The 72,089-nt window shown below is 36.0% G+C and overlaps 2 protein-coding genes and 1 long non-coding RNA gene across 3 annotated transcripts; 2 read left to right on the top strand and 1 right to left on the bottom strand.

The window, feature by feature from the left end:
* Positions 1–18,838: 18,838 nt before the first annotated feature.
* Positions 18,839–61,758, top strand: LOC141404317 (uncharacterized). The gene is made up of 8 exons (XM_073987836.1): positions 18,839–19,264; positions 32,286–32,442; positions 32,517–32,679; positions 60,388–60,521; positions 60,580–61,049; positions 61,115–61,232; positions 61,300–61,478; positions 61,544–61,758. Exons 1-8 carry the CDS (start codon positions 19,080–19,082, stop codon positions 61,719–61,721), a joined length of 1,584 nt encoding a protein of 527 aa, XP_073843937.1. The 5' UTR covers positions 18,839–19,079; the 3' UTR covers positions 61,722–61,758.
* Positions 47,329–48,102, top strand: SmE (Small ribonucleoprotein particle protein SmE). Its single transcript, XM_073987837.1, has one exon. It carries the CDS (start codon positions 47,448–47,450, stop codon positions 47,730–47,732), a length of 285 nt encoding a protein of 94 aa, XP_073843938.1. The 5' UTR covers positions 47,329–47,447; the 3' UTR covers positions 47,733–48,102.
* Positions 58,800–60,314, bottom strand: LOC141404319 (uncharacterized). Its single transcript, XR_012412987.1, has 2 exons — positions 59,621–60,314; positions 58,800–59,554 (listed from the first exon to the last, which is right to left on the bottom strand). It is a non-coding gene; the product is annotated as an uncharacterized lncRNA (long non-coding RNA).
* Positions 61,759–72,089: the final 10,331 nt, after the last annotated feature.

The following is a 72,089-nucleotide window of genomic DNA, read 5'->3' as shown; positions in this document are numbered from 1 at the left end:
TAGCATATTTCCTATGGAAATCTCTATTCAGCCAGGCTGAATAGCATATTTCCTATGGAAATCTCTATTCAGCCAGGCTGAATAGCATATTTCCTATGGAAATCTCTATTCAGCCAGGCTGAATAGCATATTTCCTATGGAAATCTCTATTCAGCCAGGCTGAATAGCATATTTCCTATGGAAATCTCTATTCAGCCAGGCTGAATAGCATATTTCCTATGGAAATCTCTATTCAGCCAGGCTGAATAGCATATTTCCTATGGAAATCTCTATTCAGCCAGGCTGAATAGCATATTTCCTATGGAAATCTCTATTCAGCCAGGCTGAATAGCATATTTCCTATGGAAATCTCTATTCAGCCAGGCTGAATAGCATATTTCCTATGGAAATCTCTATTCAGCCAGGCTGAATAGCATATTTCCTATGGAAATCTCTATTCAGCCAGGCTGAATAGCATATTTCCTATGGAAATCTCTATTCAGCCAGGCTGAATAGCATATTTCCTATGGAAATCTCTATTCAGCCAGGCTGAATAGCATATTTCCTATGGAAATCTCTATTCAGCCAGGCTGAATAGCATATTTCCTATGGAAATCTCTATTCAGCCAGGCTGAATAGCATATTTCCTATGGAAATCTCTATTCAGCCAGGCTGAATAGCATATTTCCTATGGAAATCTCTATTCAGCCAGGCTGAATAGCATATTTCCTATGGAAATCTCTATTCAGCCAGGCTGAATAGCATATTTCCTATGGAAATCTCTATTCAGCCAGGCTGAATAGCATATTTCCTATGGAAATCTCTATTCAGCCAGGCTGAATAGCATATTTCCTAGGGAAATCTCTATTCAGCCAGGCTGAATAGCATATTTCCTAGGGAAATCTCTATTCAGCCAGGCTGAATAGCATATTTCCTAGGGAAATCTCTATTCAGCCAGGCTGAATAGCATATTTCCTAGGGAAATCTCTATTCAGCCAGGCTGAATAGCATATTTCCTATGGAAATCTCTATTCAGCCAGGCTGAATAGCATATTTCCTATGGAAATCTCTATTCAGCCAGGCTGAATAGCATATTTCCTATGGAAATCTCTATTCAGACAGGCTGAATAGCATATTTCCTATGGAAATCTCTATTCAGCCAGGCTGAATAGCATATTTCCTATGGAAATCTCTATTCAGACAGGCTGAATAGCATATTTCCTATGGAAATCTCTATTCAGCCAGGCTGAATAGAATATTTCCTATGGAAATCTCTATTCAGCCAGGCTGAATAGCATATTTCCTATGGAAATCTCTATTCAGCCAGGCTGAATAGCATATTTCCTATGGAAATCTCTATTCAGCCAGGCTGAATAGCATATTTCCTATGGAAATCTCTATTCAGCCAGGCTGAATAGCATATTTCCTATGGAAATCTCTATTCAGCCAGGCTGAATAGCATATTTCCTATGGAAATCTCTATTCAGCCAGGCTGAATAGCATATTTCCTATGGAAATCTCTATTCAGCCAGGCTGAATAGCATATTTCCTATGGAAATCTCTATTCAGCCAGGCTGAATAGCATATTTCCTATGGAAATCTCTATTCAGCCAGGCTGAATAGCATATTTCCTATGGAAATCTCTATTCAGCCAGGCTGAATAGCATATTTCCTATGGAAATCTCTATTCAGCCAGGCTGAATAGCATATTTCCTATGGAAATCTCTATTCAGCCAGGCTGAATAGCATATTTCCTATGGAAATCTCTATTCAGCCAGGCTGAATAGCATATTTCCTATGGAAATCTCTATTCAGCCAGGCTGAATAGCATATTTCCTATGGAAATCTCTATTCAGCCAGGCTGAATAGCATATTTCCTATGGAAATCTCTATTCAGCCAGGCTGAATAGCATATTTCCTATGGAAATCTCTATTCAGCCAGGCTGAATAGCATATTTCCTATGGAAATCTCTATTCAGCCAGGCTGAATAGCATATTTCCTATGGAAATCTCTATTCAGCCAGGCTGAATAGCATATTTCCTATGGAAATCTCTATTCAGCCAGGCTGAATAGCATATTTCCTATGGAAATCTCTATTCAGCCAGGCTGAATAGCATATTTCCTATGGAAATCTCTATTCAGCCAGGCTGAATAGGAAATTTCCTATGGAAATCTCTATTCAGCCAAGCTGAATAGGAAATTTCCTATGGAAATCTCTATTCAGCCAAGCTGAATAGGAAATTTCCTATGGAAATCTCTATTCAGCCAAGCTGAATAGGAAATTTCCTATGGAAATCTCTATTCAGCCAAGCTGAATAGGAAATTTCCTATGGAAATCTCTATTCAGCCAAGCTGAATAGGAAATTTCCTATGGAAATCTCTATTCAGCCAGGCTGAATAGGAAATTTCCTATGGAAATCTCTATTCAGCCAGGCTGAATAGGAAATTTCCTATGGAAATCTCTATTCAGCCAGGCTGAATAGGAAATTTCCTATGGAAATCTCTATTCAGCCAGGCTGAATAGGAAATTTCCTATGGAAATCTCTATTCAGCCAGGCTGAATAGGAAATTTCCTATGGAAATCTCTATTCAGCCAGGCTGAATAGGAAATTTCCTATGGAAATCTCTATTCAGCCAGGCTGAATAGGAAATTTCCTATGGAAATCTCTATTCAGCCAGGCTGAATAGGAAATTTCCTATGGAAATCTCTATTCAGCCAGGCTACTACTCCTACTCTTGTCAAGTTAATAAAGTTTTCTCTTGTTTTACTGATTTTTATATTAAATTTAAATTGTCATCATGTCAATTGTTAACGATGTCATATTTTTACAATGGAGCTAAATTTTATCTGTCATTGCTCTTCGCATGGCAAACATGTAGGCCCATATGTGTTGATGAAGCCAAGTGGAACACAGAATCGTTGTTATGTGTTTTTTATTCAATTCAATGTTTTTGTCTCCAGTGTATGTATGTGTGAGTGTGTGCGTGTTCGTATGATGGAACTTTTTTATTTTCGGTTTCAGGACTCAATGGCAATGACGTTAAATTTAATTACTTTTTCATTGCCCTGACGTTATGTGCGGTCCTACAGAAACGGGAAGACTCCCACACAAAGGACTTGACAAAAACTTACAACAACCGGCGTCGTCGACGATGACGATGACAACAAGGACAATGACAATTTGTGATTTTATGAATATATCAACAAAAACAGAACAAATCCGGCCTGGCTACGCACAAAACAAATAATGACAGCCTGCCGACAGTCAGAGGGAAATAAAAACCCAAAATTTCGTTGATATTTTTTGGGGAAATATTTGTTCAAATAGCTGTGTGTGTGTGAGACAATAGTTCAGTGTAAGTTTTTGCCAAACAACAGAAGTTGTAAACACACATGTGCGCGCCTTGTTTTAAAGAGATATCAGCCAATGACTCAGTGGGAATGCGGGATTTTGTGTGTGCTTTATGATGCTCAATGCACTATGGACTTATTTCTATAGGAAATCTTCAATTCAGCCTGGCCTAATAAAGTTTTCTATAAGAAATCTTCAATTCAGCACGGCTGAATAAAGATTTCTACAGGAAATCTTCAATTTCTTCAGATTTCCATAGGAAATCTTCAATTCAGCCTGGCTGAATAGAGATTTCCATAGGAAATTCTCAATTCAGCCTGGCTGAATAGAGATTTCCATACGAAATTCTCAATTCAGCCTGGCTGAATAGAGATTTCCATACGAAATTCTCAATTCAGCCTGGCTGAATAGAGATGTCCATAGGAAATTCTCAATTCAGCCTGGCTGAATAGAGATTTCCATAGGAAATTCTCAATTTAGCACGGCTGAATAAGGATTTCTATAGGAAATCTTCAATTCAGCTCGGCTGAATAAAGATTTCTATAGTAAATCTTCAATTCAGCACGGCTGAATAAAGATTTCTATAGGAAATCTTCAATTCAGCACGGCTGAATAAAGATTTATATAGGAAATCTTCAATTCAGCACGGCTGAATAAAGATTTCTATAGGAAATATTCAATTCAGCACGGCTGAATAAAGATTTCTATAGGAAATCTTCAATTCAGCACGGCTGAATAAAGATTTCTATAGGAAATATTCAATTCAGCACGGCTGAATAGAGATTTCCATAGGAAATTCTCAATTCAGCCTGGCTGAATAGAGATTTCCATACGAAATTCTCAATTCAGCCTGGCTGAATAGAGATGTCCATAGGAAATTCTCAATTCAGCCTGGCTGAATAGAGATTTCCATAGGAAATTCTCAATTTAGCACGGCTGAATAAGGATTTCTATAGGAAATCTTCAATTCAGCTCGGCTGAATAAAGATTTCTATAGTAAATCTTCAATTCAGCACGGCTGAATAAAGATTTCTATAGGAAATCTTCAATTCAGCACGGCTGAATAAAGATTTCTATAGGAAATATTCAATTCAGCACGGCTGAATAAAGATTTCTATAGGAAATCTTCAATTCAGCACGGCTGAATAAAGATTTCTATAGGAAATATTCAATTCAGCACGGCTGAATAAAGATTTCTATAGGAAATATTCAATTCAGCACGGCTGAATAAAGATTTCTATAGGAAATATTCAATTCAGCACGGCTGAATAAAGATTTCTATAGGAAATCTTCAATTCAGCACGGCTGAATAAAGATTTCTATAGGAAATCTTCAATTCAGCCGGTCTGAATTGCGATTTCTATAGGAAATCTTCAATTCAGCCGGGCTGAATTGCGATTTCTATAGGAAATCTTCAATTCAGCTGGGCTGAATTGCGATTTCTATAGGAAATCTTCAATTCAGCCGGGCTGAATTGCGATTTCTATAGGAAATCTTCAATTCAGCCGGGCTGAATTGCGATTTCTTTAGAAAATCTTCAATTCAGCCGGACTGAATTGCGATTTCTATAGAAAATCTTCAATTCAGCCGGGCTGAATTGCGATTTCTATAGAAAATCTTCAATTCAGCCGGGCTGAATTGCGATTTCTATAGGAAATCTTCAATTCAGTATGGCTGAATTGGGATTTATATAGGAAATCTTCATTTCAGCATGGCTGAATTGGGATTTTTATAGGAAATCTTCAAAAATATTGGGATTTCTATAGGAAATCTTCAATTCAGTATGGCTGAATTGGGATTTCTATAGGAAATCTTCATTTCAGCATGGCTGAATTGGGATTTCTATAGGAAATCTTCAAAAATATTGGGATTTCTATAGGAAATCTTCAATTCAGCACGGCTGAATAAAGATTTCTATAGGCAACCTTCGATTCAGCGTGGCTAAATAATTCCATAGTGCACCCCAAATATAGCTCTTGATAATTGTATGATTGAAATTCGTTTAAATTTACATTTTTTGCACACATAGACAGTTGATGTGGCTGTTAGTATTGGTTTATGCGTGTGTTACTGACTTCAAGAGAAACATTCAACACTTCTTTTGTTAACGATGAAAGAATGAATGAATGTTTCAATGGTTGGTTGGTTGACTGCTGCCTGGATGCTTCGTTGATGGTATGACGACTGACTGACTCACTGAATGAATGAATGATATGATGTGTTGCACCTTCAAACATTACAACAGGAAAGCGGTAAGTGGACAAACCAACAGACAGCCGGACAGACAGACAAACATTCAGTTAGTTATACTTCCATAATGGAATTGTAATGATACTCGCTCTCCCGTTTTTGTTGTCAAAGAACACACATTGAAGAAAAAAAGAACACGAAGGATTGCTGACAAAAAAATCCGTGTTCTCAGTTTGGTTTGGCAATACCGAACATGTGTGACATTGTGATAGGTTGTGGTGGTTGGTGGTGTTGGTAAAACGGTGTTTGAATAGATGAATGACTGGATGTATGGATGAATGTTGGCTGTTGATGGTGATGCTGATGATAATTTCCCTATGATGATCTCGTTGTCAGCCACTATACACAGTTGGTGATGACAGGCAGACCAACAGACAGACATACAGCAGCCAACATAAATTCGTATGTGTGTGTCTTACTCTCCCTCGGTCTGTCATTTGTATCAACGAAATATTTGTAAATCTGTTCTTGATATGAATGTGCTACTGCTGCTCCTGTTGTTGTTGAGAGGCTTTTGTTGTCTGTTTGGTATTGAAGCTGGTGTAAATACACACGCATACATGTGTTCGCAGGACACGAACATAGTTTGGAAAACTACAACAATAACAGAAAAACAAACTTGACAATTTTACTGTCATGTGTTACAATAAGATTTAAATATTTTATCAATTATTGTAGGAAAAAGTATAAAATAATGACAACAACAACCATAAAAAAATAAAGACAAGGTCTTTAAAATGGAAGACCATAGTAGCTTTCTTCTAGAGAAAATAAACCACCGTAGGGCGGTTTCTTTAGAACGGGACTTCTATAGAATAAGGAAATCGTAGGGGACTTCTACAGAAGAACACCGCAGGAGTTTTCTATGGAATGAAACCCCACAGCAGGGGTCTTTTATAAATCATAAGACCACCGTTGACGTGTTCTACAGAATGGAGTTTTCTATAGAATAGAAGACCACCGCAGGGGTCTTCTATAAAATACAGTGGTGTGAAAAATAATAAGGACACTTCAATCCATAACCAAGATTGCATTGAAAACTGACTAAAAAAGTGAAAATTACATTAGTTTATAATATTTATTGTTTTCTTAAAATATTAAGAAAAGTGTTATAAAAATATGTTGATTGCTTGTAACCATATTTTATTTATCTTTTATATTTTATGCGAATTGTCGTAGTTTGGTGTGTGAAAAATAATAAGGACACTTCATGACATCTTTAAATAAGGACCAAACTTGAAGAAAATTAATGCAGGTTTTTACTAAATAATGTTAGATAAAGTGTTTCAGTGTCATTAATACTTTGTAGAAGATCCTCTGTTTTCTAAAACGGAAGCGCATCGTCTGGGCATCGAGTCGACCAAATTTTATATTTTTCAAAATTTCAATGTAATCTGGTGATTTCAAAAACTCTTTGAATACTGTATGGAGACCCCACAGCATAGTAAGAAAATGATCCCCTCACCATTACCTCTGCCATATTTAGCCGCCTTCAGAGTATATTTTGGATTATATTATTGATTTGTGGGTCTTCAACCCTGATAAACTCCTCTATCGGAACAAAAAAATATATTTGGTTTCATCAGACCAAAGAATGGTACGCAATTTTTCTTAGACCAAGCGATGTGATTTCTTCCCACTACGTGGGAAGTGTATAATTTTTCGATTTAGGAGTTGTTGATGCGTCAAAATTAATATTTTAGTAGTTATACCCTATACCACAATGTGGAAAAGGGTATTATAAGTTTGTTTTGGTAAAAATTCATGTAACACCGCGAAATATTCGTCGGAGACCCCCAATGTGGTATACCAATCTTCATATCTCGACGAGATAAAGCGATTTTGAGATGTGTGTCTGTCCGTCCGTCCGTCCGTCCGTCTGTCCATTATAAATTGTAAACACGCTCCAGGCCGCAATTATAGACCGATCGTCACGAAATTTTGTATGGAGGTCGGGTTCAGATCAGAATAGATCCCTATTCTTATTGGTGATGATCGAGAAATATTAAGCGGGTGAAATGGACCAAAAACTAAATTTTTATCCGATTTTGTAGCGGCTCTGTATGTCGCAATTATAGTCCGATCGCCTCGAAATTTTAAATAATGTAAGATTATATGACAAAGAAGAAGCTTGCAATTTGAGATGGTGATCGGATGATGTTTAGAGGGTTAAATGGACCACAACTTTTGTGTGAAAATTGTGAAAATTTTTAATATACCGGTAATATCTTTATTCCTGGACCACACATTCCGCCCATATAAATAATATTTGGAAGGACAACTCTTGCCCTTTCAATTAATGCCAATAATGTTGATTTATGTAGTCAGATAACAGAGTTACAGCCTAATATATCGAGTGTTTTGCTTGTAATGTAATCAAAATCATACTAGAGGTCGCAATTATAGATCAATAGTCACGAAATTTTGCACGAGGTAGGGGCTTAAGTCGAAGAAGATGCCTACAATTTTTGATGATGACCTGATATTATTTAGCGGGTGCAATGGACCATTACTTTTGTATGCTAAATAAAAACATTTTATTTTTGGTCCATATTTGAATCCCTGGAGGCCATATACCGGCAAAGTCGCCTGTATATGAACAATTAACTACCGATCTTTCCTCTGATGAAAATTGCAATAATATGTGTGCTTGGTAACGGACCTACTACCTAAGATATAATGAGTTTTGTGAAGAGAACCACATCTTCCTCCCATGCTACAAATTTCCTCTATCATGACAGACAAATTCCCAGTTCTTACAAATTGCGTGGAACCTGTCCAATTGTTCAAAATTTAAAGATGTAGCAGAAATTGCTAAACAACGCCAATTTTCAAATTTAAGAATATTTCTTAAAATGTACTGTATATAATTGTTCCACAAACATCCCAGTAGGGACAAGGGAGCCTTCTCTCATATCAAGCAGAGCACCCCTATTAATATCAGCTCAATGATATGTCGACAGCGGAATTTTATGCAACACCTATTTTTGTAAAACTTGCATATTTTTGGCTTCTAATTAAATTCCAATCGAAATATATCACATATCGACACCTCCAAATAATAGTATGCTAAGTCTGAAAAGTGAGTTTTGCAGGAGAAGCTCTCAAAGTTTACAGTTTTCTTTGACCTTCACTACTATTCTGAGTAAACATTTGTTTATAACTTCTGTTCGGATTGACCGATCATTACCAAAATTTGACAGAATTTAAGTTAAAGGACGTAAAATGTAAAAATGTAAAGAACTTGAAAACATGCTAAGTCGACTTAGCATACTATTGTTTGGAGGCGTCGATATGCAAAAATATGCGAAATGTATAAATTATGCATATGCAAATATTATTTTTGCATATGGAAAATTTCTGTATTTCACATATTTTCGTGTGCTACATATATTTCAATAATATCTTCTAAAATATTTATGTGTACATTTTTCTGTTTGAAGTTCACTTCAGACAAGTCAATAAAATAGAGAAATCTCTAACCAGAGCCACAATCTTCAAAATGTCGAAAATGGTGAGCTTTCGTTGTATGGGAGCTATATGAACGCTTAGACCTATACCGACAAATTTCAGATGGAAAGTTGAATACCCCCAATGAAGACTTAATACCAAATTTTAGCCAATTCGGAGGGATATTGAGACCATAACCTTCAAAGTGCAGAAAATCTGTAGGTTCTGGTTATGGGAGCTATATGAAGACGTGGACATATAACGACAAATTTCAGGTGGAAAGTTTTTTTACTTCCAACGAAGACTGAATACAAAATGTCAGCCACTTCAGTTTGATATTGAGGCCACAACCTTCAAAATACCGGGTATCGGGAGATACGGTTCTATGGGAGCTATATGAAGACCTGGACCTATACCGATCAATTTCAGGTCGAAAATTGTGATGAACGAATACTTAATACAAACTTTCAGCCAATTCGATGGGATACTTAGGGCACAAAGTCTTGCATATGGTTTAGCATATATGTCAAAATATGCAAAAAATTAGGTCCAGTCCGTTCTAAAATTACTTATTGGTGCCACCATAGTACAATTGTTTGCACACCCGCCTTGCACGCTGAAGGTCGGGCGTTTGATTCCCGGCCAGCAAACATCAAATTTCCAACGATGGCAAAATACTCCTCAGTAAAGTTGGCGACATTTTCTGAGTATTTCAACCATGTACTCAACTACAGGTGGTGTTTTAAGACATGCCTTTCGGACTCGGCGATAAACAGTAGGCCCCATACTATTGCTGTAATATGAATCGTGGTACACGCCCTGTCCCTTCTGTGATGTTTGTGGAACAATTATTATATTGTTATTTAAACTTAATGTGATAAGGTTGCAGACTCCAAAAATTTATTTCTTACAATGAGCTTATTTGTCCAAAAGAAACTTTGATTTGCTGAAAGCTAACTCGCAGGGTAGTGGTGTAGGGTATCGTATGGTCGGCCCTGTCCGACTATAGCCTTTGCTTACTTGTTTTTTATTTGTAAAGATGTGGTAAAAGGATCTTTTTTAATCATCGAATAACGCATTTATTATTACAGGTGCAATTTTTGGATTTCTGCTACGACTTTTATCTTTGAAGTTCACTTAGGTGCATCCTCCACCATTGCTTTTAAAGATTCTAAGCTTTTTCTGTAATTTTTCTGTATGAATTTCCTTCTTTATGTAAAAATTTAATGATTTCTCTAGTAGCGGGATAACAATGCGTATTTCTACCCATATTTGCAAAGAAAAACTAAAAAATACCGTTAGATTTAACATTTAATGAATATAAATTAATTCATTTTAAACGTTTACTTACAGGAAAGAATCACAAAAAAAGAATATCAATTTATTTTTACTAAAACGAAAACTGTCCTTATTATTTTTCACAGCAGAAATCACAGATTTTACGAAAAATATTTGTTTTGTATAAAAACTAAACAGAAAGAATCCAAAATTGTAACGAGATTTTTTAATTAATTTCTCGTTAGAGACGAGCTTACTGACCAAGATGCTTTTTGAAAAAGGAAAGCCGACGATACGAACCCACACAATCACCACTGTGTGACATGCATGTTTCGCCTTTGGTTTAGGAAGGCTCCTCAGACACATCGAATGTGGGGCGGCTTCGCTATCCTCTAGCTTATTTTCCTCTTTCAAATGCAAGTTGTTTTTTTACAAAGTTGAATTTTTTGTTCAAATCTTTGTATGGCTTTCATGACAAACGCTTAGCGTAGCCTTTGAAAGTTATGAGTTTGGTTCTGAACACTAACACGCCGTGACAACACTTTTTTCCATGTGTTTTTCAAGGACGTGGGTTCGAACCCCAGCCTGGCTCAAGCTGATTTTTATTTTTATTTGAAAATTTTGCCTATTAGGCGAAGGTCATTTTTTATTAATTTTTTAATTAATTTCTCGTTAGAGACGAGAGATTTCTTATTGCAATACATGTACATTTCAAAAACAAATTTCCATCGCAAATTCTTCCATTTTACACATTTTAGGAGCGACCAAAAGTTGTGAGTGTCACTGTCCTTATTATTTTTCACACCACTGTATAAGACCACCGTTGTGGTCATCTATAGAATAAAAGACAATCTTAGGGGTCTTCTATAGATCGGAAGATTCCGTTGGTGTCTCCTATAGAACTGATGACCTTCGTAAGGGGTTTTCTATGGGATAGAAGACCTCCGTAGAGGATAGAAGACATCCGTAGGGGTCTTCAATAGATAAAGATAGAAGATAGAAAGATAGAAGACCTCAGTAGGGGTCTTCTATAGGATAGAAGACCTCCGTATAGGGGTCTTCTTTAGAACAGAAGACCTCCGTAAAGGGGTCTTCTATAGAATAGAAGACCTCCGTAAAGGGGTCTTCTATAGAATAGAAGACCTCCGCAAAGGGGTCTCCTATAGAATAGAAGACCTCCGCAAAGGGGTCTCCTATAGAATAGAAGACCTCCGTATAGGGGTCTTCAATAGAATAGAAGACTTCCATATAGGGGTCTTCTATAGAATAAAAGACCTCCGTATAGGGGTCTTCCATAGAATAAAAGACCTCCGTATAGGGGTCTTCTATAGAATAGAAGACCTCCGTATAGGGGCCTTCTATAGAATAGAAGACCTCCGTATAGGGGTCTTCTATAGAATAGAAGACCTCCGTATAGGGGTCTTCTATAGAATAGAAGACCTCCGTATGGGTTTTCTATAGAATAGGATACTTCCTTGGGGGTCTTCTATAGAATCGGAAACTTCCGTAAGGGTTTTCTATATGATCGGAGACCTCCGTAGGGGTCTTCTATAGAATAGAAGACTTCCGTAGGGGTTTTCTATAGAATAGAAGACCTACGTAGGGGTTTTCTATATAATCGGAGACCTCCGTAGGGGTTTTCTATAGATTAGGGGTCTTCTTTAGAACAGAAGACCTCCGTAAAGGGGTCTTCTATAGAATAGAAGACCTCCGTAAAGGGGTCTTCTATAGAATAGAAGACCTCAGCAAAGGGATCTCCTATAGAATAGAAGACCTCCGTATAAGAGTCTTCAATAGAATAGAAGACCTCCATATAGGGGTCTTCAATAGAATAGAAGACCTCCGTATAGGGGTCTTCCATATAATAGAAGACTTCCGTATAGGGGTCTTCTATAGAATAGGAGACCTCCGTATAGGGATCTCCTATAGAATACAAGACCTCCGTATAGGGGTCTTCTTTAGAATAGAAGACCTCCGTAAAAGGGTCTTCTATAGAATAGAAGACCTCCGCAAAGGGGTCTCCTATAGAATAGAATACCTCCGTATAGGGGTCTTCAATAGAATAGAAGACCTCCATATAGGGGTCTTCTATAGAATAAAAGACCTCCGTATAGGGGTCTTCCATAGAATAAAAGACCTCCGTATAGGGGTCTTCTATAGAATAGGAGACCTCCGTATAGGGGTCTTCCATAGAATAAAAGACCTCCGTATAGGGGTCTTCTATAGAATAGAAGACCTCCGTATAGGGGTCTTCTATAGAATAGAAGACTTCCGTATAGGGGTCTTCTATAGAATAGAAGACCTCCGTATAGGGGTCTTCTATAGAATAGAAGACCTCCGTATAGGCGTCTTCTATAGAATAGAAGACCTCCGTATAGGGGTCTTCTATAGAATAGAGGACAACCTTACGGGTTTTCTATAGAACGGAAGATTATGTAGGTGTCTCCTATAGAACAGGTGACCTTCGTAAAGGATTTTCTATGGGATAGAAGGCCTCCATAGGGGTCTTCTATAGGATAGCAGACCTCTGTAGGGGTATTCTATAGAATAGAAGACATCCTTAGGGGTATTCTATAGAATAGAAGACCTCCGTAGGGGTCTTCGCAGGGGTCTTCTATACGACCTCCGTAGGGGTCTTCTATAGAATAGAAGACCTCCGTATAGGGGTCTTCTATAGAATAGAAGACTTCCGTATAGGGGTCTTCTATAGAATAGAAGACCTCCGTATAGGGGTCTTCTATAGAATAGAAGACTTCCGTATAGGGGTCTTCTATAGAATAGAAGACTTCCGTATAGGGGTCTTCTATAGAATAGAAGACCTCCATATAGGGGTCTTCTATAGAATAGAAGACCTCCGTATAGGGGTCTTCTATAGAATAGAAGACCTCCGTATAGGGGTCTTCTATAGAATAGAAGACCTCCGTATAGGGGTCTTCTATAGAATAGAAGACCTCCGTATAGGGGTCTTCTATAGAATAGAAGACCTCCGTATAGGGGTCTTCTATAGAATAGAAGACCTCCGTATAGGGGTCTTCTATAGAATAGAAGACCTCCGTATAGGGGTCTTCTATAGAATAGAGGACCTCCGTATAGGGGTCTTCTATAGAATAGAAGACCTCCGTATAGGTGTCTTCTATAGAATAGAAGGCCTCCGTATAGGGGTCCTCTATAGAATAGAAGACCTCCGTATAGGGGTCTTCTATAGAATAGAAGGCCTCCGTATAGGGGTCCTCTATAGAATAGAAGACCTCCGTATAGGGGTCTTCTATAGAATAGAAGACCTCCGTATAGGGGTCTTCTATAGAATAGAAGACTTCCGTATAGGGGTCTTCTATAGAATAGAAGGCCTCCGTATAGGGGTCTTCTATAGAATAGAAGACCTCCGTATAGGGGTCTTCTATAGAATAGAAGACTTCCGTATAGGGGTCTTCTATAGAATAGAAGACCTCCGTATAGGGGTCTTCTATAGAATAGAAGGCCTCCGTATAGGGGTCCTCTATAGAATAGAAGACCTCCGTATAGGGGTCTTCTATAGAATAGAAGACCTCCGTATAGGGGTCTTCTATAGAATAGAAGGCCTCCGTATAGGGGTCCTCTATAGAATAGAAGACCTCCGTATAGGGGTCTTCTATAGAATAGAAGACCTCCGTATATGGGGTCTTCTATAGAATAGAAGACATCCGTATAGGGGTCTTCTATAGAATAGAAGACATCCATATAGGGGTCTTCTATAGAATAGAAGACATCCGTATAGGGGTCTTCTATAGAATAGAAGACATCCGTATAGGGGTCTTCTATAGAATAGAAGGCCTCCATATAGGGGTCTTCTATAGAATAGAAGACCTCCGTATAGGGGTCTTCTATAGAATAGAAGACCTCCGTACAGGGGTCTTCTATAGAATAGAAGACCTCCGTACAGGGGTCTTCTATAGAATAGAAGACCTCCGTATAGGGGTCATCTATACAATAGAAGACCTCCGTATAGGGGTCTTCTATAGAATAGAAGACCTCCGTATAGGGGTCTTCTATAGAATAGAAGACCTCCGTATAGGGGTCTTCTATAGAATAGAAGACCTCCGTATAGGGGTCTTCTATAGAATAGAAGACCTCCGTATAGGGGTCTTCTATAGAATAGAAGACCTCCGTATAGGGGTCTTCTATAGAATAGAAGACCTCCGTATAGGGGTCTTCTATAGAATATAAGACCTCCGTATAGGGGTCTTCTATAGAATAGAAGACCTCCGTATAGGGGTCTTCTATAGAATAGAAGACCCCGTATAGAATAGAATAACTCCGTAGGGGTCTTCTATGGAATAGAAGACCTCCGTAGGGGTCTTCTATGGAATAGAAGCCATCCGTAGGGGTCTTCTATAGAATAGAAAACATCCGTAGGGGTCTTCTATAGCATAGAAGACCTTCGTAGGGGCCCTCTATAGAATATAAGGGGTCCACAGGGGTCATCTATAGAATAGAAGACCCCCGTAGTGGTCCTCTATAAAATATAAGACCTCCGTAGTGGTCTTCTATAGAATAGAAGACCTCCGTAGTGGTCTTCTATAGAATAGGAGACCTCCGTATAGATGTCTTCTATAGAATAGAAGACCTCAGTAGCGGTCTACTTAGAATAGAAGACCTCCGTAGAATAGAAGACCTCCGTAGGGGTCTTATATAGAATAGAAGATCTCCGTAGGGGTCTTCCATGGAATAGAAGACCTGCATAGGGGTCTTCTATAAAATAGAAAACCTCCGTAAAGGTCTTCTATGGAATAGCAAACCTTCGTAGAGGTCCTCTGTAGAATAGAAGACCGCCGTAGGGGTCTTCTATAGAATAGAAGACTTCCGTAGAGGTCTTCTATAGAATAAAAGACCGCCGTAGGGGTCTTCTATAGAATAGAAGACTTCCGTAGGGGTCCTCTATAGAATAGAAGTCCGCCGTAGGGGTCTTCTATAGAATAGAAGACCCCCGTAGGGGTCTTCTATAGAATAGAAGACCTCTGCAGGGGTCTTCTATAGAACAGAAGACCTCCTCAGGTGTTTTCTATAGAATAGAAGACCTCCTCAGGTGTTTTCTATAGAATAGAAGACATCCGTAGGGGTCTTCTATAGAATAGAAGACCTCCGTAGGGGTCTTCCATAAAATAGAAGACCTTCGTAGGGGTCTTCTATAAAATAGAAGACCTCCGTAGGGGTCTTCTATAGAATAGAAGACATCCGTAGGGGTCTTCTATAGCATAGAAGACCTTCGTAGGGGTCTTCTATAGAATAGCAGACCTTCGTAGGGGTCCTCTATAGAATATAAGGGGTCCATAGGGGTCATCTATAGAATAGAAGACCTCCGTAGTGGTCTTCTATAGAGTAGAAGACCTCCGTAGTGGTCTTCTGTAGAATAGAAGACCTCCGTAGTGGTCTTCTATAGAATAGGGACCTCCGTATAGATGTCTTCTATAGAATAGAAGACCTCAGTAGCGGTCTTCTTAGAATAGAAGACCTCCGTAGACTAGAAGACCTCCGTAGAATAGAAGACCTCCGTAGGGGTCTTATATAAAATAGAAGATCTCCGTAGGGGTCTTCCATGGAATAGAAGACCTGCATAGGGGTCTTCTATAAAATAGAAAACCTCCCTAAAGGTCCTCTATGGAATAGCAAACCTTCGTAGAGGTCCTCTGTAGAATAGAAGACCGCCGTAGGGGTCTTCTATAGAATAGAAGGCCTCCGTAGGGGTCTTCTGTAGAATAGAAGACCTCCGTAGGGGTCTTCTATAGAATAGAAGACATTCGTAGGGGTCTTCTATAGAATAGCAGACCTTCGTAGGGGTCCTCTATAGAATATAAGGGGTCCATAGGGGTCATCTATAGAATAGAAGACCGCCGTAGGGGTCTTCTATAGAATAGAAGACTTCCGTAGGGGTTTTCTATAGAATGGAAGACCGCCGTAGGGGTCTTTTATAGAATAGAAGACTTCCGTAGGGGTCCTCTATAGAATAGAAGACCGCCGTAGGGATCTTCTATAGAATAGAAGACTTCCGTAGGGGTTCTCTATAGAATAGAAGACCTCCTCAGGTGTTTTCTATAGAATAGAAGACATCCGTAGGGGTCTTCTATAGAATAGAAGACCTCCGTAGGGGTCTTCCATAGAATAGAAGACTTCCGTAGGGGTCCTCAGTAGGGGTGTTCTATAGAATAGAAGACCTCCGTAGGGGTCCTCAGTAGGGGTGTTCTATAGAATAGAAGACCTCCGTAGGGGTCCTTCGTAGGGGTCTTCCATGGAATAGAAGACCTGCATAGGGGTCTTCTATAAAATAGAAAACCTCCCTAAAGGTCTTCCATGGAATAGAAGACCTGCATAGGGGTCTTCTATAAAATAGAAAACTCCCTAAAGGTCTTCTATGGAATAGCAAACCTTCGTAGAGGTCCTCTGTAGAATAGAAGACCTCCGTAGGGGTCTTCTATAGAACAGAAGACCTCCTCAGGTGTTTTCAATAGAATAGAAGACCTCCTCAGGTGTTTTCTATAGAATAGAAGACATCCGTAGGGGTCTTTTATAGAATAGAAGACCTCCGTAGGGGTCTTCTATAAAATAGAAGACCTTCGTAGGGGTCTTCTATAAAATATAAGACCTCCGTAGGGGTCTTCTATAGAATATAAGGCCTCCGTAGGGGTCTTCCATATAATAGAAGACTTCCGTAGGGGTCCTCAGTAGGGGTGTTCTATAGAATAGAAGACCTACGTAGGGGTCCTCAGTAGGGGTGTTCTATAGAATAGAAGACCTCCGTAGGGGTCCTTCGTAGGGGTTTTCTACAGAATAGAAGACCTCCGTATAGGGGGCCACGTTGTTGGGCCTTTTGGTGGCCTCCCAAAAATTATTCAAAAAATCCACGTTGCTGGGCCTTTCGAAGGCCTCCAAAAATTTATTATAAAAAGTTCACGTTGTTGGGGTTTTCGAAGGCCTCCAACAATTATTTAAAAAATCCTCGTTGTTGGACATTTTAGTGGCCTCAAAAAGTATTTGAAAACTCCACGATTTTTGGCCTTTCGAAGGCCTCCAAAAATTATTTTAAAAATCCACAGAGCAGAGCCATTTGTTGACCATTAAAAATTATTTTAAGAACTTAAATAGTTGGGTCTTTTGTTGACCTTTAGAAATTATTTTAAAAATCCACGTTGTTCAGCCTTTTAGTGGCCTCCAAAAATTATTTAAAAAATTCACGTTGTTCAGCCTTTTAGTGGCCTCCAAAAATTATTTAAAAAATCCACCTTGTTCAGCCTTTTAGTGGCCTCCAAAAATTATTTTAAAAAATCCATGCTGTTAGGCCTTTTAGCTGCCTCCAAAATTATTTAAAAATTATTTATTTTGATGGCCTTCAAAAATTATTTAAAAAATCTACGTTGTTGGTCCTTTTGTTGGACTCCAAAAATCATTTTACAAATCCACGTTATTGGGCTTTTAGTGGCCTCCAAAAATTATTTTAAAAATCCACGTTTTTGGGGCTTTTAGAGGTCTCCAAAAATATTTTTAAAACCTACGTTTTTGGAGCTGTAAGCTGTTTGATATCGTTCTAAAAATTATTTAAAAACCCCCCAAAGTATGCTCCATATTTTAGTTAAAATTCCCCTTGTTTATTTTAGTGATCCCGAAAAAAAAGAGCCACCAACCAAAAACAAAACTCCAAAACCCTCCTCCCCACATTTCTATAACACACATCGAGCATCGCGTTGTTACCTCTGACTACAGCTAAGCTAAATTGCCACCGCCAAACCACACACAGCATAGCTGGCCAACAATCAGTTGGATAGGAAACGCGAGAGTGAATGGAAGTGCAAAAGGTGGCAAAAAAAGAATTACACCAAATCCAATATTAAGTGGAGTAGAAGTTTAGAAGATGGTGTTTGTTTTGAAAATTTCACAGAATATTGCAAAATCAATATTGAAATTATGAAATATTTTCAACACTAAACCTAAAGTGATTGATTAATGATTGAAAATTGTGAAAGAAAACAAAAACGCAAAGCAATTTGTATATCATCATCTCCAAACCATTTTTTCGACAATGGAGTAAAGTGGCTTTTGGTTTTCTTTTATTCCAACCAAAACTGAAACCAGTTTGTGTGGAAAAAAGCGCGTGCTGCTGCCGTTGTTGTGTTTGGTGGCCTCTAGGCTGCTCTGGCTCTGTTGAGGAAGAAGTTTTGTTTACCCAAAAATAAAATGAAGCGAAAAACAACAACGAAATATTTGAAGTGCCAACGAAAAGAGTTTGTTATTTCCGATATGGAGCCAAAGCGGCGTGAGAGAAAGAATAAACAGAGAGAGGAGTGTTGTGGAATTTCATTTAAAAAATATTTGTTTTGATTAGAGTATAATTTTTGCAGGGAGAAAGAGAATAAATAAGTGATGAGAGATCATCAAAACATGTGTTGTGAAGAAAACAAAAACATAAACAAATGGAAATGATTTAACGGTTGTTATTTTATGTTATAATATAAAAAATTATAATAAATTATTTAAATATGTTTTAGCGCTTTGCTATAAGCACGTGTGTGTAAAGTGTATTAAGAGAGAAAATACTTTAAAAACTTAAGCAACCAACTTGATTTTAGCTCTATCGATAAGAAATAAACAAAAGACTTAAGCAACGAACTTGATCATTTGGCGGCAGCTGCAGCAAAACAAAAGACTTAAGACACAAACAAAAACAAAAACAATAACCAACGGTTGTGCATTCCTCTTGTCATAATCTTGTTGCATCTTAACCACATTAACCACAACAAATTATGGGTACACGTGTACCACCCCCTTGCCCCACACCCGGCTGTGATGGGCAATTCATGGCTGGCCTACCTCAACTCATTGATGACTTGCAACGTTTGTCGGAAGATCAAGATAGCGCCGATGTTGTGTTCATTTGTGGCCGTGAAGAGGAACGCATCTATGCTCATCGCATTATAATGATGGCACGGTAAGTTTAATGAGGTGACTAATTAACCCAGATATGCCCATTGCTTGGTCGTGATCATTTTAAAAGTATTTTTATATTATTTTAGAAGCAAATGTGAAATAATAACAGTATGTTTATATGTTTTTTAAAATTTTTTTGAAAAAAGTGGTTTTTGAGGCCACTTTTGGACACAGGGTTTTATCTTATAACTGGGAGTTATGGGACACAAAACATTTGACATATAGTCCAAAGACACCTTTTCGGCATCTAGTTAACGTTTTTTCGTAATAGGCTCCACATCGTGTATGTTTTCGTTATAAAACTACCCAATAATTAATCGGCCATAACACAAATCATTGTAAAAACTAAGCGATAGGTGGCAACTTCGATGAACTAGACCTCAAAACTCAAAAATAGTAGCTCAAAATAATGGAATCACATAATATCCCAAGAGCTACAGATGTGTATTGAGTATATCACCAAAATAAACGGTACTTTGATAAACATAACATATCAAATTAGCAAGAATTATGTGTGTCCTATATATAGGACGCTGGGCATATCTGGGTTAAGTGAGAATTTTTTGTAGGAATAACACTGGAATGGGATGTAAAGAATGTTAAAAGATAATTCTCCCATGGAGGAAACAAAAAGGCCCAACAACGTGGATTTTTGGATAATTTTTGGAGGCCACTAAAGGGCCTACGAACCTGGATTTTTTAAATAATTATTGGAGGCCACTAAAAGGCCTAAGAGCCTGGATTTTTAAAATAATTTTTGAAGGCCACCAAAAGGCTTAAAAACGTGGATTTTTTAATAATTTTTGGAGGTCACCGAAAGGCAAAATAACTTGAGTTTTTCAAATAATTTTTGAAGATCACCAATAGGCAAAATAACGTGGATTTTTTAAATAATTTTTGGAGGTCACCGAAAGGCAAAATAACGTGGATTTTTAAATAATTTTTGGAGGTCACCAAAAGGCAAAATAACGTGGATTTTTTAAATAATTTTTGGAGGTCGCCAAAAGGCAAAATAACGTGGATTTTTTAAATAATTTTTGGAGGCCCTCCAAAGGCCAAATAACGTGGATTTTTTAAATAATTTTTGGAGGTAACCAAAAGGTAAAACAACGTGGATTTTTTAAATAATTTTTGGAGGTCACCAAAAGGCAAAATAACGTGGATTTTTTAAATAATTTTTGGGGGTCCCCAAAAGGCAAAATAACGTGGATTTTTTAAATAATTTTTGGAGGTCACCGAAAGGCAAAATAACGTGGATTTTTAAATAATTTTTGGAGGTCACCAAAAGGCAAAATAACGTGATTTTTTAAATAATTTTTGGAGGTCACAAAAAGGCAAAATAATGTGGATTTTTTAAAATAATTTTTGGAGGTCACCAAAGAGCAAAATAATGTGGATTTTTTAATAATTTTTGGAGGTCACCAAAGAGCAAAATAACGTGGATTTTTTAAATAATTTTTGGGGGGTCCCCAAAAGGCAAAATAACGTGGATTTTTTAAATAATTATTGGAGGTCACCCAAAGGCAAAATAACGTGGATTTTTTAAATAATTTTTGGAGGTCACCAAAAGGCAAAATAACGTGGATTTTTTAAATAATTTTTCGGGGTCCCCAGAGGGCAAAATAACGTGGATTTTTAAATAATTATTGGAGGTCACCTAATGGCCTTAGAACGTGGATTTTTTAAATAATTTTTGGATGCCACCTAAAAGCCTTATAACGTGGATTTTTTAAATAATTTTTAGAGGCCACCTAAAGGCCTTAGAACGTGGATTTTCTAAATAATTTTTGGAGGCCACCTAAAGGCCTTAGAACGTGGATTTTTTCAATAATTTTTGGAGGCCACCTAAAGGCCTTAGAACGTGGATTTTCTAAATAATTTTTGGAGGCCACCTAAAGGCCTTAGAACGTGGATTTTTTCAATAATTTTTGGAGGCCACCTAAAGGCCTTAGAACGTGGATTTTTTAAATAATTTTTGGAGGTCACCAAAAGGCAAAATAACGTGGATTTTTTAAATAATTTTTGGAGGTCACCAAAAGGCAAAATAACGTGGATTTTTTAAATAATTTTTGGAGGTCACCAAAAGGCAAAATAACGTGGATTTTTTAAATAATTTTTGGAGGTCACCAAAAGGCAAAATAACGTGGATTTTTTAAATAATTTTTGGAGGTCACCAAAAGGCAAAATAACGTGGATTTTTTAAATCATTTTTGGAGGTCACCAAAAGGCAAAATAACGTGGATTTTTTAAATCATTTTTGGAGGTCACCAAAAGGCAAAATAACGTGGATTTTTTAAATCATTTTTGGAGGTCACCAAAAGGCAAAATAACGTGGATTTTTTAAATCATTTTTGGAGGTCACCAAAAGGCAAAATAACGTGGATTTTTTAAATCATTTTTGGAGGTCACCAAAAGGCAAAATAACGTGGATTTTTTAAATCATTTTTGGAGGTCACCAAAAGGCAAAATAACGTGGATTTTTTAAATAATTTTTGGAGGTCACCAAAAGGCAAAATAACGTGAATTTTTTAAATAATTTTTGGAGGTCACCAAAAGGCAAAATAGCGTGGATTTTTTAAATAATTTTGGAGGTCACCAAAAGGCAAAATAACGTGGATTTTTAAAATAATTTTTGGAGGTCACCAAAAGGCAAAATAACGTGGATTTTTTTAAATAATTTTTGGAGGTCACCAAAAGGCAAAATAGCGTGGATTTTTTAAGTAATTTTTGAAGGTCACCAAAAGGCAAAATAACGTGGATTTTTTAAATAATTTTTGGAGGTCACCAAAAGGCAAAATAGCGTGGATTTTTAAATAATTTTTGGAGGTCACCAAAAGGCAAAATAACGTGGATTTTTTAAATAATTTTTGGAGGGCAACAAAAGGCAAAATAACGTGGATTTTTTAAATAATTTTTGGAGGTCACAAAAGGCAAAATAACGTGGAGTTTTTAAATAATTTTTTGGAGGTCACCAAAAGGCAAAATAACGTGGATTTTTTAAATAATTTTTGGAGGTCACCAAAAGGCAAAATAACGTGGATTTTTTAAATAATTTTTGGAGGTCACAAAAAGGCAAAATAACGTGATTTTTAAATAATTTTTGGAGGTCACCAAAAGGCAAAATAGCGTGGAGTTTTTAAATAATTTTTGGAGGTCACCAAAAGGCAAAATAACGTGGATTTTTTAAATAATTTTTGGAGGGCAACAAAAGGCAAAATAACGTGGATTTTTTAAATAATTTTTGGAGGTCACCAAAAGGCAAAATAACGTGGATTTTTTAAATAATTTTTGGAGGTCACCAAAAGGCAAAATAACGTGGATTTTTTAAATAATTTTTGGATGTCACCAAAAGGCAAAATAACGTGGAGTTTTTAAATAATTTTTTGGAGGTCACCAAAAGGCAAAATAACGTGGATTTTTTAAATAGTTTTTGGAAGTCACCAAAAGCCCCAACGTGGATTATACAACGTGGATGTTTGGGTGCCACAGAAAGGTCCATAAACGTGGATTATACAACGTGGATGTTTGGGTGCCACAGAAAGGTCCATAAACGTGGATTATTTAAATAATTTTTGGAGGCCGCAAAAAGGCCCAACAGTGTCGATTATTTAAATAATTTTTGGAGGTCACCAAAAGGCAAAATAACGTGGATTTTTTAAATAATTTTTGGAGGTCACCAAAAAGCATAATAACGTGGATTTTTTAAATAATTTTTGGAGGTTACCAAAAGGCAAAATAGCGTGGATTTTTTAAATAATTTTTGGAGGTCACCAAAAGGCAAAATAACGTGGATTTTTAAATAATTTTTGGAGGGCAACAAAAGGCAAAATAACGTGGATTTTTTAAATAATTTTTGGAGGGCAACAAAAGGCAAAATAACGTGGATTTTTTAAATAATTTTTGGAGGTCACCAAAAGGCAAAATAGCGTGGATTTTTTAAATAATTTTTGGAGGTCACCAAAAGGCAAAAATAACGTGGATTTTTAAATAATTTTTGGAGGTCACCAAAAGGCAAAATAACGTGGATTTTTTAAATAATTTTTGGAGGTCACCAAAAGGCAAAATAACGTGGATTTTTTAAAATAATTTTTGGAGGGCAACAAAAGGCAAAATAACGTGAGTTTTTAAATAATTTTTGGAGGTCACCAAAAGGCAAAATAACGTGGATTTTTTAAATAATTTTTGGAGGTCACCAAAAGGCAAAATAACGTGGATTTTTTAAATAATTTTTGGAGGTCACCAAAAGGCAAAATAGCGTGGATTTTTTAAATAATTTTTGGAGGTCACCAAAAGGCAAAATAACGTGGATTTTTTAAATAATTTTTGGAGGTCACCAAAAGGCAAAATAGCGTGGATTTTTTAAATAATTTTTGGAGGTCACCAAAAGGCAAAATAACGTGGATTTTTAAAATAATTTTTGGAGGTCACCAAAAGGCAAAATAACGTGGATTTTTTAAATAATTTTTGGAGGTCACCAAAAGGCAAAATAACGTGGATTTTTTAAATAATTTTTGGAGGTCACCAAAAGGCAAAATAGCGTGGATTTTTTAAATAATTTTTGGAGGTCACCAAAAGGCAAAATAACGTGGATTTTTTAAATAATTTTTGGAGGTCACCAAAAGGCAAAATAACGTGGATTTTTTAAATAATTTTTGGAGGGCAACAAAAGGCAAAATAGCGTGGATTTTTTAAGTATTTTTTGGAGGTCACCAAAAGGCAAAATAACGTGGAGTTTTTAAATAATTTTTTGGAGGTCACCAAAAGGCAAAATAACGTGGATTTTTTAAATAATTTTTGGAGGTCACCAAAAGGCAAAATAACGTGGATTTTTTAAATAATTTTTGGAGGGCAACAAAAGGCAAAATAACGTGGATTTTTTAAATAATTTTTGGAGGTCACCAAAAGGCAAAATAACGTGGATTTTTTAAATAATTTTTGGAGGTCACCAAAAGGCAAAATAGCGTGGATTTTTTAAATAATTTTTGGAGGTCACCAAAAGGCAAAATAACGTGGATTTTTTAAATAATTTTTGGTAGCCACCAAAAAATAAATAACGTGGAGTTTTTAAATAATTTTTGAAAGTCACCAAAGGCAAAAGAGCGTGGATTATTTAAATAATTTTTGGAGGTCACCAACGGCAAAATATAGCGGATTTTTTAAATAATTTTTGGAAGTCACAAAAGGCAAAATAACGTGGATTTTTAACATAATTTTTGGAAGTCACTAAAGGCAAAGTATCGTGGATTATTTAAATAATTTTTGGAGGTCACCAACGGCAAAATATCGGGGATTATTTAAATAATTTTTGGAGGTCACCAACGGCAAAATATCGGGGATTATTTAAATAATTTTTGGAGGTCACCAACGGCAAAATATCGGGGATTTTTTAAATAATTTTTGGAGGTCACCAAAAGGCAAAATATCGTGGATTTTTTAAATAATTTTTGGAGGTCACCAAAAGGCAAAATAACGTGGATTTTTTAAATAATTTTTGGAGGTTACCAAAAGGCAAAATAGCGTGGATTTTTTAAATAATTTTTGCAGGTCACCAAAAGGCAAAATAACGTGGATTTTTTAAATAATTTTTGGAGGGCAACAAAAGGCAAAATAACGTGGATTTTTTAAATAATTTTTGGAGGTCACCAAAAGGCAAAATAACGTGGATTTTTTAAATAATTTTTGGAGGTCACCAAAAGGCAAAATAACGTGGACTTTTTAAATAATTTTTGGAGGTCACCAAAAGGCAAAATAACGTGGACTTTTTAAATAATTTTTGGAGGTCACCAAATGGCAAAATAGCGTGGATTTTTTAAGTAATTTTTGAAGGTCACCAAAAGGCAAAATAACGTGGATTTTTTAAATAATTTTTGGAGGTCACCAAAAGGCAAAATAACGTGGATTTTTTAAATAATTTTTGGAGGTCACCAAAAGGCAAAATAACGTGGATTTTTAAAATAATTTTTGGAGGTCACCAAAAGGCAAAATAACGTGGATTTTTTAAATAATTTTTGGAGGTCACCAAAAGGCAAAATAACGTGGATTTTTTAAATAATTTTTGGAGGCCGCCAAAAGCCACAACAGCGTAAATTTTTTAATAATTTTTGGAGGCCGCCAAAAGGCAAAATAGCGTGGATTTTTTAAATAATTTTTGGTGGTCACCAAAAGAATAAATAACGTGGATTTTTTAAATAATTTTTGGTAGCCACCAAAAAATAAATAACGTGGAGTTTTTAAATAATTTTTGAAAGTCCCCAAAGGCAAAAGAGCGTGGATTATTTAAATAATTTTTGGAGGTCACCAACGGCAAAATATAGCGGATTTTTTAAATAATTTTTGGAAGTCACAAAAGGCAAAATAACGTGGATTTTTAACATAATTTTTGGAAGTCACTAAAGGCAAAATAACGTGGATTATTTAAATAATTTTTGGAGGTCACCAACGGCAAAATATCAGGGATTATTTAAATAATTTTTGGAGGTCACCAACGGCAAAATATCGGGGATTTTTTAAATAATTTTTGGAGGTCACCAAAAGGCAAAATATCGTGGATTTTTTTAAATAATTTTTGGAGGTCACCAAAAGGCAAAATAACGTGGATTTTTTAAATAATTTTTGGAGGTCACCAAAAGGCAAAATAGCGTGGATTTTTTAAATAATTTTTGGAGGTCACCAAAAGGCAAAATAACGTGGATTTTTTAAATAATTTTTGGAGGGCAACAAAAGGCAAAATAACGTGGATTTTTTAAATAATTTTTGGAGGGCAACAAAAGGCAAAATAACGTGGATTTTTTAAATAATTTTTGGAGGTCACCAAAAGGCAAAATAGCGTGGATTTTTTAAATAGTTTTTGGAAGTCACCAAAAGCCCCAACGTGGATTATACAACGTGGATGTTTGGGTGCCACAGAAAGGTCCACAAACGTGGATTATACAACGTGGATGTTTGGGTGCCACAGAAAGGTCCATAAACGTGGATTATTTAAATAATTTTTGGAGGCCGCAAAAAGGCCCAACAGTGTCGATTATTTAAATAATTTTTGGAGGTCACCAAAAGGCAAAATAACGTGGATTTTTTAAATAATTTTTGGAGGTCACCAAAAAGCAAAATAACGTGGATTTTTTAAATAATTTTTGGAGGTTACCAAAAGGCAAAATAACGTGGATTTTTTAAATAATTTTTGGAGGTCACCAAAAGGCAAAATAACGTGGAATTTTTAAATAATTTTGGAGGTCACCAAAAGGCAAAATAACTTGGATTTTTTAAATAATTTTTGGAGGTCACCAAAAGACAAAATAACTTGGATTTTTTAAATAATTTTTGGAGGTCACCAAAAGGCAAAATAACGTGGAGTTTTTAAATAATTTTTGGAGGTCACCAAAAGGCAAAATAACGTGGAGTTTTTAAATAATTTTTGGAAGCAACCATAAGGCCTTCTCAACTACACTTACTTAGTGTTTAATTCATTATCTCTTACAATAGAACGTGCTGCCAAATGGAATTTGCCATGCCAAGCTACCATATAGCCAAAAACCATCAACATTTTTTTGCTAGCCACTAAAAATTCCGCTTGCTTATTTTTTTTAACAACAAATCACTACAGTTTGCATGTTGCAACTTCACTTTATTTGGTCATTTACTGCATGTGTTATGGACATTGTAGGCCCACGGCAGCGATTTTGTTGCGTTATTTGTTGAATATGTGCCACAAACCCATTAAAGGGTTACTCTGGTTTTTTCGCATATTTTAACTCTGCTCTTATCGTCAGCGTGACGGTGGTGGTGATGGTCATTAGTATTGTGTTACAAACAGCAATAACAACACTATTCAATGTTGCACACATAACGAGCAACATGCCAATGTTGTTAGTGAAACCATTTTAATTGTGGCAATTGTTTGTTGCACGTTATGTGAATGTGAGATTGGGTACTCCACCATACGGTGTTCGTTGACTATCGTCATAACATTTGTTTTCTGGCACTTGCAGTGGCTCATTTAATCTGTTACCTTTGCGAATTTATATAAATGATTTAATTTCTTATGGAGTTTTTTCGAACAAACACTCCCCGCCCCTGGTGTTTTTAACATTCGTTTAAGAGTTTTTGGTCCAAATGGTTTTGGTGGGAGAATTTGTTGTAATGTTTTATGTTTTTCATCGCCGGTTTACATTTACCATGGTGGTTTAAGCCACACTATAGGTGTTCCGCATTGATTTTCAAATACCATGTCATTAACACAGAAGCTGTCTCTTTGGCCTGCCTCGGTGCTTTAAAAACGTTTTGTAATTTTCATGGGTAATTAAGTTCACTTTATGTGTGTGCCAGGGGTAAGGGGTGTAAAGGTTTTTAATGCTTTTAATTGCATGTATATATTTTAATTGAATTAACAAAGTATTTAAAATAATAACAATTTATATTGGTGTGATTACAAAGCGCCCACGATCAGATAAAATGTTTATGTTCCACGTTAATGTTAACACCATAATAAGGAGTTCATGAGGATTACATGACAGGACATGTTGCACGAATAATTTATGCGGGTGTAAAACACAGGCTACAATAGGGTAGAAAAACTTGGATTTTTAAGTAATTTTTGGAGGCAACCAAAGGGAACAAAAATGTGGATTTTTAAAATAATTTTTGGAGGCCAACCCAAAAAAGGGTCCAAAAACATGGATTTATTAAATAATTTTTGGAGGACACCAAAGGTCCAAAAACGTGGATGTATAAAATAATTTTTGGATGCCTCAAAAGGGTCCAAAAACGTGAATAATAAAGTAATTTTTGGAGGCCACCAAAGGGTCCAAAAACATGGATTTATAAAATAATTTTTGGTGGCCACCAAAGGGTCCAAAACGTGGATTTTTTAAAATATTTTTTAGATCTCGTGAACGTGAATTTAAAAAAAATGAGCCCACTGAAGGGTCCAAAAACATGGAATTTTTAAATAATTTCGGGCGGCCACCAAAGGGTCCAAACCGTGGATTTATAAAGTAATTTTCGGAAGCCACCAAAGGGTCCAAAAACGGGGATTCATAAAATAATTTTTCGAGGCCAACAAAGGGTCCAAAACCATGGAATTTTAAAATAACTTTTAGATGCCAGAAAAGGGTCCAAAAACGTGGATTTATAAAATCATTTTTGGGGGTCACCAAAGGGTCCAAAAATGTGGAGTTATAAAATATTTTTTGGAGGCCACCAAAAACATGAATTTATAAACTATTTTTTGGAGGCCACCAAAAACGTGGATTTATAAACTATTTTTTGGAGGGATTTATAAACTATTTTTTGGAGGCCACCAAAAACGTGGATTTATAAATTAAGAGTTGGAGGCCACCAAAGGGTCCAAAAACGTGGATTTATAAAATAATTTTTGGAAGCCACCAAAGGGCCTAAAAACGTGGATTTATAAAATCATTTTTAGAGACCCACAAAGGGTCCAAACCGTGGATTTATAAAATAATTTTTGGGGCCACCAAAGGGTTCAAAAACGTGGACTTAAGAATGGAGGATGCAACATCAGGATTTTATACATAAATTTTGCACGCCTAGTGGTCTTCCTTTCAGAAAAGGTCTATTGAAGCAGCCTTTCTTTCAGAAAGGGTCTATTGAAGCACCATTTCTTTCAAAAATGGTAGATTTAAGCAGCATTTCTTTCAGAAAGGGTCTATTGAAGCACCCTTTACTTCAGAAAATGTCAATTAAAGCAATATTTCTTTCAGAAATGGTCGATTTAAGTAGCCTTTCTTTCAGAAAGAGTCTATTGAAGCACCCTTTCGTTATGAAAGGGCCTTTCGAAACAGCCTTTCTTTCGGAAAGGGTCTATTGAAGCAGCCTCTCTTTCAGAAAGGGTCTTTTGAAGCAGCCTTCCCTTTACAAAGTGTCTCTTAAAGCACACCTTCTCTCAAAAAGGCCCGATTGAAGCACCCTCTCTTTCAGAAAGTGTCTATATAAGCTCCCTTTATTTCAGAAAGGGTCTATATAAGCACCCTGGAAAGGTCTTCATGAAGGAGCGTGTGGTGTTCTTCATTAGAGACGGCAAATTTTCTTTTTCTTCGGCAGTCCCTAGCATTGTGAGAATTTGACAAACACCGTTTTACGACAATGCGACGTCGCATGTCAACATTCATAACCCGGAATGGGGCATTTATCAGAGGCCGCAGATGAAACCTTACGGGTTTCGCACCTTAACTGTTTTCCGACTCCTCCAAATGAGGTTGTGGTAGCCGGAACCGCAAATGGAATATGGGGGATGGAAGCAGGGACCGGAGCCACAGATGAACCCAAAGATATCGATCTGGACTAGATTTGAATCATGTCGCTGGTAAGGCGAGGTCTGCAGATAAATCCTCAACAAGGGCTGCTTCCACTGCAACTTCAAATCTTCTGTTCTTACGGTGTGCCTTAACCAAATTTAAATGGAAGGTGCTTACACCTGGGAAGTTTTTGCAGATTCTGAAACTACAATGCAATTTTCAAATAAATCGCGATTTAAGTTCACATTTTTAGGGGTTCTTTACACGCAGAAAAATTTATGTTAGAAATATGTTTGGATCCAAACAAATTTATGTTTGGGACCGGTTGCAAACAAATATATGTTTGCAACATTTTGTAACATATTTCAATTTGATATGTTTGGGTAAAACATATTTTTTATGTTAGAACATTTTTTTCGTGGGTGGAGAGAGGATGTTTGTCAATGAGAGTAATAACAGTGCTCTCGCAGCTTCGGAATGCTGTTTTATAATGAAGAGTTGTGTGCATTGTATAATAGAAGACGTAGAAGCGAAGAAGGGGGCTTTGGTGCTTTGATGGCGTGTATGCGTCAAACTCGTGTGTTTCTTGTTTTGCTGTTGTTAACAGCAGGCGAAGAGGATAAGAAGAAATGGTATGAATTATTTTGTTTTTTCCTTCTTCAGTGTTTTAGTTGCCTTTGTAGAGTCAAGACGGTAAAGTGAGTGAATAAATCAGTGTTTTGTGTTTTTCGATTGCTTGAGTGTTTTCTTAAAGAAATTGTGCTTTTTAGTAAATTAAATGCCCAATACATTTTATAATTGAATCGGAAAGTTGAATGGAATTATTTTATTGGACAAGGAAGAAATCGCATTTAATATTGGTAATTACATACATACATACTTATGTATATTTGAAAAATGGCATATCCATATTTATTTATTACATTACATAATCATTTGATTCTAGATGCCGATTCCCCGCTGATGATTTCAACTATGAGGACAATTTGCTTTATTTCACAACTAAGGAGAAGCGTTCAAGTACATTTCTATATATTTTTCCTTTTTTAAAGTGTGACTATTTACAAATTATTTCAATCAGTTTTTCTTTTTTTAAAGTGTGTTATATATTTCTTTGGAATTTTGTATGTACCTATGTGTTTGTTGTTCTTTTGCCTTTTAATAAAAAACCACAACATTTGTGTGTATACTACAGAGATAGCCTGTGAGTTCTTACTGAGAGCAAGTGAGCACACATTTTAAAGTGTTTTACATTGAATTTTACGCTCCCTTGCTCTCAGTAAGCGCCCACTGGTGCATGTGTTTGTTTTTTTTGTGCCTTTTGGGTTTGTATTTTTGTGCACCCAAACATATAAAATGTTTGTACCCAAACATAAAATTGTTTCCACCCAAACATGTCTGTGTTTGCACCCAAACATATAAAATGTTTGTACCCAAACATAAAATTGTTTCCACCCAAACATGTCTGTGTTTGCACCCAAACATATATATCTTTGCACCCAAACATAAATATTTTTGCACCCAAACATAAATATTTTTGCACCCAAACATATATTTGTTTCCACCCAAACATATATATTTGTTTGCAGACCCAAACATATATTATGTTTGGGGCTGTTGCAAACATATATATGTTTGCTGCAAAATATGTTTGGGACATATGTTAGAGAGGCCGTTTTTTTTTTTGCGTGTAAGTTTTCACGATTTTGCTTGAAAACCGCGAGCCCTATGTAAATGGGCCTGAAGAAAATGTTGTAGCTGTGAAAATTATCCACAAGATTGACCTATTAATATTTTCGTAGGTTTTATCGTTTTTGAGATATAGAAGTTCAAATTGAGACAATGCACTGACTGTATCGCCTCCATAGAACTCACGGTTTCCATGCAAAATCGTGAAAACCTAAAGAACCCCTAAAAATGTGAACTTAAATCGCGATTTATTTAAAAATCCCTCCGGCGATTTTTTTTTTTTTGTTCCTTGATATTTCTCATCTATGAGCATTGTAGTTTCAGAATCTGCAAAAACTTCCCAGGTGTAAGCACCTTCCATTTAAAATTAGTTAAGGCGCACCGTGTTCTTCTATAGGCATATCCGAATTTTGAAGAATTTCTTTATAAATATTTCCAATATTCTAGCTTTTAGACATTAGGGGAGTTCATTCGTCTTTTCTTTCGTTTTTTGTTTGGGTGGGTTACTAAACCAACTCCGAAACTCTCCCACATCCATTGTGATAACTCGGCTGTTTTGTTATTCATTTATAGCTACACACTCTATTCTACTGGACATTCTGCTATCCGTCAAGAAGGGCAGATATGTTAATTTCCGTCTATAGTCACATACTATCGTTTAGGGATAGGTAAGTCGACTTTCGGTTAATCGATTAATCGATTTTTTGCAGTCAAAAATCTAAAAATCGTAGTCGACTTTTGTCTGGAAGGAAAATCGCATAATCGATTATCTTGTGATCGATTTTCGAGTTTGACCATAGATTGTGGACTTGGCGGTTTTTGCACTTTTGGCGGTTTTACAGTTTCAAAGGAAAACTCGAAAATCGACGAATTGTCGATTTTCTGCGGTTATGAAAAAGTCGAAAGTCGAGTTTTAAGACAACTGAAATAATCGCAAGACCGAAAAATCGCATTTTTAGATTTAGACCATAATCGAATAGTCGAAAAATCGATTATTGCTTTCCATTACCTATCCCTACTATCGTTCTTTAGTTATTATAGTTATCGTTAATTTCCATCTTTTCTCTTCCTCTCTTTTAGCTGCAAAAGTTTTAAGAACAACAAACGTGGTGAAATATGTCGCATACCTGGTTGCACAGTACTACCAGCAAGTACGGGATCACCAACATCTGTACGACTGCCACATGTACATCCGGAAGTTTTTCGACAATTTATTCTCTATGTTTATACAGCTAAGGTAAGAAACTACAACATACATACCTTTATTTCTATATATATGTATATATATTTCATATCCTGATCCCTTGACAGATATTACTACAAGATTCGCGAGTCTTTGAAATGATGACCTTGGCACAAGATATGGGCTGCTGTGAATTACGTGCAGCCTGTGAAGATCATGTTATTGCAACACTCTCGGTGGACAATGCTTGTACATTTCTAACAGCTGTAATGGAGATTCACGAAAAAGCGGGTAAGTTTTATACGATTTTGTAATTCAGTACACGGCGAAAACTTACATATGCAATTTTTGTGTTTTTGGGAGAGAAAGGAAAAAAGAGCTCCATCATCTCCGCTCTCTCCCAAAAACTCAAAAATTGCTTAAGAAGTTTTCTCCGAATGGAATAAAGTTTTATTTTTAAAAGCAAAAATATATAACGCCATCTGTTGGCAACTGATAATACTGTCAAAAATATAATATACCCTTGTACGTACGTCTTTGGAGTTATAGCGTTAGTCAGGATATAAACCTTTGTGTGTCATTCACAATAATGATAACATAGCCAAGATACTAACCTTTCAGGAAAACAAACCATATTGAACACATCTCCAGTTATTTCATGAGGCGTGTTTAGTGCCTTATCACGGAAATAATAAGGCAGTTCAGTCTTGACGATATAGTTATTTGACAATTTATTCGGCCGGACGAATTTGGCGGTAATTTCCCAGCAAAAAGTTTGCATCCACGGATTCAGTTAAATCACTAGAACAATTGCCGCTGGAGTACATCTTTTTCTATGAATTCACCTATGAATTTTACAAGAGAGCGCGCAGCTAGGATGCACTCCATTTTGCTTCCACGGAACACAGCTAGGATGCACTCCATTTTCGATCCAAATCACAGCCTTTGATGTAGTGTTTTGGATTAAATTTAAATCCAGTCTAAAGATGCTAAAAAATGCAAGCCATTGCAAATATCCCAAATAAAATACATTGCTTATTCGTTTAAAAAAAAGAATATTAACTTTATTACATTAACACAAATTATAAAACCTCTCCATTAAATTTGATCGTAACTGAGTTTACTTCCTTTGCTCTGCTTTTTATGACACCGCAACTGATATTGCTTCATCATTCAAATGGTTTTTCATTTTCCTCCAACTCCAATTCAGATTCCCAAAAAAAACTCCAACTCCACTTCAAAAATAATTTGCGTCTTGTGAATTACAGCGATGTTCGTATCTTCAGTTTGCATTTCTTTATTTTTTTAAAACAAATTCTTATAGATTTAGTAACTCTTTCTTGTGTTCAGAAAAAAAGACTGCGACTGTAGGGATCAAAAAATTGGTTTGCTTGGCTAGGGATTTTTAAACGAGTGGGTTTGTTACAGACCCGTAGTGGAATTCTGTAAAGCCCTCGGCACATACGGTACGTTGTGCGTTGCGTCACGCGTTAAAAGTTTGTTCTTGAAGTTTTCATGTGGTTGTTGTTACGCGACGCACAACGTACCGTATGTGTCGGGGCCATTACTCATTTTTGCTGTTACCAACAAAAATCGGTAAAATTAAATCCCAAAATTATGACTAAAAACATAAAGAAAATTTGGCATCACTGTTTGTGTCGGTGCGACAACTTTTTATTCATCGTTAACTTACCGAAAAATTTCGATAATTATCGAAATTATAATCATTTTAATTTTAGCGACAATTATCGATAACAGCAAAAATGAGTTACAGAATTCCACTACTGTGCGTTTTCATTGAAAAGTTTTCTTGCGTTCTTAGACAGAGTTCCATACTAGAGTAATTTTATGGAATTGCAGTAGTGGGAAATTCGAACTAACAGCCTGTTTTTGTAAAAATACTTACCTGTCACACAAACCGTTCGTACAAAAACGTATACGTTCAAAATTAGGTTCTTGTAAAATTTTAAAAATCATTCGTCTTTATCTAAAAGCTTTCGTCTATTTCGGAAAAGCTTTTATATATCAGGGTTTCCATAATGCTTATTTTGTGAATTTTGCATCTGCATCTGTACGAAATATGTGTTGCTTAATGGCAACCTCGATAAACAGATAGCAAACAAAAAAGAAGACAAAAATGTAAACAAATTTGTCAAAAAATAATTCACATAATATTGGCCTGTTCCCGTACTTTATAAAGTGGTAAAAGTCGTAAAAGTCGTAAACGATTTTCATATAAATTTTGTGTACGGGAACGCAAAATGTGTAAACGTGGTAAAAATTGTAAAAACTTCTTCTTCTGTGGCTCTATGAAAATAAATAAAAACACATTCCGCACCAGTTTTCATCTGTTTTGTGCCATTTATTACTCCAATAATTCAGTTTTCATTCCAAACTATGGGTCTTTTCCATTCGTTTATTTTTTACGTATTCGTTCGATTGATTTTGTTACGAAAACCAAAAAATTACGAAAATGAAAAGCTTTTACTTGTTTGTCATACGAATACAAACGTCAATCGCTATGAAAACCAAATTGTGTCTTCGTTCATGAAGTCCTCGAACGAATGGGCAAAAACTTTTTACAAAAACAGGCTGTAATGCTTGGTTTACATTCGGCGTCGTTTCGTGATTTCGCGCCGAATCAAGCAAAATTTATCATGATTTCTCATACAAAAATGAGATCATCTCATTTCGTGATTTCAGCGCAATCAACATCGAAATCACAGTACACATGATATACAACCCTGAGTTTGCCCAAAAAAGTACCAAAAGTTGCAACACTTTTCACGTATCACAATAAACAACGTAGATGGTCAATTGCTGCAACAAACAATTTTAGTATCAACATTTGTAAACAATGTGGAAAAAAACTAAATTCGTTATTACAATGCTATTTTTCATTGTATTCCCCTACTTTTTAATTGTAATTTTAGAAAAAAGACCAAATTGTCAAAAATCGCTTTCCCTTACAAATTTCTTAAAAATTTCGGGAACGGAAAAAATGTTGGAAATTGCAAAAATTCCAGCCAATATGCCAAAATCAGCGTATCAGCCATGGTATTCAGATGCCAATAAACATTCTGCTAGTTTCTACTAGACCAAATTTGTATAGCAGAGAACAGGAGAAGGGTGTGTTATTCAAAAAGAAGTGAAAGTCTTGCTAGATTTCGCAGTACTGGAACGCAGTTCTATCACTAAACGGGAAAACTACGGCAAGTAGTAATATTTTTATTATGATGTCTCAACGATATAATCATTTTTTTAGTTTTTCGTTTGTTAGTATTATAAACAATTAATAAACGATATATAGATAATTTTCGAAATAAAGCGGTAAAGTTTTATATTGTACTATATTTTTGATGACTATTTTTTTTTGAAAATTCATGTTCGATCAGCTATGGATCTACTTGATTATTGTGATATGTTTGGAATCAAGAAAAAATAAGTGTAAACTCCGGGGTGTATTTCAGGATTTCGTGAAATCCAGTGGATTTCGGAGCATAACGAAAAAATGGCTGAAAATACAACTCTGTAGCCATGGCTTAAAGCGTTAAATGGCATGGAGAAATAAAAAACGTAGATGTGTCAGCATAGTTAGTTGGTTTTTACAAAAATATGTATATGGAATTTAGAACTGCACTGCTTTTGTTGAAAAGTATCGCAAATTAGACTATTAATAAAAAAGCAACAAATATTTGCTTATGCCTTATACTATGTTTATTTTAGGCGTTCTTAGATCGAGTTCCCCACTACCGCAATTTCATAAAATTACTTAAGTATGGAACTCGATCTAAGAACGCCTAATTTCATTAAATTATTTCATTGAAATCGCTGTAGACTAAAGGGGACTAAACGTGATTTAGACTATGCACTTATACCCCGGTTACACTATTGAAGGTTAACCCACTGGATCTATTAAACCCAGTGGGTTAACCTTCAATAGTGTAACCGGGGTATAAGTGCATAGTCTAAATCACGTTTAGTCCCGTTTAGTCTACAGCGATTTCAATGAAATAATTTAATGAAATTAGGCGTTCTTAGATCGAGTTCCATACTTAAGTAATTTTATGAAATTGCGGTAGTGGGGAACTCGATCTAAGAACGCCTAAAATAAACATAGTATAAGGCATAAGCAAATATTTGTTGCTTTTTTATTAATAGTCTAATTTGCGATACTTTTCAACAAAAGCAGTGCAGTTCTAAATTCCATATACATATTTTTGTAAAAACCAACTAACTATGCTGACACATCTACGTTTTTTATTTCTCCATGCCATTTAACGCTTTAAGCCATGGCTACAGAGTTGTATTTTCAGCCATTTTTTCGTTATGCTCCGAAATCCACTGGATTTCACGAAATCCTGAAATACACCCCGGAGTTTACACTTATTTTTTCTTGATTCCAAACATATCACAATAATCAAGTAGATCCATAGCTGATCGAACATGAATTTTCAAAAAAAATAGTCATCAAAAATATAGTACAATATAAAACTTTACCGCTTTATTTCGAAAATTATCTATATATCGTTTATTAATTGTTTATAATACTAACAAACGAAAAACTAAAAAAATGATTATATCGTTGAGACATCATAATAAAAATATTACTACTTGCCGTAGTTTTCCCGTTTAGTGATAGAACTGCGTTCCAGTACTGCGAAATCTAGCAAGACTTTCACTTCTTTTTGAATAACACACCCTTCTCCTGTTCTCTGCTATACAAATTTGGTCTAGTAGAAACTAGCAGAATGTTTATTGGCATCTGAATACCATGGCTGATACGCTGATTTTGGCATATTGGCTGGAATTTTTGCAATTTCCAACATTTTTTCCGTTCCCGAAATTTTTAAGAAATTTGTAAGGGAAAGCGATTTTTGACAATTTGGTCTTTTTTCTAAAATTACAATTAAAAAGTAGGGGAATACAATGAAAAATAGCATTGTAATAACGAATTTAGTTTTTTTCCACATTGTTTACAAATGTTGATACTAAAATTGTTTGTTGCAGCAATTGACCATCTACGTTGTTTATTGTGATACGTGAAAAGTGTTGCAACTTTTGGTACTTTTTTGGGCAAACTCAGGGTTGTATATCATGTGTACTGTGATTTCGATGTTGATTGCGCTGAAATCACGAAATGAGATGATCTCATTTTTGTATGAGAAATCATGATAAATTTTGCTTGATTCGGCGCGAAATCACGAAACGACGCCGAATGTAAACCAAGCATTACAGCCTGTTTTTGTAAAAAGTTTTTGCCCATTCGTTCGAGGACTTCATGAACGAAGACACAATTTGGTTTTCATAGCGATTGACGTTTGTATTCGTATGACAAACAAGTGAAAGCTTTTCATTTTCGTAATTTTTTGGTTTTCGTAACAAAATCAATCGAACGAATACGTAAAAAATAAACGAATGGAAAAGACCCATAGTTTGGAATGAAAACTGAATTATTGGAGTAATAAATGGCACAAAACAGATGAAAACTGGTGCGGAATGTGTTTTTATTTATTTTCATAGAGCCACAGAAGAAGAAGTTTTTACAATTTTTACCACGTTTACACATTTTGCGTTCCCGTACACAAAATTTATATGAAGATCGTTTACGACTTTTACGACTTTTACCACTTTATAAAGTACGGGAACAGGCCAATATTATGTGAATTATTTTTTGACAAATTTGTTTACATTTTTGTCTTCTTTTTTGTTTGCTATCTGTTTATCGAGGTTGCCATTAAGCAACACATATTTCGTACAGATGCAGATGCAAAATTCACAAAATAAGCATTATGGAAACCCTGATATATAAAAGCTTTTCCGAAATAGACGAAAGCTTTTAGATAAAGACGAATGATTTTTAAAATTTTACAAGAACCTAATTTTGAACGTATACGTTTTTGTACGAACGGTTTGTGTGACAGGTAAGTATTTTTACAAAAACAGGCTGTTAGTTCGAATTTCCCACTACTGCAATTCCATAAAATTACTCTAGTATGGAACTCTGTCTAAGAACGCAAGAAAACTTTTCAATGAAAACGCACAGTAGTGGGATTCTGTAACTCATTTTTGCTGTTATCGATAATTGTCGCTAAAATTAAAATGATTATAATTTCGATAATTATCGAATTTTTTCGGTAAGTTAACGATGAATAAAAAGTTGTCGCACCGACACAAACAGTGATGCCAAATTTTCTTTATGTTTTTAGTCATAATTTTGGGATTTAATTTTACCGATTTTTGTTGGTAACAGCAAAAATGAGTAATGGCCCCGACACATACGGTACGTTGTGCGTCGCGTAACAACAACCACATGAAAACTTCAAGAACAAACTTTTAACGCGTGACGCAACGCACAACGTACCGTATGTGCCGAGGGCTTTACAGAATTCCACTACGGGTCTGTAACAAACCCACTCGTCGCAGTCTTTTTTTCTGAACACAAGAAAGAGTTACTAAATCTATAAGAATTTGTTTTAAAAAAATAAAGAAATGCACACTGAAGATACGAACATCGCTGTAATTCACAAGACGCAAATTATTTTTGAAGTGGAGTTGGAGTTTTTTTTGGGAATCTGAATTGGAGTTGGAGGAAAATGAAAAACCATTTGAATGATGAAGCAATATCAGTTGCGGTGTCATAAAAAGCAGAGCAAAGGAAGTAAACTCAGTTACGATCAAATTTAATGGAATTGAAGGTTATCCCACTGGGTTTAATAGATCCAGTGGGTTAATCTTTGCTGGTTACACTTAGCTTTTCGAGGATATAAACTGTCAGCTGATGTTTGTTTACGTATACATACAAAATAACTAATAAAGTCGTGTTTTACACTTTTACAATTTCTCGTATGAGATATCGTCCCCTCTTTGCTAATATTGGTATATTTTACACACAGTGATACATTTTTGTATCATGATATCAAGCGTACTTCTTGTTAAAAAGTGTCTAATGTAAAAAAAAAATAAATAATTTTATGATTTTCAAATAACTTTAGATTTATTAACTCCATAAAATCTCATGCGACCAATCGTAAACGTGTAAAACACGACTAACTCTGTTGCAAAAACAGTTGCAACTTTTGGTACTTTTTGAGTAGAGTTGGATTTTTTTGCACAAATACCGAATACAACACTGTATTTTTGGTGGATTTGTGCCGGATTTAAAATAAACCCAGTCGTGAGAGGATTTAATTTTTGTATGGCAAATCTGGTCAGATTTGACCAGATTAAGCAATAAATCCTCATGAAGTGGGTTAACCCGGCAAAAAGCTGTAGTGTAATACCCCGGTTATACGATGATTAATTTGACATATCTCGATTTATTTGACATATATTGTATGAAGATGACAATTTAAATCGACTCCATAACTAATGACTTCAGGTTTGTACCTTTAGAACGAATTTCAATTAATGTCAATCAAAAAATGTCAACCCTGTTTTTGAAAGAATAGACCACAATAAGAAAAACATTTTTAATCAGCTGTTAGCTGTGGCCAACCTATACATTATTCTACCATGAGTGCACCTAATGCCCATAATTTCTAGCCCTAGGTAACCGGGTTATTTACCGAGTCAATTTTGAAAACATGTGTCAATTTTGAAAGAAAGACCCTTCCTGAAAAACAGAGTGCTTCTAAAGACCATTCCTAAAAGAAATGGTGCTTCTAAAGACCCTCTCTGGAATAAAAGGAAGCTTCGAAATACTCTTTCTGAAAGAAATGATGCTTCTAAAGAAAATTTCTGTAATGAAGGGAACTTCTAAAAACCTTCTCCACCCTCTGTGGAATAAAGGTTGCTTCTAAAGTCCCCATCTGGGATAAAGTGTGCTTCTAAAGACCCTCTCTGGAACAATTGCGCTTCTAAAGACCTTCTCTTGAGTAAAGAATGCTTCTAAAAATCTACCATAAGGAATAAGGGGAGCCTTATGAGACACTCCCTGGAATAAAGGTTGCTTCTAAAGACTCCATCAGGAATTAAGGGTACTTCATGAGACCCTATCTGGAATAAAGGGTGCTTCTAAAGATGAGGACTTCTTTTCCTTCGATGAAATACGCGGTATATCCATTTTCTTGGTAGAGGATATTTCTCGCCACTAAAACTTTCTTCATTAATTATACGATGACTTGACACATGACGTATAATTGTATGCTTGACACGATCTGCACCAGCAACTTCTTCTTCATTGGCATTAAACAGCGTTGTCCTTAGGTTTTCTCCACTTTCCATTTTCGTGGCTTCGTCATTATTTTTGTTGGTGGTTCATGTGTTGCATTCGCTACATACCATTGAGACACAGGAGCACCACCACGCTTTCTAGTGAGCGAATTTTACATTTAACACGCCTGTGGTCGATTTGCACTTCATTGGTACTTTTATTGGGCACCTTCAAAAATGTTGCCTTCGCTTCACCTTCAGAAATGCCGATGTCATTTTTTTCACTGCCACACACTAGTGTAGGCAGTAACTTCGAAATCCAATGAATACTTGATATTCATTAAATCTTGATATTCGTGCAGTTGTTGTGCCATTTCATCACGGCATTGTTGTAATTTAGCTTCCACTTTGGCAATATCAGAAGCATGACGTCTTCGTTCATTGACGAGCAATTTTTCCAAATCACAATAGCGGGAATTTAATGCAGCATTTGTAGATTGCAATTCTCCAATGTAACTATTCAAGCCATCAATACGTGTACAAGTGGCACGTAATTCTTCAATAGCACTTGAAGCCGCAACGGACTCAGTATTGGCTTCTGGTTGAAGATCTTTCATCTTTTGCTTATACATCATTTCAATGTCATCACAAATAGCACGCATTCGTGTTGTTCACGCAATTCTCGTAAAGACTGCTGCCAATGGCCCTCGTACTGTTTAGAGAGACAACCATCCATCTAGCTTGTTTCAACTTGGCATCGAGAGCGTAGTTCATGCATTTCTTGTAAATGATTGTGCTCCTTGTGCGTAAGTTCTTCACGCAGACTCTGAATGTTGTGTTGTAGATACTCTAATGGGTACTTTACACGGTATGTTTTTTACATATGAGTTGTCACTTCTCCAATACACAATGTATATGCAAAGTGACAACTCATATGTAAAAAACATATCGTGTAAAGTACCCATAACTCTTTTCTTAGTTCATAAAGGTCATCAGCGCCCTTTTACGATCAGTATCTGCTGCTAGATATTTTACGCTGAGGTCAGCAGCTCGTGACTCATACATACGAGCCTTCTCCTCAGCAATTTTCCTGTCCTTGGTTTTTTGCTTCAAATTGGACTTTAACTGTTATATTTTCTTCGCGTAGTTGGTTCACTTCGACCTTTAATTTTCGCGAAACATCCACGCAAGCATTTTCATTCTTAGTTTCCGTAATTTTTTTAAAAACAACTTTCTGTTGAATCCCTATACTACCTGAAACGTGTACTATCTTCTTGCTTATACCCCGGTTACACTTAACCGGATTAACCCAGTGGGTTTGGATTTAAAATGTCAATTCCATAGCGCAAACGTCAAATAAATCCTCTCGAAGTGGGTTAAATTGGCAAAAAACTCTAGTGTAACCGTACTACAGTTGTACCTCGATTATCCGGGAACCTCCACTATCCGTGATAGATAAGAAATATTGGTCTTTTTTCCATTTCCTATATTTTTCGTTATAAAATTTATTATCTGGGAGTAAAAGCATACTTTCCAATAAATTTGATTAATCAAACAAAAGGTAAACAAAAGAAAACTGGAAATTCTCGCATATTACACAATTTGTATTTTAATGGTATCACAAAAAATTCAATTCAGATGAATCTGATGATGGTATTATCTATCCCTCTAAAATTTTGTATATTACCTTTAGAAATATAACAAAAATTACTGACTCTATTATTATTGTACAATACTATGCCATTTTTACTTAAAAATATGTTCAAAAACTGCATGAAAACATTGCCTCAATTAACCGTGAAAATCGATTATCCGTAATGCCTCCGGTCCCGACCATCACGGATAATCGATGTCCGACTGTATTACATTATTATCAGGACTAACATAATCTTGTTTTCTCCTAATGTCTGAATGCCTAATATCGAACCTGGGAACCCACTTCCCATTGATTTCTTCATAATCTTTTACTTTCATCTCTTTAGGTGCACTCTATAAATTTTCCCACTTCGCACTATTTGATAATCGGGGGTAACATGAATGAAATTTCCCCGTGAGTTTTGTCTTTCCGCCGTTGCAACTTAAGGGAGAAAGTGAAAAATATATTTAATTTAAAAAAATTAAATATTTCACTAGATCATCCTCTTTAGGAAACTCCCTCAAATATTGAATCAATATTTACGATGCAGTATTGTATCTTTCTTTGATATATTCTACCTTTGGAGACTCATTTCTTATCTCAATCTCCAGATCATTTAAAATATACTCAAAATTTCTTATTAAACCGTCTTTTAATGTAGTAGTATGGCGCAGTATGTGTCTTTTTTCATATTGTTCCAATGGACTTAAGCTGTCCATCTCGTGTATCTAACGAATCCTTCTTTGATTCGATCCCAAAATCTATCTTTAGTTGACGATTTAAGAATATGATATGCATTTTATATGGAAATGTTCGCATATCGCGGAGCTTCCTATCATTGTCTAAAAAATCCCTTCTTGCTTCCGTGAAGGAACTAACAATTTTAAACAACTTTTCCCTTGTTTTCCTGGATACACTTTTCTGACTGAGACTGACTCCTCGTCTCATCACCAAAGAAACCCACGGAAAAAAACCAAAGAATGAAAACACGCTGGCTGATGTGTCTTCTTCAACGGATCGAAAGAAACTCAAATTTTATTTAGTTACAAAATATTCACCACTAGATCTTAGACTCTAAAATTTACATATGTACATACAATTACATTTACTTCATGCTGTGTCTATAAATACATTATGCAGTCGTGCACACGCACGTTGCGTTGATAATGGAAAATACATACTTCATTATTGACCCTTTCTTATCTATAGTATTTTGGGCACGACATTTGTTACATTATTTTATGACCGACAGTTGGTTATTTTTAAACATAGATTCTTTGCTCCCATGTGTTGGAAAGATATGTTTGTTGGTTTTTTGGGAAATTATTTTTATTGAGTTTTTCTTTGGCCTTAATATGAACTTAAAAGTAAGTGATCAATGTTGTTTCCATGATTTTTCCAAGACATCTATACACAAATTAAGATCAGTTTCTCTTAACTTTCTCCAACTTGCTGTTTCAATGACATCTTTAACATTTTCTATTATAAACTGAACAGCCTCATTTTTAAGGCGTTCACTGGTGTGACTTTCGGCCAAGAAAAGGATATCAGCAACAGAAGCAATTTCCATTTTTTCGATTAAAATGTCTTCACACATTCCTTTTAGACCCAACAAAGCACATTTATCCGAAACTGCAAACAGATCTGCAGCCAAATGTTGAGACACTTTTTTATCCGTGTAAATATACTCCAACATTTCTTCAATAACTTCAGCATCTGTATCATCTATAGCTACACGATTTGTTTGATTCTCCAAGAGATCACTGCGAAACATTGCAGCAAAAACCTTACTACGACTACATAATATAGTTTTATGGGCTTTCAGTTCTCTTCCATCTCGTGCGACAAGAGTTACATCCCAAAATTCTTTACTAGCCAGAATATTTGCCAAGTCGTGTGTAATGCAGCTACTGCTGAAAGGAACTGTGTTGTTCATACATTTTATTTCAACTTCGAAGATGGGACTATATAAAGGATAACTAAAATCCATTAACTTGATCCCGCGTGATCTATTTGGCTTGAAATTTTTAGTTCGTGTGTCTCCTTGTCCTTCAGCTGTAATTCGAAACAGTGGATTTCCGTGGTTCGTTGAAATCAATTTTATTTGTATCGCAATTTTCCGTTGGCCTCTATCAGAATATACTCCTGCAAGCAGTTTCCATTCAGTCTTCATACCACCACAACAATCCACTACAAATTTGGGAGAAAAGAATTGTACAGAATCGTCAGAATCTTCTAATGACCATCTATATTTATTATCACTAATTTTAACAAAATTTGTAGCAGCCATGTTCAGTGGATCAATTAACTCAAACTATTTGGAGGATTGTAAATTTAATTGCGAAATACGGCTTGATTAGGGATATGTAAGTGGACTTTCGATTAAACGAATTTTTGCAGTTAAAAGTAGTCGACTTTTGTCGCATGATCGATTTTCTAGTTTGGCCATTAGGTATGTCTGTAGTGAGATTCTCGATCACATTTTTTAGTTACCGGCAAAAATCGGTAACATTAATAAGGAAAATTATGAATGAAAAGTTCAAATACCTTTACTTTTAAAAATGGTAACAGTGGCAAAAAATGGTAAAAGTGGTGAACTGTTCTCATGTAAATTGTATGCTTTTAAATGTAAGGGAACACTTTGCGGGTAAAAACCGCTATCCTCAGGCACGTAAAGGTAAAGGAACACAACATATACAGTCAACCAAAAAGTCTACATACACCCTATAAATCTCGGGTTTTAATGGTAAGGAAGCAGTTTTATGAAAATCCAAGTACATAGATCTATTTCATATCCGTAATAAACAATAATACATACAACAAAAATATATTCCATAATACGAATAACGGTAAATTCTATAAAAATTAAAAAATCAATAGGGAAAAAGTGTACATACACCCAATGAAATATTAAGATTACCGTAAAATCTATGGAATAAGCAATACAAATTTTACATTTTATAGCTTTATTGAATGTCTCTGGTTGTCAATGATATATTTTAGACAAAATACGAACAAAGAGACGAGTGTTTTTTGAGCTTAAGGTCTTTATTGGGATGTAATTTATTTTTTGTTGTCACCAATATTTCGCAATAGTTTACATTGCATCTTCAGGGTACATCTACAAAAAGAATGTATTATGTTTATTGTATCACAGCATAGGCTTAAAATTAGTAAAAACAGACACATCAAAAACACACATATAGATCGCTTACATTATACAAATGTTTCTAAAAAACTAGTGTCAAGTTTACTTAAATCTACGATAGAATAGACTATCATCGTCGAATGTAAATATTGCACTGAGTTATTTAGTATTGCACGATCTATTTCTTCTGTATGAGATGGCGGTAGCAGTAAGCACATATGGTACGTTGTGCATTGCGTCACGCGTTAAAAACAACAACCACATGAAAAAAATGTAAGTGATGCCAAGTTTGTTCTTGAAGTTTTCATGTGGTTGTTGTAACGCGACGCACAACGTACCGTATGTGCCGGGGCCATAAGCCATGGCTGCAGGGTTGTATTTTTCAGCGATTTTCATAACTGGCCCATGATGAAATAATATAAATAGATCTTGAACTGGCCTACTTCTAGTTTAAATTTTTCATTATTCTTCTACCACAAATGACACAAAACATTACTCAAACGTTGGATGTGTTTTCAGCTTATGTGCCGCGGATTTTAAGATGATTTTTTATTTTTATGTACATATGTATTTACTTAGACCATGGGCTGGATTCTTGCTCTATGGAAATTTGAAATGAAATATATTTCCTTTATAGTTTTTTCCATTTGACAGTTTTTTCTTTATGTCCGTGTTTAGACACACAAATTTCTCGGGAAAGGAAATTCAGTTTTTAGCCAATAGGGGGTAGGAAATTTACTTTCCCGTGAAATTTGTGTGTCTAAACATAGACTATTGGTGTGTTCCAGTACTGCAAGAATCTACCAATTTTTACTATTTTTTTCGATGACATAAAGCAAAAATTGTTATCGTAGTAAAAAATAGTAGCTTCTTGCAGGTTCTGGAACATAGCATATATAAGTTTTCATTTCACATTTTCATAGAAACAGAATTGACCCCCATATTTACATTAGGCAAAGAGTTACCATATGCCTCATCTCTCTCTCCATCAAACTGACAATTGCTCCAAGTAAAGGAACAGACCAATAATTTAACTTGTTTGGGACCGTATGTCCTGAGGACTTTTAATCGATAAGAAAATAGAGTGTGTTCCTTTACTTACCTGAGGTTACCATTTTTATCACTTGTTACCATTTTTACCATTAATCTACTATTTTTTCGTTCCCTTACTTTTCTGGTAAAACTGTTCATGAGAGAACAATTTTAAAAAAGTAAAGGAACAAATCTAATAATGGCGCGCGTCATCTCCAGTCTAGTTGACGGCGGCGGCTAAAAAATAGAAGGGGCGGTGCGCCGCCGACCGAAAATCGACTCGCTTCCACCTCTGGACGCCGGGCTAACATGTTCTTGAAGTAATGTTTGTATAATATAAAATAAATAAAAAATATTTGATGAGCGAATTTATCAAAAAAAGTACTTTATGTACGTTTTCGTTCACTTACTTCCACATTTTGTTTCAGCACTGGCACAATTTGCGAATGATAACCAAAACGGACAACACGTTTTTGAGCAGTCAAACCCTATCGTCTGAAAACCCACTAAAACGATAAAAAGTGATATTCGAGTGGTTTTCGTAAATGTAAATAAAGCATAATACGGCGTTTATATTATAGTTTTTTGCAGGGTTAACCTTCTTTATTAGGATTTATTTGAAGTATACACAATGGAAATGGCATTTGAAACCCAGACCCACTGGGTTAACCCGGTTATATGTAAACGGCCTATTATATTCTAGACTATTAAAAATTAAAAGTCGACTTTGATTTAAAAAATCGGCAAATCGAAAGACAGATTACGCATCCCTATTTGGAGATCAGCTGTTTGCGTTTTCTTATGCCTCATTCGTAAACGAAGGAAGATGACGGTCGGCCATTATGCTTTACCCTCATTCGTAAACAAAAGAAGATTTTGGGTATTTTACTTTGTTTTCATTTTTCATCACTGATTCTTCTTTTTTGTGACGTTCGTTTTTTAAATGCTTCAAAGCACAAGATGGCGAAAGTTGACATTTAACACTAACGTTGTATACGTTTAACCGGAGGAGCGTGTTTATCTGCGTATCAGAAAAATCACCGAAAAATTTAATATTCCTTGGAAAAAGTCTGAAAAACAACTGCCAAAATGTCCTTCAAAGGCAACACCAAAGTACAAAAGGTGATGGTACAGCCCATCAACTTGATTTTTCGTTATTTGCAAAATCGTTCCCGCGTACAAGTGTGGCTTTATGAAAACGTCAATTTACGCATAGAGGGACACATCGTGGGATTTGATGAATACATGAATCTGGTGCTGGATGATGCCGAGGAGGTTTGGGTGAAGACAAGAACGCGTAAAAATCTAGGACGTATTATGTTGAAGGGCGATAATATTACGCTGATACAAAATGTTAGCCCATCAAAAGATTGAGGTTAAGTCGTGTGTTGGAATACTATAAACAAACAAAGGGAACCACTAGCCGCCGCAGCAGACAGTAACAAAAGTAAATCCATGGACTAATGACCGGTTGTTCTCTTCCCTCCTCCACCATTCTAGTATAAGTTGTATAATTTAAAAAGTAATCCTTTTTTGTTTCCTATAAGATATATCTTATAAATTTCCTTTCCATCATATTTTAGATAACATAAAGACTTAAAATGCTATAAAGCAGATTTCCTCATATTCTGTAGAAAAATACAAAATTATTATGGAATGTCTGCATGGGAAGCATTTATACCTCAAATTTTATAAGACAACAAGAAAAGAACAAAATAAAATTGAATTTAAATGGAAAAGATAATGAGATGTGAGTATTTCAATATCATTACCAAGAAGGGAAGGTCGAGTATGTCCAAAGTGAAAACTTGAAGACTGCAATTCTATAAATGGTATGTTCCTTTACTTTTGAAAGTGGTAAAACCGGCAAAAGTAGTATAAGTTGTAAACTGCATTCATATGAATTGTAGGTGTCTGAAGTAAAGGAACGCTTTTCGAGTAAAAAGTGGTAGAACTTGAAGATTCTTGCACGTAAAGGAACAGAGCTAAAGCGTTTTAGACGCAAGCACAACAACAGATGGTGGGAAGTTATTTAACAATACTAAAAGGCTATCAGCGAGGCCTATTTAAAATCATCGGACACAAGGAAGTCTTTCAGTAAATTTTTAAAAAAAATGTTGATTGTCTACTTATTAACAGCGAATCTTTAAACAATTTCGGAAGATTCTAGTTGTTTTTGTTGTAACAGTGTTTGTTATTATGTTTGTATGTTCGTTCTTCTGTTCAGTCTGGCTCTGGGTCTATCTCCAGTTCCAGGAAAGTGGCTGCTTCGATGGAATGTAACCACAGATCCACTGGAGTTAGATGAGTAGGGTTAGCTAGGCAGTTGAAAAGGTGTTTTGTGTCGTGCGGGCTCATGCCACATACTGAGCAGAGGGCAGATGACTTCCACGGCGCGGTCGATTTCCGCCCAATAAGAATTTAGGCGACTGCAATATCCCGAGTGTAGTTGAGCCAAAACTACTCTAGTTTGTCGTGGCAGCTGACGCTCCTCAGCTGCAATAGATGGGGGATGTATTTCGAGGACTTTATTCACACTATAACTGTTCAAGGACTTGGCAACTGCATCCGTGTGAATACTATTTAAACCAGCTTGATACGCTTGTTGATCTTGGCGTTCTCTCCTGTATCGTTGGACCTCTCCCTCTAGAGCATGGATATCCTTCCTGATCTGCCTGTATGTGCCGGGCCTACCCACAAGATGGTGATTGGGATGGCTCACACGGTAACATCCAAGCAGGTATTGCAACGAAAGCATCTCATTGTGTTGCTTTACTGAAGAATCTTTGCCTCCTCATGTAGATGGTCCACTGAAGATAGGGAAGAAGGCTAGTAGGCATATTATAATCGAGTTTTAAAAACGATTAAGGGAGGTCAACACAATGCCTACGAACAGAAAATTTAAACAATTTTATGAGGTCAATAGAAGACTTCTTAAAATGAATTCATATCAAAAAATCAAAAATCATACAAATGAGTCGTTTAGTGCGCACATCGATTAACTCCATTTTTTTAAAAATTTTAAATTTAAGTATCAAAGCCCTTTATATGGTCATAACGTCTTATATTACCAATAACTTTCCTGAATAATACAGAACTTTAAATTACAAAAAAAAAAAAAAAAAAACAATGGCAAATATACGGATACACAATGGCAAGCATACATTTCATCATCGCTTTTCTCGATTTTTTGTTTTATGGAGTTAATCGATGTGTACACTGGGCTCAAATATGGATTACACTAATATTTATAGGAGACGAATAAATGCCTATCAACGTAAAGTTTATAAACAATTTTGTTTCCAAACGGTTTCAACACGGATTTTAGCAATCATTTTGGTTAAATGTTAAATGTTTTCATTAGTCTCTGATCGGGACCAAGTTTTTTCACATATAACGTTTATAACATTCTTACTTCCGGAGATATGGGCCTCTGAATTTCCAAAAATTCCTTTGTATGTAACTTCGCTATTTTTGAACGGATAATGATAATAAAGATACTATTGTAAAGCTTAAGGAATTTACTATCATATTTATATATTTTATTATAAATAGATAGTCTTCGGCAGGGGATTTAAAACTTCTTCCTATGGACAGGTGCAAATCTCGGGAACGGCAACAAAATTTTCTTTAAAATAATACATTTTCTCCGGGGATTTACAGCATTCATGCGTGGGCAAGTGCAAATCTAGGGAACGGGAACAAAATTTCCTTTAAAATCATAAATTTTTGTCTAAACAACAAGGGAATTTTCTGAACTTCAGAGGCCCATATCTTTGGAAGTATGGACTTCCGCAATAAATGTTATATATACGAGGGTGACGAGACCTACATGTGAAAAAATTTGGTCCCGATCCGAGCTTAATGAAAACATTCAACTAAAGTCTTTTTTCCTTTATGTTATTGGAAAAAATTAGTACAAATTAGTAGATTCTTGCTGTTCTGGATATTTCTCTAATCCCATTTCGATAGGACTTGCGGTTTCCCAGCAAACTCGTGAAAACCTAAAAAAACCCAACAAGTAAAAAGTATCTGTCGACTTTGCCGACAGAGATGTACCCTCAGCCTGTGTGGATTGAAATACCTTTTTTAGGAGATTTTCAAAATTTTGGGAGCTCAAAAATTTGCGAGGATATCGATCGATAGGTTTTTTTACCATACTAGCCTACGAAAAACATAATATTGCTGTAAACAGGGCCACTAGGAAAACCTTCGGTAAATATGTCCAAAGGATCCTCGAACAGAACTTAAACCACATAAAATTTTTGAATATTTGTGTAAACTAAGTTTCGACAATATTTAGAGATTCAAAGTTTGAACCAAATCGGTTGCTACGTCTATTAAATATCGCGCTTACCATTTTACCGAATATTTTCGAACTTTTGCGGGAAGGTACCGGAAAGAGTGGACCTATAAGCAATTTCATCTAATATTCGAAGAAAAATTACGATATCCAAAGTACGGACGAAAGCAGTATTCGGTCCGAGCTCTCCAGCCACTACATATGGTGCCATAGGGTTTTTTTACAATGTTCGGTCTGTTTTCTCAAGAAGTATGGACTTGCCCCTGAAAAAACATTTACTGTCGTAATTGAGGCAGCGAATGCAAGTTGCTTCAACAAAAATCAAAGTGATTTCGGAGCAGGTCTTAAAGTGAACTTATCCGAAATTTTGTGCGGGATGTACATGAAGGAGTTGGCAAATATAGACCATATCATATTCTATATCAAGAATATGTGGGATATACAAAATGTTTATAAATTTCTTATCGTATATTAAATCGACGTAGCTTGCAAATTTACGCTAAAGATGCAACTCTAATTCGATTGTCATAGAATTTTAAATTTCCTATAGAGTATTAATTATTAGAAAAAAATTTGCCCGGAATAGTTATTTTTTTCGACTGGTGGAACGATACACAAATCGACTCAGCAACTCGAAACACTTATTGCTTATTTTGGTGTAATATTAGGTAGATCTAGGACCATTATTAAGATGTGTTGCAAACTTTGGAGCCAAAACACATTTATAATAATATTCTCCCCCTTAGTGGTGTGTGATATAACAGACTCTAAACTCACCTAACTCCAAAATCATTGTGACTGCAGTCAGAGCTACAGATTTCTTACACTCCCAAGGCAGCGGCTTCTGTCGTACCGGATTAACCCGAAACCACATAACATCAGTGTTCCGGCAAGCGACGGCCAACCCAGCATCTAGTTCTTACGTAAGTTTCTATACTGCTACAACAACAACGACAACATACGTATTTCTTACCCTAAACGAATAATCAAATTTATATTTATTCCAGATTAGCATATAAAACAAATTTACTTATATTACAACTCGAAAAAAGCATCTTCAATATTGTAACCATCCCAAGCGTTAGTCTTGGACCTTTTGATGATCTTTTTTATCATTGTTGGACAGACTGTGAGAGAAGGATTGAATTTCGATGTCTTGAGATTACAGGCCAGATTGAAACACCATATCCCATCCTTTGCTTCATTGAGACAAATCTGAGTGAAATTTTCATTGATTGCATTAATTATACCCTCAGCATTTATGTGAACATTTTCATACGGGCAAAATGTGCTTCAATGAAATAATGGTTTTTGACCCAAAGTATGTTTGGACGAAATGTGTTTCAGACAATTTGGAGTTGATTTAGCCATGTCCGTTTGGCTTTCGTAATATTTTGTTCAAACTTAATTTAAGTTCACGATAACTCTTAAAGGGAGTAACCGATTTGGTCCATACCACAATGGCCAAATTCAAATTTTTTGGCCAAAACTATTTCAACGTCCATTTTGTATTGAAATTAATTGTTATTTATAACACGCTGTGTGGGGTCTAAACCAAAACATTGACCTATGTTAGTAATTTTTGGTACGAAGGATTCATATCTTCCAGGAGGTCAAACTACCAAATTTCAGCCGAATCGGTCATAAAGTGTCGTTAAAATCCACAAAATATCTAAAATCAGACGGTAATTTTATGTGGGGGCTGTGACAAAAAATGGAGCTATTTTCAAGAAAATTATACATACTTGTTTCTTACACTCTGAAACCCTTAAATATGAATTTTAAAGAAAATTGGTTGATAGATGTGGGTATTACCGTTCTATTTCAATTGGATACTACGTATAGTCACAACAGGTAATTACAAAAACATTACCATCTTAAAATAGAAAAATTCACTTTATTTTAACTGTGGCAAATTTGAGCACGATTTGACTTCGGAATTTATTAGTACAGACACCTTGCTATCTTTCAAATTCGATTTAGAGGTGGACATTTTTTTTTAAAGTTTAAGTATATTTAACAAATATTTGTAAAAAATAATTTTTTATATATATAAAAACATTGATTTATTACGCTAATTTTGCAAATTTCATTGTTCTTTTTGTAAATATTATGAAAGTACTCCTTAACAGCTTCCCGATTCATAATAACTTTGATCTCACTTCTGTATATTTATGCAGCGACGCCATACAACAAAAATTGTATATTTTACAGCTAAAATTCTGTTTTATTTTTACATAAAAAAGTGACAACTTTGGTACTGCGCCAATCAACAAATACTAACGTTATTTACAAAAACTAATTATGTTCAGATGACTTGATGCGTTTTTTATTATTCTGTGCAAAAAAAAAAATAAAATTTCGAAACTTCAAAAATAGGGTTTTGGCCAAAAATTTCCTGATTGAAACCTATGTGCATACTTTGCACATCATGAAATTTCTAGCAGACTTAAATGAGGTTCCAATATGGACTCTATCGGTCCACTCATTCGGGTATCTCTCACACAAAATTTCGGAAAAGTTCAGTTTAGAACCTGCTCTCGAATCGCAAGTCCATACTTCCTCAGAAAATAGTCCGAAAGTTTAAAAAACCGTTTTATGACACCATGTGTAGTGGTTGGAGCGCACGATAACTGTCGAACGGATCAGCCGATTCAGTTCAAAATTTGTCGTTCATAATATTTTGTTCAAACTTAGTTTATGTTCGAAGACAGACCATATTATTCCACTCCTTCCGGTACCTGCCACACAAAAGTTCGAAAATGTTTGGAAAATTTGTGCGCACGATAACTCTTGAAGGCAGCAACAGATTTGGTCCATACTTTGCACATCGTAAAAGTTCTACCAGACTTAAATGAGGTTCCAATATGAACTCTATCGGTCAACTCCTTCGGGTTCCTCCCACACAAAAATTTGAAAAAGTTCAGTTTAGGACTTGCTCTCGAATGGCTTTGATTTTTGTGTGTAGTGGTTGGAACGCAATATAACTCTCGAACGGATCTACCGATATTTTTCACATCCTAATATACCAGATATAGATCAGGTTGGAATATGGACTATATTTGTTCACTCCTTCGAATACCACTCAAACAAATTTTCGGATAAATTCACTTTAAGACCTGTAGTGGGATTCTGTAACTCATTTTTGCCGTTACCGACATAAATCGGTAAAATTAAATCGCAAAATTATGACTAAAAACATAAAGAAATGTTGGCATCACTGTTTGTGTCGGTAGAGGCTAGCGACTACTTTTTATTCATCGTTAACTTACCGAAAAATTTCGTTAATTATCGAAATTATAAGCATTTTAATTTTACCGACAATTATCGATAACAGCAAAAATGAGTTACAGAATCCCACTACTGCTCTCGAATCACTTTGATTTTTGTTGAAGCGACTTGCATTTGATGCCTTAATTACGACAGTAAAAGCAAGTCCATACTTCTTGAGAAAACATCCCAAAAGGTGTAAAAATCCCCTATGGCATATGTACCCAGCAAAATGTTTGTAGCCAAAAAGTAGTTGAATCATGAGTGCAAGTGATTTCGGACTACATCTTTTTCCGTGAAAGAAGTCATGATTTTTACAAGGGAATGGTGCAGTGAGGATACTGTCTAATTTGCTTCTTAAGCACACATTTTGCATTAGTTCTTTGTAGTGAATAAATATAAATTCCATGGAACGTATTTTGAATTGGTTTTTCGATTCATTTAAAAAATGATTCGCAAGCATGCATTTTTATGATATGGGAGAAGTTAACATCTATTAAGCGAGGCTTTTTCACTGATTTGAGACCTCAGGGTCATTTGGAAAAACTATTTAAAATAGTTATGGTAACTTCTAATTAGTATCTATGGCCTCTTTCTCTAGTTTCGTTCAAATTACTACCAAACTCATGTTTTTGTAAAACATTTTTATTTGAAAAAAAAAAAAAAATAATAATTATAATAGTTCGATAGTCTTAATGAAATTGAAATACACTCCACGTCAGTAGAATAGAACACCTACATTTTTGTTAATGTTAGCTTATTTATCCCAAAACGAATGAATCTGCGGTTTTAATCTTGTGGGGATTGTTTCCAGCTCTTCGCGAAATGATTTTCTGATCAATTTTCCGATAGTACTATGAAAAATATGCATTTATTTTTGGTCATCAGGATAGAACAGTCACTATATTTTCGCCAATTTTTGGAATGTTAACGCCGAATTTTCTTTCAGTCGATAAAGCAAGGCTTTTTAATCATTTTTCACCAAAGAAAACCTATAAATTATTCCGCGGACACCGAAATAACAGCGTTAAAGGATTTAAATTGACAGATATTTGAAACATCTCGGAATATCAATAGGAGTCACGCAGTTATGTTATATTTCTTCACAATAATATAGAATATGAAACAGACAACCTCGACGGATACAATCGAGTGCTTCGGATGCTGATAAGATGGAACATTTTCAAAATAATTATGAAAAACGTCAAAATTTCTTATAAAAATCATGATGTTTTGTTCAATAAATTGGGTTTTCCGCGAAAAAGTCTGCCGTTTAAAGGTTTGGAAATATGCTCCAGATTTGGAGGAAGATAATCTGATACGAAAACAACCGTTATTTTAATACACTGAGGGAAATTTTAGTACTTTTTAAAACAACATACGAAACCTAAAACGTCAATTTCCATGACTGTGTTTTCCCGCGAAAACGGGGCTTTTATATTTGCGAGTTCTGTTAAAAAAACTACTAATTCGTAAAATCCGGTATAGAGAGCATAACCTGGTCCATTTATATTGGAGCTTAACACTGTTGAGAACAGTCGCTGACACCGAAAAAAGAACACATATAAAACTCGAAATCCAAAGTGTGTGTTCAATTTGAAAAATGTGCTAAAATTTCCCTCAGTGTATTCAAATAGCGTTTGTTTTCATATCAGATTATTTTCCTCCAAATCTGGAGCATATTTCCAAACCTTTAAACGGCAGACTTTTTCGCGGAAACCCCATTTTATTGAACAAAACATCATGGTTTTATAAGAAATTTTGACGTTTTTCATAATTATTTTGAAAATGTTCCATGTTATCAGCATCCGAAGCACTCGATTGTATCCGTCGAGGTTGTCTGTTTCATATTCTATATTATTGTGAAGAAATATGACATAACTGCGCGACTCCTATTGATATTCCGAGATGTTTCAAATATCTGTCAATTTAAACCCTTTATCGCTGTTATTTCGGTGTCAGCGGAATAATTTATAGGTTTTCTTTGGTGAAAAATGATTAAAAAGCCTTGCTTTATCGTCTGAAAGAAAATTCGGCGTTAACATGTCAAAAATTCGCGAAAATATAGTGACTGTTCTATCCTGATGACCAAAAATAAATGCCTATTTTTCATAGTACTATCGGAAAATTGATCAGAAAATCATTTCGCGAAGAGCTAGAAATATAATTTTTTCTGTGTTTGATACGGAACATCATAGACTTTAAATCCCCACAAGATTAAAGCCGCAGATTCATTCGTTTTGGGATAAATAAGCTAACATTAACAAAAATGTAGGTGTTCTATTCTACTGACGTGGAGTGTATAATGAATATAAAACAATGGAATATCTCAAATAAATCATTTTAAAAACCGACTAAGTGCAAATAAAAATCAAATACTTTTATTCTAGAAAGTTAGCTTTTATTACTCAAAAATACCCAAAAACATCTTAAAACACTTTATTGGATACAAACAAATATGCAGTCTGACATTTCTTGCACCTATGATTATCTTTTTGGATACAAACATTTTGCTGAGTGATTAAAATAGCATAAAATAAATTGTTTCTTGTGTTCTTAAGAATTTTATTTGCAAAAAGTTATTAAAAAGGTAAACATTGCAAAAATGTGAAAATTTTCTGAAATGGATTCAAATCGGACATTGTCAAAATGTGAAGAACTGAATGCATTTTTCATGACTCTGTGTGGACTGCATCTAAAAAAGCTATTCAATCACTACTACACATAGAACAACTTCAAATAAATTTTGCTGTGTAGTGACTGGAGAGCTCGAACCGAATACTGCGTCAGTCCACTCTTTGAATATCGTAATTTTTCTTCGAATATTAGATGAAATTCGAAGGTGGTGCTTATAGGTCCACTCCTTCACAAAACTTCGAAAATATTCGCTAAAATGGCACGCGCGATATCTCAATAACGTTGCAACCGTTTTTTTCCAAACTTTGGAAACTTAGTTTTTGTTCAAATGTGGGCTCTATCGGTCCAATCCTTGGGGTACCACCCAAAGAAATCTTCAACATTTTTGTGTGGTTAAGAGTCTGTTCGAGGATGCTTTGGAAATTCCTTTTGAATATTGGGATAAGTTACATTTCATTAATAAAAAATCATTATATTTGATATGCATGAAAGTATGCTTTACAATTTTCATTACCATGGGGGAAACTCATTTACAGCCCCAAGTTTGGTTTAGTTTATTTTTATTGAGACTTTTTAACAAAATCAAGGTATTTGAAACGTTATAAAGGAGGTACTTAAAACTGGAATGTATTATTTCAATGACTGATAAAAAGAATATAACCCATGTTATTAAAATCAGCAGTTAAACAATCATTATATATGTTTACAATAAAAGAGAAAACGCTTGCTCCCGGCGTTAACAGAACAAGGAGAGTTCTTCCCCAAAAATTAGACTTACAAACTAATCTTAAAACTAATCCTTAAATCTAAGAGAATACAAAGAGTTTATTAACATAAAACTAGCTATTAACCCCTATGGGTGCCTGCTAATGCCTTTAAATAAAAATTTGGTAAGCCAGAAGGAGAATTTGCTTCCAAATCCGCCTCAGTAAGTCCAAGAGGTGAAATATAGTACGTGTTAGACCAATTGAAAGCTGTCTGATTAGCCAAGATATCTGCGATGAGCCTATTTGGTGAAAGAGATAAACGGGAAATAAAAGTTGCTATCCTATTCATTGCATACATAGGAAGGGGTACAACATTTGCTTTTTCATAGATAAAACAATTGCTGTATCGTCTATTAACTGTCTCGAAATTTCGGTTTACACACATACGTAAAATTTTTCTTTCAAAGATAGAAAATTCATTCATAACCGTAGGGGATATACCGAACGAAATTGAAAACGCATATAATAAAATTGGACGAATACTAACTTTATATATCAAAAGTTTTGTTTCTACCGGGAGAAACTTATTATTAAACAATGAAGAAAAGGCTGTTTTTACTCCATTGGCTCTCTTGAGAACAAGGCGAGCATGCACATTAAATTTCATTAATTTAGAAAAGTTTACACCCAGATACTTAAAATTGTCGCCGAAAGGAATTTCTTGGCCATTAAGACAAAATTTTAAATTTTTACTTTGGTTTACAGCCCCAATAAATGTTGGATAAACAGAATATATTTGTTAAGAGGGGTTTTTAAGGGTTTTATAAATATATTAGCAACTTTGTAATAACGCCGTTTACGGTAACGATTTGTTTGGGAAAATTTGTTCTATCAGGTAGTTTGTTAGAAACATTAATTTATACTTAGCATCGCAATTCAATTGTTCCATTAACACTAGTAAACTAATGTAATTTCACGAAAAAGAAACTTCACTAACTTAATGTGACTGCAGCCTTAAGCTAGCCTAATATTAAAGGAAGATGTGGCAGATTACTTTATGTGAAGTTAACTCATATTGCTGTCATAATAACAATATAAATATTATTTATATTCTCTCATCTAGCTAGTCCTGCATCTTACACCGCAATGCCCACTGATGGTCTATACATTAACTTTTATATCAGACATAAAGAGTGAGAGAAAGATTTAAATATTCAATCTTGAAAAAACCTTGATATTGACTTCGATACTGTACATTTTGCTTCATTAAGACCAATTTATTTATTTATTTTTATTGAATTTGTTAATCACCCTTATTACGGTTGGCGTTGTCGTAGGCGTTCAAGTGTCGTAGACGTAGTCGTAGGCGTTGTCGTAGTCAATAATTTTTGGTATTATGTAAAATTTTCGACTACGTCTGTTTTGTAATAGATTGCAAAAATACAGGGTGTTGAAGATTATTAACATTTTCGACTATTACACGCCACCCTGTTATAAAAAAAGAAAACAAAAAAATAGAGTCAGTTAAAATAAAAAACAATTATTTATTAATAAACCATAAAAATGTTAAGTGTGGGTTATTTTATATCTGACGATGAGGATGAATATACTCCGAACGATTTAAACTGACTGATACTCAGTTGCTGAAATCCATTTCTGTGAGGGGTATTTGTGACTTGTGTGCAGGGATCCTGGTTCACTTGGACCTGTTGCTCATTTTCATGAGTGATTCCTATGCTTACAGGGGTTATTGTGCGGGGATCCTGATTCACTACGACCTGCGGCTCTTTTGCATGAGACCTGCTTACGCTTTGGGGAGTAACTGTGCAGGGATCGTGGTTTTCTAAATTTTCATGGATTATACATGCTTCAAACAGTTCTTCCTCAGTGGTTGTTTCTCGAAGCGTTGAAGGCTGCTGGATTCCAATTGACTGATTGCCCGCGTTTACAATTGTATCCAATTGTAACATGCTTGATGCTGCTTCTTCCGTGTCTGTTAGTATGTACTGCTTGAAGGATCCTCCACCTGTAGCACGACATTCCGCCTTATTGTGAACTAACTTCTTCCTTAACTTGAATTTGTAGTCAGCCCAGACTTTCATCCGACCCTCACCTGTTCGTACTGGCGGTCCTAAAATGTTGAGTTTCGTACTAATTTTATTCCACTCTTCTTTCACGCTAATTTTTTTATTCCATTGCTGTAACCTCTGGCCAAATTTGGATTGTTCTGCAAAATCTGGACCATTGTGTCAAACTGCTTTTTTGTGGTGACTTTTGTTCTAAAACATGTGCAATATTATAAAATTTATACGAATATATAATCTTCTTGTTATATAGACACATACCTTTTGTTTAAATCCATTTTATTTGTTCGTTTTTATTAACGTTTTAAGAAATTTGTCTGTTGTCGTCAACAAAATCTCTAACGACTAATTTCACAGCGTTTCTCGTAATAAAACGCCTCTCGTGGTAGCAAAATTGTAAAAGAATGGCATACAGAGTTGTAATATCTCGTATACGACATACATAATACCGATTAGTCGTTGCGAAAATGTCGTGTACGACATACATAATACCAATTAGACGTTACGACACGTCAATTTGCAATTTTGGATACGACTACGCCAACCGTAATAAGGCTGAATAATTTTTTTAATAACATTTTATTATGAGTTTGCTTAATAGAAGGTTCTGTTAATATATCAGAATCCTGAAGCATTTTCATCCTTATCCTTATATTGGGATAGGACACAAAGTGCTTAATTATTTATAATACAAATTTTATATTCAAATGCCAAGGATGTTGATAATTGCAATTGCAAATATAACCAAACCGAAAGACACCTCAGTGCTTATATTTGTAATGCCTCAAAGTATGCTTTAAAATGTTGCTGTATCATAGAGAAACTCGTAGACGACCACAAAAAACGATGCATTGTTGTGAATGAAGTATTTATGAAAATTTATTGAACGGTTGGCAGCGGTTATAACGGACTGCTCGGAACGGTTATATCCCGTAGGTTGTTAGGAACCTCCCTTCCTTGTATGATTGTCATTTTATTATAACCTCACATTAGTATATTATTTTTTAATTTCCTTCTTTTCCTTGCAGGTGCCAAGTGTGCTGCCTCATTTATGGAACGTTGCATCATTTATATTGGAGAGAATGCCAGGGAGTGTGTGAAAACAAATGCCTTTCTCAACCTTAAAAAGGAAGCTCTGATCAAACTTATATCTTCAGATTATGTAAGAACAAATTACCTTTTTTTCAACTCACAATTAATATTACCTCGTCTATTTCTAGTTCTGCCTTGAAGAAGAAGATGTATGGCGTTGTGTTTTGGCATGGGCTAAAAATCAAGCTGGTGTTACGCAGCCGTCGCACACCCATTGGACAGAAGAAGAACGTGCCAGAGTTTGTCAACATTTACAAGGTGTCATATGTCATGTTCGACTATTGCTCATTGATAGTCAAGTGTTTGCCGAAGAAGTAGAACCGACAGGAGCTGTACCCATGGAACTGTCGTTGGAACGTTATAGATATGCGGCATTACAAAATTCTAATAAAACTGGAACATATGCTGGTGCTGGAAACGGCGGTAGTAATGGTGGAGGAAGTGCTTTTAATAGTTTATCTGGCAGTGGTATCAATTTTTCTGGTTCCAAAAGTGAAACAGATAAACGGCTACAACCACGTTTGATGGTTAATATGTTTCCTGGTTCGCAAATATTAAGGAATGAGAAGCTTCACTTGCAAAGTGTTTTGAATAATTGGTAAATGGGGAGTTTTTATAGGTGAAATGGAATAAGGATTGTTGATCGATGTATCTTTTTTGTAGGTTTGGAGCTCCTAAACAATCCTGGCGTTTGCTTTATCGTGCCTCTACACATGGTTTCAATTCGACTGCCTTTCATCGTTACTGTGATGGTGCTGCTCCTTGTATGGTCATATGTTTGGTAAGCGTGAAATTTCCAAAGATTTTGAAGGAAGATTCACTACAATTATTTTATCTTCTCTTTTTAGGGTTCCCATGGTGAAATAAGTGGTGGTTTTACAGATGTTGCCTGGGCGAAAACATCTCGTAAAGGTGTATATATACACTCGGAGAGGGCTTTTTTGTTTGCCCTGAATCCTGGTGGTTCAGAACAACCATTGAAGTTTGATATTGTCAAGAAACCATATGCTATTTGTTATCATCCAGAGTAAGTTTGGGGGGAGAATTGTTTTCTTGATGAGGAGGAATAATGATTTATTTTTATTGGTTTAGCTGTGGTCCAATTTTTGGAGCTGGAGCCGACTTGCTGATAACCAACAATTGCAATAACAATAAAGATTCCTATTCTAATTTACCACATTCCTATGATGGGCCCAATGCTTCATATGAGTCCTTGTTTGGTGATTATAATTTTACAATTGCCGATTATGAAGTTTTTACCACGGCATAGCTTGGAGAGGAGGATAAATAAATGTGGAAATATAAAAGAGGGTTGTGTTTTATTTTAATTTAAGAGTAAGACAGAAACGACGAGAAAAATGCTAGTAGGAGTCGTCATAAACGAGCATAAGGTAGTATTTATAAATGAGCCTAAAGTAGTCTTTATAGACAAGGAGTGTCAATAGACGAGCCTAATGGATACTTTATAGACAACCAGTCGAGCTGAAGGGGGTCTTTATTGAAGACCATGAATGGTGTCTTTGTAGACGAGCTGAAGGGAGTTTTCATAAACGAGCTGAAAAGAGTCTTTATAGACGAGCCAAAGGGAGTCTCTATAGATGAGCTGAAGGAACTCTTTATTGGCGAGTTACAGTTTTTAGTTTTTATGTACGAGTTGAAGCGACGCTTCGGAGACTTCTATAGAATAGAAGATCTCCGTTGTTGTTGTTGTAGCAACGCAAATATGTTCATTTGTGAATTATTTCAGTTATCAGCTTCTGATTCCCCTGTATCCTGACTCAATCCACTTGCTGGGCATGTGTTGGGTATCGTGGCGTCAATTCGGGCCAAATATGAATTGAGACGGCTGCATCGTCCGGATCTTAACTAGGCTAAAACCACTCGTGTTTGCCTTGGCAGCTGGCGTTCTTCGGAATCAGTGCAACATCGACCAATATGTTCAGTGGGAGCCTAATTTCAGCTGTCCATGTGGTGAACAATGTGGCAGTGGATTTAGCGGCGGATATTTTCATATTCCTCAGATGGAAGAACTGCACTAGGTCAGCTATGTAGACATTTAACCTAACGTGCTGTGCTGCTTACGGAATCCATGCTAATGATCAGCAACTTGATAGCTATTCCTGATACTGCGGAGGACTAAGGCCTCAAGTGTCTTTGCTACGGGCGACAAAAACGAAATCGGCCTGTGTGATTCACTTCAGCTGGCATCCTTGTCAGGCTTCCGTAGCGGGACCACCCTGCGGGTGGCTAGCAGCAAGTTGAGAACTTTAGTGAGATACTCCACTCTCGGCTCATCCAGCAGCTTCAGCATCACCATGGAAATTCCGTCAGGGCCCAATGCTTTGGATGATTTAGCGTTCTTGATGACATTCGCAACATCATCCATTATAAACTGTGGTGGTTCATCCTCGGCAGGAAGAGATCTTATGCGACATAATACTCCTCTTCGCCCTGTCAATCTCGGCGTGCTCGAAAACCTGTCGATTGAAATATCTTGCACACCTTTTCGGGTCAGTCAACGTAACGTCGCCAAACGTGACTGAGGTCCTATCTTCCATCCTTTCAGGGTTTGAGAGTGATTTAACCGTTGCCCACAATTCACTTATACCGGCTCATATATTGCAACTCTATGATATGATTTAACCACTTGTTCCGCTTATGTTCGCCGATCTGCCTGTTAACTTCCAGTGTCAGCTCCCTGACTCTGGGGTCATTGGGGTTGGCTCTACGAAGCTCATCACTCTCATTTGCTAATCCCGTCGCCTCTGCTGGAAAGTTTGGTCTTACTTCTGGTATTTGACCAGCAGGGATATGGCGAGCGGCTGCAGCAGTGATGATGTCTCCGAACGTCCTTTTCGCTACCTGAACATCAGAAGAATTAGGCAGTTCTCTGAAACGGTGATTGGTGAACTCTCTGCAACTCGGTCAATCCGCTTTCTTATGATTGACGAATGTGCGGGGTTCAGAGGTGATGAAATTGGGTGGTCTGCTAATGGAGACAGTTCCACACCTGACTGCTTCCCCCATACATTCCATGTTCGGGTCATTAGAGACAGGCTCAAGCGAGACCGCGAGACCTCCGTAGGAGATTTCTATAGAATAGAACACCTCCGTAGGAGGTTTCTACAGAATAGAAGACCTCAGTAGGAAGTTTCTATAAAATAGAAGATCTCAGTAGGAAGTTTCTATAAAATAGAAGATCTCCGTAGGTGGTTTCTACAGAATAGAAGACCTCCGTAGGAGTTTTCTCTAGAATAGAACACCTCTGCAGGAGGTTTCTATAGAATAGAACACCCCTGTGGGAGGTTTCTATAGAATAGAACACCCCTGTAGGAGGTTTCTATAGAATACAAAACCTCCGTAGGAGGTTTATATAGAATAGAAGACCTCCGTAGAAGTTTTCTATAGAATATAAGACCTCCGTAGGAGGTTTCTATAGAATAGAAGACCTCCGTATATAGCATATAAGACCTCCGCAGAAGGTTTCTATAGAATAGAAGACCTCCGTAGGAGATCTCTATAGAATAGAAAACCTCCGTAGGAGACCTCTTTAAAATAGACCACCATAGGAGGCTTCTATAGAATAGAAGACCTCCGTAGGAGATCTCTATAGAATAGAAAACCTCCGTAGGAGACCTCTTTAAAATAGACCACCATAGGAGGTTTCTATAGAATAGAAGACCTCCGTAGCAGGTTTCTATAGAATAGAAGACCTCCGTAGCAGGTTTCTATAGAATAGAAGACCTCCGTAGCAGGTTTCTATGGAAAAGAAGACCTCCGTAGGAGGTTTCTATAGAATAGAAGACCTCCGTAGGAGGTTTCTATAGAATAGAAGCCCTCCGTAGGAGGTTTCTATAGAATAGAAGACCTCCGTAGGAGGTTTCTATAGAATAGAAGACCTCCGTAGGAGGTTTCTACAGAATAGAAGGCCTCCGTAGGAGGTTTCTATAGAATAGAAGACCTCCGTAGGAGGTTTCTATAGAATAGAAGGCCTCCGTAGGAGGTTTCTATAGAATAGAAGGCCTCCGTAGGAGGTTTCTATAGAATAGAAGGCCTCCGTAGGAGGTTTCTATAGAATAGAAGGCCTCCGTAGGAGGTTTCTATAGAATAGAAGGCCTCCGTAGGAGGTTTCTATAGAATAGAAGGCCTCCGTAGGAGGTTTCTATAGAATAGAAGACCTCCGTAGGGGTTTCTATAGAATAGAACACCTCCGTAGGAGGTTTCTATAGAATAGAACACCTCCGTAGGAGGTTTCTATAGAATAGAACACCTCCGTAGGAGGTTTCTATAGAATAGCATAGAAGACCTCCGTTGAAGAATAGAAGACCTCCGTAGGAGGTTTCTACAGAATAGAACACAGAGGAACAGAGAGGTTTCCGTAGAATAGGACACCTTCGTAGGAGGTTTCTATAGAATAGGACACCTTCGTAGGAGGTTTCTATAGAATAGAGGACCTCCGTAGGAGGTTTCTATAGAATAGAAGACCTCCGTAGGAGGTTTCTATAGAATAGAAGACCTCCGTAGGAGGTTTCTATAGAATAGAAGACCTCCGTAGGAGGTTTCTATAGAATAGAAGACCTCCGTAGGAGGTTTCTATAGAATAGAAGACCTCCGTAGGAGGTTTCTATAGAATAGAAGACCTCCGTAGGAGGTTTCTATAGAATAGAAGACCTCCGTAGGAGGTTTCTATAGAATAGAAGACCTCCGTAGGAGGTTTCTATAGAATAGAAGACCTCCGTAGGAGTTTTCTATAGAATAGAAGACCTCCGTAGCAGGTTTCTATAGAATAGAAGACCTCCGTTGGAGGTTTCTATAGAATAGAACACCTCCGTTGGAGGTTTCTATAGAATAGAACACCTCCGTTGGAGGTTTCTATAGAATAGAACACCTCCGTTGGAGGTTTCTATAGAATAGAACACCTCCGTTGGAGGTTTCTATAGAATAGAACACCTCCGTTGGAGGTTTCTATAGAATAGAACACCTCCGTTGGAGGTTTCTATAGAATAGAACACCTCCGTTGGAGGTTTCTATAGAATCGAACACCTCCGTTGGAGGTTTCTATAGAATCGAACACCTCCGTTGGAGGTTTCTATAGAATCGAACACCTCCGTTGGAGGTTTCTATAGAATCGAACACCTTCGTTGGAGGTTTCTATAGAACATAACACCTCCGTAGGACGTTTCTATAGAATAGAACACCTCCGTAGGACGTTTCTATAGAATAGAACACCTCCGTAGGACGTTTCTATAGAATAGAACACCTCCGTAGGACGTTTCTATAGAATAGAACACCTCCGTAGGAGGTTTCTATAGAATAGAAGACCTCCGTAGGAGGTTTCTATAGAATAGAAGACCTCCTCCGTAGGAGTTTTCTATAGAATAGAAGACCTCCGTAGGAGGTTTCTATAGAACAGAAGACCTCCTCCGTAGGAGTTTTCTATAGAATTGAAGACCTCCTCCGTAGGAGTTTTCTATAGAATAGAAGACCTCCGTAGGAGGTTTCTATAAAATAGAACACCTCCGTTGGAGGTTTCTATAGAATAGAACACCTCCGTTGGAGGTTTCTATAGAATAGAACACCTCCGTTGGAGGTTTCTATAGAATAGAACACCTCCGTTGGAGGTTTCTATAGAATAGAACACCTCCGTTGGAGGTTTCTATAGAATAGAACACCTCCGTTGGAGGTTTCTATAGAATAGAACACCTCCGTTGGAGGTTTCTATAGAATAGAACACCTCCGTTGGAGGTTTCTATAGAATAGAATACCTCCGTTGGAAGTTTCTGTAGAATAGAACACCTCCGTAGGAGGTTTCTATAGAATAGAACACCTCCGTAGGAGGTTTCTATAGAATAGAACACCTCCGTAGGAGGTTTCTATAGAACAGAACACCTCCGTAGGATGCTTCTATAGAATACAAGACCTTTGTTGGAGGTATACATGCAATACAATTTGTGCATTCTTGCAATGTGATTATAATATCGAAGCTCATGATTAACCATTTCCTAGGAATTGATAACTATCTCGTGAGTTTACGTACATTTGAGGTCAGTTGCCTTTGGTGCCGTTTGAGTTCTCAAAAATTTGCACCATTTTTAATCGTAAAATGAAAAATTTTCTAAAAAAGTTGTCCTGTTTTTGCTGACACAGCGGGTAGTCTCCACTAATTCATGATCGCCACAAATGTGATATCTCAAAAAAGTTGCTGGAGTTGATCTTAAGTTTAGATAAACAAAATTTAATCGGTTCACGTTGACATGAAGCTACTTTTTTTTTGGTTAGGACTTTGTTTTTGTTTCAACAACAACAACAATGTAAAGGAAATATGAAGGTACGCAATCACAAACAAAGGAATGTTAAGGTGAAGGTGGTATGTCCATCAACAAGTTGGAGATGCTGTAGTTTGCAATTTAACTGCGCTTGGTGTCTCTTTTATTCCATTTGCTTGTGGCCATAATTTCCATTGAAAGTTTTAAATTAAAACATATTTTTTGTTTTGTGTTAATTAAAATTTATTTTAATTTCGATAAGAAATGAAATGTCGTATACCATTTTTAGCTGATTTAATTTTCTATTAAGTCTCAAATATGTATAACAAACACCTCAGCTCAGCCAAGTCGAGTTTTCAAATTTTATGAATATTTAATATTTTTGTGTGTTCGTGTTGGTGTTAGATTTCTTGGTGACTTGTTTAGCGTTTTTTTAGTTTTAACTTTTTGGCTTGTGATCCCATAAATCTTTCCGATAATAATAAGCTTTTAACAAGTTCAAGCTTTTGTGGTATTTGGCGCCTTAATTATGCTATTATTTGTTAGTGTCTCCCTGCCGTGGCTTGGTTTATCTTTTGCTATCGATCAGTTTAGATTTAGCTGATCTAATCGAGTGTTAACGACACCAAATGTCAATCTCATTATTCCTAAGTCGTTGCCACCGCAACAACGGCAGCAACAGCAGCTTCTGCTCCATTGGCACTTACCATTACGACTACCGCATAAAAATTGAATTTGTTACAAATTCGGAGCATTTTTCGTAAAAACCCACAATTTGACAACCAAATTAGAGTAGATCTATTTTCGGAGCTGTTTCATTTCATACTTGGAATGATTAACGTTTTGAATTAATTAAATATGTTAATGCGGGCGGTAAAGTGTGGTTATGTGCATTTATTTGGTATTTTTATAAACCAAATTAAAAAGATAAATTTTATTGCTTGGTAGTTTTCGGTTTTGGAATTACGAGGCGCAAGAGAAGGTATTAGATGAACTGAGACATTTGAAAGAAGTAGTAGGAGCAGGAGGTTGCCGTAGAACAGGAGCTCTATTTTATAAAATAGAAGACCTCCACAGGAGAACAGGACTTCATAGGAGGCTTCTATATGGTAACAGAACTGCGTAGAAGATTTCAATAGGACAGCAGTTCTCCGTAGAAGGCTTCTACAGAAATGCGTGAAAGCCTTCTATGGGATAGCAGAACTCCGTAGGATGCTCTATAGAATAGTAAAACTCCAGAGGAGACTTCTCTAGAACAACACAACTCCATAGGTGGTTTCTATATAATAGAAGATATATGTAGAAAGCTTCTATAGAAACGCAGAACTTCGCAGGGGCTCCTACAGAATATCATAAGGCTTAAACATAGTAGCGAAACAACTACGGAATTTTGCTTATGTGGCGTTTGGGGAAGTTCTTCAATTCTAGAAGTCTTCTATGACATAGTAACATCCTACGGAGGTCATCTACTCTATGTAAGACTCCTACGGAGTTATTCTTTCTATAGAAGTCTTTTATGGAGGCCTTCCGTTCTTTGAAAATCTCCTACTGAAGTCTTTTATTCTATAGAAGCCTCCTTCAGAGGTTTTCTATTCTCTAGAAGCCTCCTGCGAAGTTATTCTATTCTCTAGAAGCCTCCTGCGAAGTAATTATTATTAGAAATGTGAACAACAACAAATTTACGCTCATTGAGAGCACAAGAGAGACCCAAAAATGTTCTCTGCCTCACTCTGATTTACAATATAATAGAGCTTTATTAATTAATTTAGCGGGAGACTCAAACACTTGTTGAAAGGAACAACTGATCAGACAAGAAGAATAAGAGGAATGAGAAAAAGGCAATACATAAATATAATACAGTGTTGCCGTGTACAAAGGTAATTCATAGAGTTACCATACTACTAATTTAACAATGTGGGAATTAAATACATTTAGTAGGTAGTATAAAATAATTGCTAATTTGAAATTGTAAATTCATTAGGTAAATTTCCAACAATTATATTCTATAGAAACCTCCTAGAGAGGTCAGCTATTCTTTGGAAGCCTCATACAACTTTTTCCTATTCGATAGAAGCCTTCTACACTGGTCTGCTATTATATAAAAGCCTCTTACGAAGTTATACTATTCTATAAAAGCGTCCTCCACAGTTCTGCCATTCTATAGAAGCCTCCTACGGAGTTCCTTTATTCTATAGAAGTCTTTTACTGAGGTCTTCTATTCTATAGAAGCCTTCCACTGAGGTTTTTTATTCTCTAGAAACCTCCGATGGAGATCGTCTGTTCTGTAGAAACCTCCTACGGAGGTCTTCTATTCTCTAGAAGCCCCTTCCATAAACCTTAGGAGGCCCTTATAGCATAGGAGAGCCCAGTAGGAGGCTCTTAAAGAATATGAGAGCTCTTTAGGAGGCTCCTAAAGGATAGAGGAGCTCCGTAGGAGGCTCTTATAGAATAGGAGAGCTCCTTAGGAGGCTTCAATAGAATTGGAGAGGTCGGTAGGAGGTTCCGATAGAATAGAGAGCTCCGTAGGAGCTCCATAGGATGCTCTTATAGAATAGGAGAGCTCCGTATGAGGTTCCTATAGTATAGGAGAGCTCCATAGGGTGCTCCTATATAATAGGAGATCTCTGAAGGAGGCTTCTATAAAATAGGAGAGCTCTGTAGGAGGCTAATATAAAAGAAGAGAACTGCGTAGGAGGCTCCTATAAAATAAGAGAGCTCCGTAGGAAGCTTATACAAAATAAGAAGTTCCAAGAGAATAGGAGAGTTCCGTAGGAGGCTGCTATAAAAAAGGGTCCGTTAAAATAGCAGATCTCCATAGGAAGCACCTATATATATCAGGAAAAATGCCTAAAATTGTCTTTTCCATTTCAAAAAAATCAAAAAAATTTTTTGATACTACATCAATGATTTTTGGTACATAGATTAAGAAAAAAATCAGCATTCCAAATCTGTTTTCGTTACTAACTTTGATCGTTGCGCGCAAAAGATATGGCCGTTTTAATTATGATAATAAGAAAAAATTCTAAAAAAATCGCGGCTTAATATAGTTAGCTGTTATATCCTATTATCGTTAACTGAATTCGTACCCTTTGCGATGATGCAAAAAATAATCGCAAAGTCTCAATGGATTCGCGAAAAATCAAATTTGTTAAAAAATTTCACGTATTTACAAACATATTTTTGAAAAAATAGCGCTCATAGTTACGAAAAATATATAAAAAAATTATAACAGCATCCAGACATTTTGAGGAATAAAATGAAACCTAAGTTGTGAAGGTTGGAGCTATAGTATTCATGTTATTTGCAAAAATACGAAGAAAACATTACGAAAAAATTAAAATCATATTATTCTAATTTTATTTTTTATGGTTTTATAGGAAAAGTTGGAGATAAAATGTTTGAGTTCTTCGGCATTTTCGTCAAAATTTCACGCAATAATGATGATATTCAGTTTTAACAAATTTTTCGCTTATAGTTTTCCTATTGGATAATATTATTAGAACCTTATATTAAATCACAAGGAATTTCAATTGTGGCATAACGTTAAAATAATGTTATATTGAATATTACAACATTTGAGACGCATATAAACCGCGTAATTATGAAAATGACATGATGCGCATCCGATTTTCCAACACAGGGAATCAATCCCTTTTATTTGATGTACAGTTTGTCAAATTCTATTTGGCGGCCACGATGTAGCATCTGCTGCATTTAAGGGTGCAAAATACAGTAAAATGGTCATAATTTCCGCGAAGTTCATTTACATTTTATGCGCATCCGATTTCAATAATCGCCATTAAAAAATACATCCTTCTATACCGTTTCAATGCGATCCATCAAGAACCGTGGATGTAGCATCGCACTTAATTTTTAGAAAAAATCTATTATATCTCTGGATCAGCGATAGTTTTGAAATATCTGTTTTCGCGCAGTTTAAACACGCGTATCGATCTATTTATTTAAGTAGAACTGACACATCCAAAACGCGTTTTAATATGCGATATTTTCAAAATAATTTTTTGCACATTTTCGAAATTTGAGGGGTATCATATCCGCCGATCTAGTGGGTGGATTTTTACGCGTCGTGGCTTGTTAGATTCAGAACGTAAAAAAACTAAATTTACGCGGGTTTCCACGGAAATCCAATGACGTTTGTAAATTTTAAACCAAAAAAATAGGTTTTTGAGAAAAATTTACGCACAAAAATGTCGTGTTTAGGCGCAGATTACTGTGATCCTGTGAGAGCTACACCCCCATGTTATACATTACAAAATGCGAAATCGCGAGTACTACAATCCAATAATATGCTTTTAGGGAAAACCTGCTGCGCGTCCCGATTAGAGCAAAAATTCAAAAAACCCCATTTTTCAGGTTTCAAAATGTCAGCATCCGTTTGAGGTAGATACAGTGGATATATTAAAAAATCATACATTAGAAAGTTCAACTCTGAAGTGTGCTCTTTAACTTCTCCTTTGAGCATTAAGCTCTACATTGTGTTGTAAAACCACTAATTGGAAAATAACATAATGAAACTCATTTATTTCAACGATTTTTTCCGATTTTTTTACATTAGTACGACCACAGCTTCCGCTCAAATTATTATTTTAAGAAACCCCTCGGTGAATCGGGCTAAAACAGTTTATTTTGCCGAAATGCGGTCAAAAGTTATGGTATAGTAAAACTGATCGCGAGTTACAATACCCCATACCTCAGTTTCAACATAAGTTAATTTTCTACAAAAAGCTTGATATAGGAGGCTCCTAGAGAATAGGAGAGCTCCGTAAAAGGCTCCTATAAAATAATAGAGCCGCGTAGGAATCTCCTATAAAATAGGAGAGCTCCGTAGGAATCTCCTATCAAATAGGAGAGTTCCGTAGGAATCTCCTATAAAATAGGAGAGCTCCGTAGGAGGCTCCTATAAAATAGGAGAGCTCCGTAGAAGGCTCCCATAAAATAGGAGAGCTCCGTAGAAAGCCCCCATAAAATAGGAGAGCTCCGTAGGAATCTCCTATAAAATAGGAGAGCTCCGTACGAGGCTCCTATAAACAGGAGAGATCCGTAGGAGGTTCCTAAAAAATAGGAGAGCTCCGCAGGATGCTCCTATAAAATAGGAGAGCTTCGTAGCAGACTTCTATAAAATAGGAGAGCTCCGTAGAAGGCTCCTATAAAATAGGAGAGCTGCGTAGGAGGTTCCTATAAAATAGTAGAGCTCCTTAGGAGGCTCCTATAAAACAGGAGAATTTCGTAGGAAGCTCCTAAAAATAGTAGAGTTCCGTAGGAGGCTCCTATAAAATAGGAGAGCTCCGTAGGAGGCTCCTATAAAATAGAAGAGCTCCGTAAAAGGCTCCTATAAAATAGGAGAGCTCCGT

The sequence above is a fragment of the Musca autumnalis genome, unplaced genomic scaffold (assembly GCF_047663935.1).
Source record: "Musca autumnalis isolate F117 unplaced genomic scaffold, ASM4766393v1 scaffold_4, whole genome shotgun sequence".
Lineage (NCBI taxonomy): Eukaryota > Metazoa > Arthropoda > Insecta > Diptera > Muscidae > Musca > Musca autumnalis.
This window is presented reverse-complemented; position numbering and strand designations above follow the sequence as displayed.

Coding starts and splice junctions, on each gene's coding strand:
- LOC141404317 (XM_073987836.1), top strand. CDS start 19,080: ATGGGTACACGTGTACCACCCCCTTGCCCCACACCCGGCTGTGATGGG. Junction 32,680..60,387: donor GGAGATTCACGAAAAAGCGG/GTAAGTTTTATA, acceptor TTTTCCTTGCAG/GTGCCAAGTGTGCTGCCTCA. Junction 61,233..61,299: donor CTTGTATGGTCATATGTTTG/GTAAGCGTGAAA, acceptor TTCTCTTTTTAG/GGTTCCCATGGTGAAATAAG.
- SmE (XM_073987837.1), top strand. CDS start 47,448: ATGTCCTTCAAAGGCAACACCAAAGTACAAAAGGTGATGGTACAGCCC.